This window comes from Miscanthus floridulus, chromosome 10, assembly GCF_019320115.1.
Source record: "Miscanthus floridulus cultivar M001 chromosome 10, ASM1932011v1, whole genome shotgun sequence".
Classification (NCBI taxonomy): Eukaryota; Viridiplantae; Streptophyta; class Magnoliopsida; order Poales; family Poaceae; genus Miscanthus; species Miscanthus floridulus.
In genome coordinates, this window is record NC_089589.1 from 39,489,780 (window position 1) to 39,561,868 (window position 72,089).

At 46.0% G+C, this 72,089-nt stretch overlaps 1 protein-coding gene, 2 non-coding genes and 1 pseudogene across 3 annotated transcripts; all 4 read right to left on the reverse strand.

Moving 5' to 3' along the window:
- Nucleotides 1-1,845: 1,845 nt before the first annotated feature.
- Nucleotides 1,846-1,952, reverse strand: LOC136490490 (small nucleolar RNA Z107/R87). Its single transcript, XR_010767768.1, has one exon. It is a non-coding gene; the product is annotated as a small nucleolar RNA Z107/R87 (small nucleolar RNA).
- A 27,198-nt stretch (nt 1,953-29,150) lies between these two features.
- LOC136490491 (small nucleolar RNA Z107/R87) lies at nt 29,151-29,257 on the reverse strand. Its single transcript, XR_010767769.1, has one exon. It is a non-coding gene; the product is annotated as a small nucleolar RNA Z107/R87 (small nucleolar RNA).
- A 5,641-nt stretch (nt 29,258-34,898) lies between these two features.
- LOC136490059 (putative F-box/LRR-repeat protein At3g44810) lies at nt 34,899-38,399 on the reverse strand. The gene is made up of 5 exons (XM_066486552.1): nt 38,146-38,399; nt 37,114-38,029; nt 36,778-36,939; nt 36,528-36,681; nt 34,899-35,412 (listed from the first exon to the last, which is right to left on the reverse strand). Exons 2-5 carry the CDS (start codon nt 37,996-37,998, stop codon nt 35,399-35,401), a joined length of 1,215 nt encoding a protein of 404 aa, XP_066342649.1. The 5' UTR covers nt 37,999-38,029; nt 38,146-38,399; the 3' UTR covers nt 34,899-35,398.
- A 3,563-nt stretch (nt 38,400-41,962) lies between these two features.
- Nucleotides 41,963-46,055, reverse strand: LOC136490060 (F-box/LRR-repeat protein At3g59190-like; annotated as a pseudogene).
- Between the last annotated feature and the right edge of the window lie 26,034 nt (nt 46,056-72,089).

Here is a 72,089-nt window from a genome sequence, read left to right on the forward strand (position 1 = left end):
GACTTATAATTTGGGACGGAGGGAGCACGGAGTAGTATTTATATCAGTTACACGTAACAAAAGTTGTCACCCACCTCGTATTTGGTATTATTTTGTTTGTTTGAAAAGTTACACCAAAGATTACACATTTCCCTTTGATCACAATATGCTTGTGCCCGGACGTCCGATCCGGGCGCTAGCGTCCGGACAGTGCCCGCACAGGGAGCGAGCGAGTGCCTAGCGCGTCGGGCTCTCGAGCGAGCACACCAGTCGTGGGCTCGCGCCGCCCCGAAAGTCGCCTGAGCCGCCAGCTGCTTCCCACATGAATCTCATGTGCAACACCTGATCGACTTTTGAAAACATCCGAATGTAACAATTGCAACATACAAGAGAAGACAGATGAAATAACTGAAACAAGCATCTGAAACACTTGCGAAAACGTCTAGAAAATATTTGAAAACCATTACAAACATATGCAACCAGATAAAATACTTGCAAACATACGTATAAAATACCTGAAAACACTTGAAACATATGCTTGCAACATGCATGTATATGCAACATCTATATCCACTTTTGCAATGGCCAGATAAACACTTGCAACATACGTCTTGAACAAATGAAACATTTAAAACATCCACTTGAAACATACATGTATAGCCATTACAATATGTGCAACATCCCGATCTACTTTTGCAATATCGATATACAACACTTGCAACATACCTCTGAAACATCTAAAACATATTCTTGCAACATGCGGTTTTCACCCTTCTTATTTTGTACGACGCAACACAGAGCGGGCGAACGGCCGATTTCGAAAATCTGCATCCTGGCCACCGTCATCGTAGCCGTTGCTGGGCGAGTCACCCCTATCCGATCTCGTATGCGTCAGTGCTGGAGACCGTCACCGAGGGAGGTAGCGGACCTAGCGCCATGGAGAGAGAGGGGGCATGCCAATTGGTCGCCTCTCCTAGCGCGAGCTGCAGCCAGAGAGGGACGGAAGCGGGCGGGGGCGCGATGAAGAATGGAAACCACACACATCAGTTGACGAGCACGGTGGAGAGGGAAGAAGCCGCGCGGCGGCGCTCAAGGGTGGTGGGGAGGAAGGATAAAGGCAGGCGGGTGGCCGGGCGCAGTGAAGAACGCCGCGCCGGAGGGCTTGCCGTGGACCATGCCTTGGCGGCGAGGAGAACTAGAAGAGTGGAGAGTATGATTTGATCTTGTTTCTAGAGTGGATTGGCTAAACTATTCTCGGTTAAGCGAGCGCAGTGGAATGTTGGGCTGTTCAGTTTGGCGTCGCAGTCCACCAACCGAGGCGTCCGAAAGATCATACGCCCGAGCCTAAGCATTTCCGTATAAAAAAAAATTACACAGTAAAGCTTGGTACGGTGCCGTACACACGTCTCTGTATATCACGTACTTAAAAAAACACACCTTATATCATGTTCCAAAAGGTTACCATCATATTATGTACCATACAACGAAGGCAATGTTAGGCATCGAAACTGTTTATCCTAGAACACATGTATCATCAGAAGACACAACTTATCTGTTCATTGTCAGGAATTTTAGAAATAGCATGACAACAAACGTAGGTAGGAAGAGGATAAACATCACCTCTTCCAGGCTTGTGTGAAATAGTCGGGTTTCTTATTAGCCAGAAGATTGCCCAAGGATACAGTACTTGACTTGCATTTATAGCGAGCCCAAAGTAGTTTGCCCTGGTCGCAAACAAAAAGAAAAGTAGAAACTTTCTCTTAATGAAAAACATACCTCGTGGTACGGTCAAGAAAAAGGAAAAGCAGAAAAACAATGACATTTACAGAGAGAAACAAATAAACCAGCACACGAAAAGAGAATTCAGGTGGCTTTGTCCCGTGGGATAGTCTGTGTAGAGATCCATGCCCAATGTAAATAGACAAGTAATCTGGTTTGCTGAGCTTGAATATTCCCCATTCATGACAACCATCACTCTCAAATAGTCAAATTTGATTAACTTAACAGCTAGTCCATGACAAATATCAACAGATTCAGCCAATATTTCATTTATAGCTCAAGTAACCGGTCAGCAACCACACACCAGACACCAGTTACCCAACAACAAACTTTTAGCTCAGTAATGAAAACAGCGAATGAGTTTGGACTGTTAAAGATTAACTTCATCTTATGAGGTAGGTACATGGAAGATTCAGGTACATCCGTAGTACAAGCGAATGGGCTTGATTGCTAACACCAAGAACATAGATATATATCTAACACACATACTATAGCTAGGTGCATTGTTCAGATGTATCTTTATCACAGAAATAATAACAGTAATCCTAGTAGAATAGAAGAACACGATTGACAAGAACGTGAAACCTGAAAAATGTCACAACAGAAACAGCAGTGAACTGAAGAGGTAGACTGTCCAAACACCACAGCTGTACAAATGGAACACCCTGCCTGAACTCGAGAAACACCATGACAGCTGAACGAATCTATCCTCCAACCATGCTTGTCAGTTCTGTTGTGAGCTGTTCAATTGAGAAACCAACGGCAGATAAGGCAGCAATGCATCTCCCCTAGATAGGACATCACACACCCACAGATGAACAGGGCCTCAGCAAGGAGGAATCCCATCCAGGCCCAGAGTTCTGCTCGCGGGCCGCGAGCAGAGGAAAACCACCCGCAGCTAGAGCTCACGCCTGGAAAAAATGGAGAGCAGGAGAGGTCGACCTCGGCGCGGGAGCAGGAGAGGTCGATCTGTGATGTTGGGAGGGAGACGATGGTACGGTGGGAGTGGCTGGAGGGCTCTGGCTGGTTCTTCTTGCGGGGAAAGTGGCATCCTGTTGTCCGATGCAAACGACGGGTGGACAAAAATGAAGATGGTGAGGTTGAGGATAAGAAACGTGCCTGCCGACTCGTGAGTCATGATTCTCTGGCTTTTCTGAACACCGTTTGGCTTTTCCCGTGAGTGATCTACTCATGTTTTTACTCCGACGACTCCTCCGAATCAACTTCTTTCCCAACAATCCGGTGTGTTTTCTACTCATACTCTTTCTGTGCCTAAAATAATGCAATTCTGGAGCAGTATCGTAGGTTAGGAGGTGTTTAAGACTGTTCCACAAGCTCTGCTAGTGGCGGATCCAGGATTTCATACATCGGATACGGATCTAAGCTATGCAATTCGTTAATGATATAATATGAGGGCTGGATGACGATAAAATAATTATGTATATGGATTTAAGGATACAATTCATCAATGATACAAAGATACGCCCTATATCACGTTCTTAAAAAAACACACCTTATATCATGTTCCAAAAGGTTACCATCATATTATGTACCATACAACGAAGGCAATGTTAGGCATCGAAACTGTTTATCCTAGAACACATGTATCATCAGAAGACACTGAACTTATCTGTTCATTGTCAGGAATTTTAGAAATAGCATGACAACAAACGTACGTAGGAAGAGGATAAAAATCACCTCTTCCAGGCTTGTGTGAAATGGTCAGGTTTCTTATTAGCCAGAGGATTGCCCAAGGATACAGTACTTGACTTGCATTTATAGCGAGCCCAAAGTAGTTTGCCCTGGTCGCAACAATATTCCTTGCAATGAAAAAGACATTGAAACAAAAAGAAAAGTAGAAACTTCCTCTTAATGAAAAGAGTTAAATACACTGACGGTCCTTAAACTTGTGACCCTGTGCCACTTAGGTCCACGAACTCTCAAAACCAATATATGGCTCCCTGAACTTGTTAAGTCGTGCACTGCAGGTCTATACCCCTTCGCGAGGTGCTTACTAGAATAATTTTTTTGCAAAAACCACCCTGCATAGTTATCGTCTACCTCTAGTCATCCTTGCTCAGGCTGTGCGCGCTGCGAGGGATGATGAAGCTGCAAGCGCTGCTGAGGGGCCAGCTGGTGCGGCAGCCGACCAACCTGATGCCCCGGCGAATGCAGGCGCTCGTCTAGGGCTCATGCTGAGGAGAACGACGTCAGGATCGTGGAGGTGGACGACGGCCCGCCGAGGGCCGGCACGCCACGCAGTGGCAACTGCTGCCACTACTCAGACGTTGGTGCTGCCGAGCCACATGCAGGCGAAGTCCGAGCTGTGCCACAATGTCTCACCGATGCCGTCGTCACTGACGGACGCGAGCGTGCGGACGCTGAGTAGCCGGTTTGACGACGCGTCCTTCACCTCCGCGTCCGAGCCGATGCCGATGCCAAGCTGGCGCAAGACATGGCGCGCGGACCTACCGTTCTTGATAAGGACATGACACCCATGCATACGACCATGTTTGGTGCATGGTATGGAGGGTTAGGAGGCCAGCAAGGGTGTCCAAGTCAAGAAGGAGGCCCGAGGCTAATTCGGTTCGAGTTCCCGAGGTGGAGGCCCAAAGCAACTCAAGTTCGAGTCTGCCTCGGTCTCCAGGACCAGTCTGCCTTAAATTGGTCACCCAGGACGCATCCGGACTCCGTTTTCGATGATCCACATATGGTTGGAAAGCTAATTTGATAAGGAAGCCAATCCAACTGGTCTCACATCAAAAGCTCTTCGAAATCAACTGGAATTGTCGAAACAAGTCAGCGTCCAGAATCTTTCCAGGTGTTGTGTCACTATATTTGGTCCAATGGGCCGTGTATCGTCTTTGAGCCCGTTAGGGGGGTGCGTCCAGGGTAGGCGACGACCCTAAAACCTTTATAATCATATACCGCCGTCGTCGTTAGGTTTTGGGTTTTGCTTAGATTATTCTATCAAGAACAGCTTCGTCGTTCATCGGTTTGTGAGACCCCAACTTCGAGAGTTTAATCATTCATTTGCGATTTGGTTGTGTTCTTTCTTGTTCTTGCTTGTGTTCTTCGTTGCGCAGGCAGGGATTAGCCTTCTTGGTGAGGTCAACCTGGTCCGTGACTTGGTTGATAACCAGAGGAGCTGTGGTGCTAAGATTGCAGGGTTCGATCTTTCGATCTGAAGCCGGATCGGTGTGTTATTCTCCGCCACAACGATAGTTACCTCTATCTGACGGAAGATCGGGATCCTTGTCCCCATTAGTTCTTCCTGAGCTACGTGGCCAACATGGCAACATGGAGTCGTCTCGCACGGAGGGCGGCCGCGTGGCGCAGCAGCAGCTGCCACTACTCGATGTCAACGACGTCGAGCTGCAAGGAGAGACAAAGACCGAGCTGTGCCACAATGTCTCGTCGACACCATCGTCGCTGACGAATGCAAGGCTGACGGACACGAGCACGCTGACACTGAGCGGCCGGTTCGACGACGCGTCCTTCACCACCTCCGTCAGTCTTGGCGAGTGAGAGTCTGAATTGGTCCTGGGATCGGTCCTTTACAATTTACATCAAGGAGAAGGGCAAAAGGCAGATGTTTGTCACGATAGTCACCGCCGTCGGTGAGGCGATCATGAACCACAGGGCGTGGTTGCCAGACAAGACCGCCAATGTCAATGGCGTGTACCATCTCCTCAAGGACTGCAAGCTCGCTGTCCCCACGAACAAGCTGAGGTACTTCACTCACTCACGTCCCAACATACAACAAGCAGAAGCAACGTTTCAAGGATATACGTGGTATGACGAGGCGAACACATTGGCGTTTGAGCTTCGTTCGTTCAGGCTCTTGAACAAGGCATGCTTGCTCCGTGGCACCAAGGAGGACGCTGTGGCAGAACCGCCTAATCTAATGCCTCTCAGGAGTGCTGGTCTTCCATTAGACACTAAGCACCTAAGGGAGAACGCTAAATTACTCGGTTCCGTTGGACACACCCCAGGGGAGAACTCGAAAATCCACATTTTTCATCAGGATCACAAATGAGAGAATAAAACTTACATCATTCTTAACTATTTCTTACATCACTTTTAATACAACATCAGAGTACAATATTTATTATTATAACAGCGAAATGTAATCATATTATCAGAGTTATGAACAATTTCATGTAACAGCGAAATATAAACATGTGATCAGAATTACAGCGGAAATAATTATCTATTCATGGCATGATGAAGCATTGAAAAATAAATTAAGACAACAGATTATAAACTTTCATTTATAAAAATATTTAGTGAGAGTTATAAATAGAGACTACGATCGTAGCGTAAGGAAATCCTCTCTGAGCCCACTAGGAGGAATCCACACACAAGGTCAGCTCTAGCCTCCACCTGTCACCTGCAACAGGGGGAATAAAACCCTGAGTACTCAATTGTACTCAGCAAGACTTACCCAACAGGAGGAAAGAAAAGACTCCAAGGATATGCATGGCTTTCTGGCTTGTGGGTTTATTGCATTTGCAGAAAGCATTACTAAGCGTGCGTCCTTATGTTTGATTTTTATTAATAGCCGCATTAGTTCATTATCTAACCATTCAACACCTGTACTACTTTCAAGCATGTGGTAAGCACTCAGAATTTCTTTTTTCTATATTTCCTCTTTTAGTTCTTACTATAGTGCTAGAGGTAAGACAAGTCGTGCCGACTCGATGGTGATTCACGAACCAATGTCCCCAACTGGGTACCCCAAAAACACATGCCCCGCTTGTACCCCAGGCACAAGCAAGACTAACCCATCACCCTCCTGTCCTGGGTGTCCAGGTCCCAATCCAAACTGGGACTCTAAGCCCCCGCCACTGAGTTCCGAACTCAGTGCAGTGCAAGGACCTCCTAAACCAAAAACCACCCTGACAGTCAGTCCGAAAAAGAGCCGAATCCACAACAAGAGAGCAACAAGCCTTCCAAGCGTCCATACATAAGTATGTGCTCGGGATAATAAATCTGTGACTTGCCGAGCGTCTTATGCAACGGCCGGTCCTTAACCGACACAGACAGGGAAAGCAGTGTAACCAAGCTATGTCCCGCATCCATGGCGACATAACCTCTTACACCCACCAATACCCAAACCATATCCCTGCTCGGTCACCATTTTTCCTTTCCACTATTTATATTTTCCAAGTGATAATAATACAGTAATATATTTCCTATCTTTCACGAGTGACAGCCATCACTCGACTTCTACCGGAGTCAGCATAGCAATCTACACAATCCTGTCATACTAGTAAGACTCATAGGATAAAGATAGATATATGCAAGTGGGTTTCATTCAACTCCTGAAACTTAATGCACAAATATAATTTAAACTGTAGAAAGTAGGGGTTATGCACCGAGGCTTGCCTGGGTAAGATATATTAAAAAGTTAGTATCTGCATCTTCATATCATCCACCCTCAACTGAATAGAAAGCTCATTGCATCATCTCCTAGAGAGAATACCATTACACCATCTCTAGATTCCCAATCATCCTTCAATTGATCCGTTGTTCCATCATCGTACCTATATGATATGCATTGATGTAAATGCATAGATGTAATTAATCGACTGCAATCATGACTCGTGAAATATGATTTACACCTCTCAAGTTAACGAGCTAGATCTAACGATGACCGTACTTATCTACGTATCCATGTTGTCGAATAAGGTGTTATTTTCCAACAAATATTTTAGTTATACAAACCCAAGTTGTTTCTTTATTTCATTCTATCGATTTAATCATTATTCGAAATAGGGCATCATTATCTATCTAGCAAACCAATTATTCTAGAACTACAAAAATTACGGTGAGTACCTAATATTGCTAGGAGCCTACTGTAGAAATTTCAGATCCAACACTATTACCAATTTATAACAACAATTCCTACAAGTTATCTTTTTACAATATTAAGTACCCTAAGTTAATTATATAGCTTCCAAGAATATTATCAAACTATGTGAACAAAATATACTAACAGGTTGATCATGATTTTAGGAGACTAACAAAATTGGTTTCGCATTTTTATGATTTTTCTACACTTTATTTTCAATTTTCGAAGAGCACTGATTTAACAAAACAATGAAAAACAACACAATAGATACAGGCCGGAACGGACTAGCTTGGCCCATAGGCGCGTGCTGGCGTGCGTGGTCTAGCCGTGGAAGCGGCGCACGGCCGGCACAGCGCGCGGGCGAGCGCGGCCAGAGGCCTAGGCGGGGGCGCGCTCGGCCCATCGCGGGGACAGGCGCGAGCGGCCTAGTGCGACACGGCCCACAGGCGCGTGCGTGGCCCAGGTAGCAGGGGCGACAGCAAATTTGCGAAACGGCCCCTAGACTATCTTAAATTTACCCCGCAGTACTCTAGACATTAGTCAACACTTTTAACATGAGTCACGTATTTTGCACCGAGAACCCCGTATTAGTTTGTATTCGCTCTATCTCACCTTCTCACCTTCTCAAAGCAGAGCGTTGAGCAGAGCTACCGGCCGACGGCGGCGGCAACGGCGCTGTGGGGCCATGGAAGGCACAGCGGCGATGGAGGCAGTGCATAGGGGTAGCGAGGATCGTGGTGCGGGCGGGCACTGCGGGACGGGCACCGAGGAGCCATGGGTCTAGCACGGGACCGGGGGCGCGGCACGGTGGGGCACCGTAGGCACAGGCGCGCATGCGCGAGGGGAAGGGAACCGGCGAGGAGAGCGGCCGCAGGTGCTGCCGGAGGCCGCCTAGAGCAGCGGGCCGTGGGCGTGATGGCTCGGGAGGAGCAGCGCAGAGGTGCAGAGCCAGGTGCGGACCCGATGAGAGGAAGGAGAGCGGTGGCACGGGCATGCCGAGCACGACGGCTCCAGCGTAGACAGCACGGGAGGTCGGCAAGGTGCTGCGCCACGACATGGCGGATGGAGGTGAAACGGAGAGAGGATGCGCAGCACGCTGCGGGACAGCGGCTGGTCACGGTCTGTCCGGACGCTCTGTAGTGGCGAGGAGCAAGGAAGGAAGTCGCGCGCGGGCTTGGCAGGCAGAGCTACGCGCGGCTCCAGTGAACGGGCCGAGGAGCAACAGGCCCAGCGTAGGGCTGGAGGCACGTGCATAGGAAAAGCCGGCACCGGCGCGGATGGCCCTGGCGTGGGTGCGGCACAAAGGGAAGGGAAGAGGAGGGGCGCTGGTTGCGTGGGTGCGCCTATGCACGCGAGGAGGGGAAAAGGGAAAGGCCACGGTGGCCCAGTGAAGGAGTCACGCTGACGGTGGGGCACAAGGGCTGCTGCGGGTGAGAGGCGTGGGTCAGCGGGGAGGATGAGCAGGAGCTAGGACTGCTACTTCCAGCACGAGACCAAGGAGCTTCGCGCGCGCTCACGAAGAGGAAGAGGAGGGCAGCGCTGAGGAAACTATAGGACGCTCGAGAAGCAGCGTCGACCTTGGCAGTTAGAGGAAGTAGAGAGGGATGGAGAGGCAGGACTGACTCAGCCTAACTTGTCATGGCGTGACGTGACATAGCCGGCAGGACACATCGGTTGGCATGGACAAGACCGAGGCTGCAGAGACAAGCAAGCAGGCAAGGAAAAGACCGAGGCCGCAAAAAAATAGAGGAAGGGGAGCAGCGCGAGGCTCGGCAGTAAGTCAAGCAAAGTAGGCAGAGATGATGCGACGAAGCGGACAGATGGACGGTGGCGCTTAGCGGGGACATGGGCACGATAGAGCCCGTGCTCCAATTAAAAATTTCAGACATGACGCAAATGATGCAGAGAGGACCGGGACATAGGTAAACGGACGTGCCGGGGTGCAAAGCCACGATGAGAATGAGACGGTGAATAATTGCCATGCGACGAGTACGCTATACGCCAGGAAAAATAAATGAAGCTGTTGCACTCTCTCTCTCGTCAGTTCGTGCTTATCAAAATAAACCCGTGAGTATATATATATCGTTCTATTTATTAACGGATTTTGTTTTATTTATAAAAGTTGTTTTTCATGCTTGATCTAACAGAACAAACCATTTGCTAGCATCATCGTTCGACATTCCTAAATCTCTTTATGCACTGAGTAATTTAACTTGGGTGTTTATTCGAGTCCACAAAACTGAGTCCCACAGGATTCGCTTATCGCCTCAAGTTTATTTTAAATCAAAAATTTTAAGAACTCGTTTCGAAAATTTGTCTTGGGCCTAAATCGCGGTGCTAAACAAGCTCGTAACACCAGGGTTGCTACAACCAACCCCCCTTAAAAAGAATCTCATCCCAAGATTCGAAGTAAGAACCAGAAAAAGGGGGAAACGCGATTACATTTCGTAGATTAGGGATTACACGAAAGATTACACGACTTCGAATACTAAATCACATAGAGATTCAGAGATACATAGCTAAGAGCAATCTAATACAACCAAGGCTTAATCCAGAAGTCGAGATAGACGAGGACAATGGAGAAACAGCAGGATAATGAGGATCCAAAACATGGCGTAGGTCCAACAGATCCAGAAACAGGAGACTGAGAAGTCAAACATCGTGAATCCTAAGACCAAACTAACCAAAGGTAGACTTGAACTTCTTCAAAAACTAGATCCTTCTTCTCAGATTACACCATCAGCTCAGACCGATGAGCCTAGTTCTTCGGATGACGAGTGGGTCGCGTAGCTCTGCTCCGAATGCAAGGGGAATGGGGATGAAGAAGAAGAGCAAGGACCAAGGGTATCTTATAGTGGTGAATGGAGGTGGGGCGCAACACACTGAAAGTGGAGGCGACATGGATAGGGTACACAGACGGGTCATGCTGTGGAGATAAGGTTGGACATGGTGTGCTTCCTACGCGAGTGAGCAGAAGATAAGGGAGAGGAGAGGAGAGGAGAGGGGATCCGCTCGACGAGGTAGGTGTGCGGGTGACCATGTTTCCAAGAGAAAATAGAAAGGGGAAGGGGGTCCGGTACGTGGATGAGGCGTGAGAGTCAAAAGCTGACCGAATGCTAGGAAAAGGAGAAACGCACAGTGCACAAAGACGGCGAGTGCGGCACGATGCCATGGCCACGCGAGAACAAGGAGCTAAGGACCCAATACAGACAGCGTTCATAGGGCACACAGCGAAACGACCCAGCATGCGTAGCGTGGTCAGCTAAACACAGGGCTTGGGACATGACATCCACTTAGGCTTTTACAATTACTCCTGACTATCCAAGGCTAACTTCCCTTACTACTCTTCTTTTTCGTTCCTTTACTCGACCACATCCATCTTTCATGTAGACTGAGACCATGTGATACTTTCTTCCCCCAAAACCACCTCCTCTTGCTTACCTTGCAAGAACACTATCTCATCAACCCGTTGTGATTTCACGTTTAAACACCTGAACATTTCTAAGGAAATTATTTGTAGTAAAAGTGGTATGGCGGTGTAAGTTGGTAAAGGTAATTGGTTAACAACCTCGATACCAGCGCATGCCGAGAAGCATTGTAACACCTCAGGTGTTAGCCTTGCATAACTTGACTTGCATAACATGAGCATCAGCATCAAGCATTCATAAATCATCATTTACAATTGAAGCTGGTACATGGGTCTACAAAAGTTGTTAAGGTCAGTTGCACGATAGAGCTACGGTTAAGCGGAAAAATCATCGTCAACTCGCGCTGTCAGGCGGCCATCGCGTTTCTGACGAACTGAATCAAATCCGGCACGTTGGCTTCGGTGGCCGACCACTGGCAGAGCTTGCGCGCCGCGTGTCCGCGGCGATGGCCGCGCGTCGCCATTTTTCTGTCCGGTCAGGCCACGACGCGCCTGGGCGTGGCCTTAACCCCGCCAGCGTTTGCCCGAGCCGTTCACGCCCTCAGTTTTGTTTTCTTGCTCCTCCTTCGCCCACAGCGCAGCCGCCGAGCTCCCGCAGCGCCGAGCAGTTCCGCCGTCGTCTCGCGTGTGCTACGTCGCACCACAACCGCCTCCATCTCTTCCATAACTGCGCCGCGCCTCCCTCCACCACCACGACGTGTTGATTGCTTCTATTGCGCCTTGGTGAGGGCGTATTTCCTTTTTCCCCTCCCGCCGGAACCTCGGCCGCCATGGCCGCCTCCACGGCAAGCTCGCCACTGTTCGGCTCGCGCACGCTTCCCTTTCGATTTTGAGCGTTAGCATTTAGTTAGGATGTGTATTAGCCAGTGCTATGGTGTCACCTCCATTGGTGGTCCCGCCAGCGTGGAACGTGACAACCCGCGCCGCCGCGTTCTAACCTCCACGCCACTGCGCCGTAGCCATGCGTCGTCGGAGCTTTACGTGGAGCTTTTGTTGTTGAAATAGAGTCGCTAAGTCACGGTGGTACCGTTGCGCGCCTCGCCTAGCTTTCCCATGGCCGGAGATGGCCGGCACAGCATTAAGCAGCGCCGCCGTGCCGCCATCACCGACGACGAGCATGCTTCACCCACCCTCACCCGCCACCACCTAGGTCGTTCGACGCGCGCTGCTCAGTAGATTGTATCGTGAAGACCTCACCGCCGCGAAGCTCGCTGTCGACGAGCCGCAGCCCGCAGTGCCCAGCAGCGCCGCTGCTCTGCTTCGAGTCAATGACATGTGGGGTCCCCTGACCACCGGGTCCCACCGGTCAGCGACAGCAGTGTTGAGGGCTAGTTCAAATATTCCAGATTTTGATTTGTTTTGTGAATTTTGTATCTTCAGTTTGGTAGCTCCTAAATTTGTGAAATAAATTTTGTAGTGTTCCTTAGGAAGTGTAGTATTTAGTAAAAATATGTTTTTAACATCTACAGTAGAAATTTTTGGAGATTTAAATAGGGATTTCAAATGTGCTTTTGAATGCATTCAAATTTGTTTATTTTATATCTAGAGTTCCTGTGCTCCAAAAATTATGAAATTTTTGTGGTAAGCTAGTCTTAGCATATATGAACTCTGGTAAAAATTTGAAGACCAGTGCATGGGTAGATTTATAGTTATAGATTTTTCTTTTATGGCTAGTCAATCCTTGCATGAATTTTTATAAATTATTTATGAGTCCAAAATTCATGAAATTTGTTGGAGGTGATCCTAGTACCATATGTATGTTAAAAAAAATAGGAAATCTGTTGCTTGACACTTTTCAATAGGATTTTCCATTTATGCTATTTCAAGCCTTGCTGCCTTATCATTTTTGTATAGAATGTTCTACTTAGTAAAATGACATGAAATTTTTATAGTAGTCCTTTTATAGCATTAGTAAGGCACTGTAAATTTTTGAGAATTTATTAAGTACATCTGGTATATGTTTATTATTTAACCTAGATATCTAAATAAAATAATAAAGGCAATTAAATAAATAGTTTGGGCTTCACCATTATATTATCTTAAAAGTATTTGGTATGCTTAAACTGTTGGTAGATTCTATGTTGTCAAATTTTGAATGATTACATGAAGTAGAAGTATTATTACTTTATATTGCATATTAAATAGTTTCCGGACTGATTCTAGAGTGTGATGAGTTGCATGTTGAAACTGATGTGTACTGTAAAAATGGTTAATAACAAAGTTGTAGAGAATTTGATAAGCTTTCCAGAAAGTCCAGGATCACCATTTTTGGATTAGTATAACTCCAGTTATGAGTGAAACAAGTAGCTACTGTTTGTGGCATAGTCGATGCATTGTAGAAGTAGTTAAGTAATAATAGAGAAGAGATATGCACCTACTCAATCAACATGATGCACTTGTTCACATATATGCATTCGTAATACTTATGCCATACTCATGCATCTAGGATCGGAGGAAGAGATCACGTTGCTGGAATTCGAAGAAGCAGAGGAAGGGAACCAGCAGGAGGATCCGCAAGCCGCAGCTCCTGAAGGCGTGGAGCAGAACCCTGAAGAGCTTCCGGAGTGTCCTAACCATCGCCCTACTTCCTTTCTGCGAGGCAAGCCCCGGAGCATTATAAGTCTCCCAGTAATTTACAAATGTTTACTATGTATTTATGATTGATGCATTAGGTTATAAGAGTTGAATGAAACCACTTGATGCATGTACATTCCTTGTCCAGATATTACACCTTTAACCGGTATAGGTCCAGGATCGAATATATATGCTTAGCCATGCTTAGACCGGTAGAAGTCGGGTGATGTCCTGTCACCTGCGAGATATAGGTGGATACCGGAGCACGGTTGGCTATATCTGCTATCGTGGAACAGAACTATGTGGTAAAATTAAATCAAGACCGGACGGGAAGTAGATAGAGAAGCAACAAGACATGGAGGTCTTGGGTGTGGATTTATCCCCATCTGTGTCGATTAAGGACCGTACCGTTGTTGGCGCTTCTGACAAGATTGAATGCATGCCTCTCACTTAGCTGGCCAGATAACTCGTTCCGACCGTGAAGCCGAGTAATTCAACTCAGGCCGGGAATCGTTCTGTTGTGCGCTCCTTCCGGGGAACGATCAGACTGAGCCCAAGGGCAGGCTTGGCCTAAGCATCCTGGCATCTGGTGTTCCAGATTGTGCGGCGCGGTACGAACCCGCGAAATGTGTACCGGAGTTGTACCAAAGGTGACCTAAGACTATCGTGGCTGGTAGATCTGGGTTTGTGTTAGGAATAAATTCCCAGCTGGTTGAAATCGATTCGAATCGCCGTCTCTCCCGGATAGTGAGAAACTTGGCTAGTCCCAATATCGTAGCAACTGTGTTATGAAACATGATGGTTCGGATAAAAAGGGAATTTCAATACCTACTATGGTTACTATTGTATGCTTCTAAATGATATACCACATGTTTGGCACAGGGTAGTTGCTAACCTAGAAATGAATAGTTATAATTAACTTGGCAATGAATTTATAACTGTACCATGATTTAATTGCTTTTACGCAAAAATGTTGTCAAGTTATGTCCACTTATACAGCCTTGCATAATCCTTGGAGTCATTTTATTTCTGGTTCATGACGGGTAAGTCTAGCTGAGTACCTTCTCGTACTCAGGGTTTATTTTCCCATTGTTGCAGATGGCACTGTGTATCATGGTTATTGCAAGAGTTGCTTCTATCCCGCTATGGATGAGGAGTAAGCCTTGGGCAGGCTTCTTTAGTAACTCCTATCCTTGCTTTTGTGGACCGTGATCTGGCTTGGCACTGTATCAAACTATGTTGGAAACTTTATCTTCGAACTTATTTGCTTCCGCTTTATTTATCAAACTCGATTTGTAATAACTTTTATCCGTACTCTGATGATGAAAAGTATCTGTGAACTTTATGTAATATGTGGCATGTATGTTGAATCCTGTACGATCTTGGTTGTTGTAAATCGTTTATCGAGACCCGTCATGGTACTCGACGGACTACCGGGTTTATATGGGTTCAAGTATGACAGTGCGACCGCTTACGGATTGCCATTGTACTTGTATTCTTATAAATTGGTCGGTTCTACGACAGCTGGTATCGGAGCAAGATTCAACGTTATTTGTCACAAGTGTATTTAAAACAAAAGTTGTTGTTTTCCAAAAACCCTTCTCTAGCAACTAATAGTTATATAATAGGTATTTGAAATCTAAAGTGTGCCAATGATCACTTTCCTTATGCCCAAATTAAGGACTATTAGGTGGCTATTTAAGTACTAACATGGGGGTTTTTACTTCGTCGTCCATACGGCGTGCTATAGTATGGATGCCATTCACTTGAGTGGTAATGTATGGATCAAATGCCTCTACGCCAAGGTAAGATGAGTGTATGACCGCAAGATGTGAGCGTGCGGTCAGGAAGAGTTAGCTTTGGTACGGCTATGTATGCATGCTTGCATGTGTATATGGTACGTATTTAATTGTGGGTTTAAATTATTGTCGGGTAGATTGATACGGAAGTATATGTATGGGTATACATATATGAAAGTATTTACAATTACATTCTGCATATTTCATTATGGGTTTAGGGCTGAAATGAAATTTTATGCAGGTACACTAACAATGAAACGTGTAGCTCGACTAGTTACGCTATTTATGAGAGAACGTATGTATGCCACCGTGTCTACCGTTAGAAACAAATTTTTTCTAAGTTTGTGAGGACGTAAGGAACGAGCATGCATCATGTTAAATTACCATTCACATAACTACATTGTTCCTCCCCTTATAAAATTCTTACTCGGTTATGTAACTCTTATCCATTTTGGCATTGTCTCACCAAAGGGTACATGTTAATGGTGCAGATGGCACGCACCAAGCAGACTGCTCGCAAGTCCACCGGAGGCAGAGCTCCTAGCCGTCAACTTGCTCCACGTACCCATCAACGTCACACGTTCCTTGGAGAGTTTGGGATGCCTACACTCTTGTGGAGAGTGCTCAGCTATGTAGGCTATCCTGATGGAATGGAACCCCGCTACTTCTGGGCGAATGAGCGGTTGGGAGAAGGTCTCTTAGTTACTGTGGAGGCCGTTGTTCGTCCCCGAGGTAATGATTCTGAGTGGACAGGCTGGTGTTATGAGTTAACTGGCAGGACTGCTGAAGAAGCAGCTGGCAGGGCAGCCTTTGGGATCCTAAGAGATATCATGGATCGTTTTCCTCAAGAGCTGGCAGCCGCTTTGGTTGGAGTCTTTCCAAGAGGTAACCCCTCCACTGACTCATGGCAGCAGGCAAGAGGGAGATCTTTGGAGATTGGTGCAGTAGAAGGGCAGAACAGCGATAACCCTGCCATGAGCGCCATGTTTGCAGTGATGAGAGTGTTAGATGGAGTTGAAGGTAGCCTCAGACATGTGTCTGGTGCTCTTGGTCATGCCCGTGAGGACCGACGTCAACTTCAGAGGGAGCACGATGCTGAGATTGAAAGGCTCACTGAAGAAATGACTCGGTTAACTCACCAGCGGAATGCAGCTTGGTCCAGGGAAGATGTCCTGAGGGCTCGACAGTTTGAGCTAGGACAGCAGCTGGCCAATGCGGAAGAATACAACGATAATCTGCATGAAGAGGTTCATCTACTGAACAATCAGCTCCACCCTTATGTCCCACCTGGAGCCGCAGAAATGGATCTAGAAGGGTACGAGGAAGAAGAAGAAGTGGAGCCTGAAGAAGAAGTAGAACCTGAGGAAGGAGATGATTCTGCGTCTGACCTCGATAGTGATCATGATGAGGATTAGATCGCTTAGCACTTAGTGGAAAGACTAATGTATCACCTTTATTCATGTAATGGAACTGTAGTTCGAAGTTGGCATTAGTAACCAGACTATCATGTAATGTTAATCGCACGTTTGGAGGAACGTCAATGCAATTCTAGTTCTTTGTCGGTAATCATGCTTTAAATTTGCATGCATTATGAGCACGATAAGTGGTCAAATTGGAGATGTCATGTTGCGAGAATGAATTGTTATGCCTCTATTTTTATTGTGCTTTTGAGAATCTTCTCCAGTAATTTCAGTTTGGCATGAGTACCTAATTCATCTGCAATCTCTTGGCGCCAACCAATAATCGCTTATTGTTGCAACTTCGCAGATGACGCGCACCCGTGCTGGAGCTGGTGGCAGCTAGGATGGCAACCAGGATGATTTGCCACCCCCACCGCCACCGTCTGCTCAGGAATTCTTTACCCAGTTCCTGGGGAGCCAGAGGACAATGGAAGAAGCCTTGCGCCTTATCGCGCAAAACACCGCTCGTGGCCACCCACAGCAACCAGGGGCCGAGCCAAATCAGCACAGTACATTCAAGGAGTTTCTGGACACGAAGCCTCCGATCTTCAAGGTGGCTGAGGAACCACTATAGGCCGATGAGTGGCTGAATACCATCGAGCAGAAATTTCGTCTGCTAAGGGTCACGGAGCATCTGAAGGCAGAGTATGCTTCTCATCAATTGCAAGGACCAGCAGGGATCTGGTGGACACATTTCCTGTCATCTCTACCTGCTAATGCGAGAGTGACCTGGAAACAATTCAAGCTGGCTTTTAGGGGACACCATATTCCCCCGGGCCTGATGCGCATGAAAGCAGCTGAATTTATGAGGCTCACTCAAGGAACCAAGTCACTCACAGAATATATGCACGCATTCAACAACTTGTCAAGATATGCTCCAAGTTTCATGGATACCGAGGAGAAAAAGATAGAAAGTTTCAAGCGAGGGTTGGGTACCAAATTAATGAAGACTATGGCAAATTCTCGATGTGCCACGTACAATGAGTTTATTAGTGATGCCTTGACCCAAGAAAACCACAACAACATGCATGCAGTTGCTAAAGGTCGCAAGAGGGCATATGAGGCTGGTGCATCCGGATCTTTCCAGTCGAAAGCACCTATCACAGCTAGACCACAATTCCGTCCACCTGCACCCAAGTTTAGGCCTCCACCCCCGAAAGCTCAGAATAATAGGCCACAGAAACCATTCCGTAAGGCGTTCACTATTGCCTTACCAAAAGGAAATGGCAATCAGGACAGCTCCACAGGATTCAGAAGTAATCAACCTTGTTTCAACTGCAACCAACTGGGTCATTGGTCCAAGGAGTGCCCCCACCCCAAGAGGAATGGCAACCCAAATCAGAACAATCAGAGGCAGGTGAATGCCAAGGCACGTCAGGGACAAGTGCATTATACCGCTGTGGAGGAAGTGCCCGCTGGAGAAGTTGTCACGGCTGGTATGTTTCTCGTCAACAAGCATCCCGCTGTTGTTTTATTTGATTCGGGAGCTTCTCATTCATTTATGAGTCAAGCATTTGCATCTAGACATGATCAAGAAATAATTGAAGTAAGCAAAGGGGGTTTTAACATAAGTTCAGCAGGGGGGACTGTTGCTACCAAAAAGATAGTCAAAAATGTAATCATCTCCATACAAGGGAGGGAATATACCACAGATTTGATAATATTGCCGGGGTTGTCGATAAGTGTAATCTTAGGCATGAATTAGATGAAGTATCATGGTGCTCTTATTGACACCAGCACCCGTACTATCATGTTGAGAGAACCCATGGGAGGGAATGCTTTTCTAGTCCCACTCTCTCGCGATTTCGAACCCCAACATTTAGCCTGTGCTATCCAAACCACCACAGTATGTGATATCCCCGTGGTTTGTGAGTTTCCGGATGTATTCCCAGAAGAATTACCAGGTCTACCACTAGATAGGGACGTGGAATTTAAGATTGAATTAGTGCCAGGTACCGCACCCATATCCAGAAGGCCCTATAGAATGCCACCCAATGAGTTAGCAGAACTTAAGGTTCAATTGCAAGATCTATTGGACAAAGATCTTATCCAACCTAGCTCATCTCCGTGGGGATGTCCAGCTTTGTTTGTGAAAAAGAAGGATAAGTCGCTGAGAATGTGTGTAGATTACAGACCACTCAATGCTGTGACCATCAAGAACAAGTATCCGTTGCCCCGCATCGACATCTTGTTCGATCAGCTAGCGAAGGCAAATGTAGTAGCTGATGCACTTAGTCGGAAGTCCCATTGCAACACTGTGGAAGCATTATTGGAAGATGGATTCAACTTGTTACATCCTGCTGTACTACACAATATCACAATCAGTTGTTCACTTGAGGGTAAAATCATAGAGCTACAGCAGACAGATGTAGGAATAAGTCACATCAAGAGAAAAATGCAAGAGCAAGAAACCAAACATTTTAGATTGGACGAAAGAGGTGTATTATGGTTTGAGGACCGACTAGTGGTACCAAAAGACCGTGAGCTAAGGAATCAAATTTTAGAAGAAGCTCACTCATCCAAATTGTCTATCCATCCGGGTAGTAGTAAAATGTATCAAGATTTAAGAACCCGTTTTTGGTGGACTAAGATGAAGAAAGAGATCGCAGCCTATGTTGCAAGGTGTGATAACTACAGTAGAGTGAAAGCCGTCCATATGAAAACTGCTGGATTACTTCAGCCATTGCCTATTCCAGGATGGAAATGGGAGGAAATCAGCATGGACTTTATCACAGGCCTTCCAACAACGCCACAAGGTCACGATTCAATCTGGGTCATTATTGATCGTCTCACCAAGTCAGCACACTTTATACCCGTGAACACGCGGTATATAGTTGGGAAATACGCTGAGATATATGTTTCCCAGATCATGAGATTGCATGGAGTACCCAGGACCATAATCTCAGATAGAGGACCACAGTTCATAGCTCGTTTTTGGGAGCACTTACACCAAGCTTTGGGAACCAAGCTAATCAGAAGTTCAGCTTATCATCCGCAAACTTCGGGACAGACAGAGCGAGTGAACCAAATCCTAGAAGATTTACTTAGAGCTTGTGTTATATCTTCAAAAGGTTCATGGGAGAAATGGTTACCTTTAGCTGAATTCTCCTATAACAACAGTTATTAAGCGAGTATCAAAATGGCTCCATTTGAAGCCTTGTATGGCAGAAAGTGCAGAACTCCATTGAATTGGATTGAGCCCGGTGAAAGGAGATACTTTGGTATTGATTTTGTCAATGAAGCCGAAGAGCAAGTACGTATCATCCAACAACATATGAAGGCAGCTCAATCAAGATAGAAGAGTTATGCCGACAGAAGAAGAAGACCACTGACTTTTGAAGTGGGTGCCTACGTATACTTGAGAGTATCACCCATGAAAGGTGTGAAAAGATTTGGGATGAAAAAGAAGCTTTCACCAAGATATGTAGGGCTATACAAAATTTTGGAACAAAAAGGAAATGTTGCATATAAGTTACAACTTCCACCAGAGATGAGTGCAATCTTTGATGTGTTCCATGTTTCTCAGTTAAAGAAATGTCTTCGAGTACCTGAAGAAGCGATTGCACCCACCAACGTGCAGCTTCAATCGGATTTGACCTATGAAGAAAAACCAATTCGAGTGTTAGAAGAGATGGAGAGAGTGACAAGGAGTAAGATTATTAAGTTCTATAAGGTGGTGTGGAACAATCATAGTGAACAAGATGCTACGTGGGAAAGAGAAGATTATCTGCGAGAAGTTTATCCCGCCTTTTTCCAAGAATGGTAGGTCTTGCAAATCTCGGGACGAGATTTTTATAAGGGGGAGGGGCTGTAACACCTCGGGTGTTAGCCTTGCATAACTTGACTTGCATAACATGAGCATGAGCATCAAGCATTCATAAATCATCATTTACAATTGAAGCTGGTACATGGGTCTACAAAAGTTGTTAAGGTCGGTTGCACGATAGAGCTACGGTTAAGCGGAAAAATCATCGTCAACTCGCGCTGTCAGGCGGCCATCGCGTTTCTGACGAACTGAATCAAATCCGGCACGTTGGCTTCGGTGGCCGACCACCGGCAGAGCTTGCGCGCCGCGTGTCCGCGACGATGGCCGCGCGTCGCCATTTTTCTGTCCGGTCAGGCCACGACGCGCCTGGGCGCGGCCTTAACCCCGCCAACGTTTGCCCGAGCCGTTCGCGCCCTCAGTTTCGTTTTCTCGCTCCTCCTTCGCCCACAGCGCAGCCGCCGAGCTCCCGCAGCGCCGAGCAGTTCCGCCGTCGTCTCGCGTGCGCTACGTCACACCACAACCGCCTCCATCTCGCCCATAACTGCGCCGCGCCTCCCTCCACCACCACGACGTGTTGATTGCTTCTATTGCGCCTTGGTGAGGGCGTATTTCCTTTTTCCCCTCCCGCCGGAACCTCGGCCGCCATGGCCGCCTCCACGGCAAGCTCGCCACTGTTCGGCTCACGCGCGCTTCCCTTTCGATTTTGAGCGTTAGCATTTAGTTAGGATGTGTATTAGCCGGTGCTATGGTGTCACCTCCATTGGTGGTCCCGCCGGCGTGGAACGTGCCGCGCTGCCGCGTTCTAACCTTCGCGCCACCGCGCCGTAGCCATGCGTCGTTGGAGCTTTTGTTGTTGAATTAGAGTCGCTAAGTCACCGTGGTACCGTTGTGCGCCTCGCCTAGCTTTCCCATGGCCGGAGATGGCCGGCACAGCATTAAGCAGCGCCGCCGTGCCACCATCACCGATGACGAGCATGCTTCACCCACCCTCACCCGCCACCACCTAGGTCGTTCGTCGCGCGCTGCTCAGTAGATTGTGTCGTGAAGACCTCACCGTCGCGAAGCTCGCCGTCGACGAGCCGCAGCCGCGTAGTGCCCAGCAGCGCTGCTGCTCTGCTTCGAGTCAATGACATGTGGGGTCCCCTGACCACCGGGTCCCACCGGTCAGCGACAGCAGTGTTGAGGGCTAGTTCAAATATTCCAGATTTTGATTTGTTTTGTGAATTTTGTATCTTCAGTTTGGTAGCTCCTAAATTTGTGAAATAAATTTTGTAGTGTTCCTTAGGAAGTGTAGTATTTAGTAAAAATATGTTTTTAACATCTACAGTAGAAATTTTTGGAGATTTAAATAGGGATTTCAAATGTGCTTTTGAATGCATTCAAATTTGTTTATTTTATATCTAGAGTTCCTATGCTCCAAAAATTATGAAATTTTTGTGGTAAGCTAGTCTTAGCATATACGAACTTTGGTAAAAATTTGAAGACCAGTGCATGGGTAGATTTATAGTTATAGATTTTTCTTTTATGGCTAGTCAATCCTTGCATGAATTTTTATAAATTATTTATGAGTCCAAAATTCATGAAATTTGTTGGAGGTGATCCTAGTACCATATGTATGTTAAGAAAAATAGGAAATCTGTTGCTTGACACTTTTCAATAGGATTTTCCATTTATGCTATTTCAAGCCTTGCTGCCTTATCATTTTTGTATAGAATGTTCTACTTAGTAAAATGACATGAAATTTTTATAGTAGTCCTTTTATAGCATTAGTAAGGCACTGTAAATTTTTGAGAATTTATTAAGTACATCTGGTATATGTTTATTATTTAACCTAGATATCTAAATAAAATAATAAAGGCAATTAAATAAAAAGTTTGGGCTTCACCATTATATTATCTTAAAAGTATTTGGTATGCTTAAACTGTTGGTAGATTCTATGTTGTCAAATTTTGAATGATTACATGAAGTAGAAGTATTATTACTTTATATTGCATATTAAATAGTTTCCGGACTGATTCTAGAGTGTGATGAGTTGCATGTTGAAACTGATGTGTACTGTAAAAATGGTTAATAACAAAGTTGTAGAGAATTTGATAAGCTTTCCAGAAAGTCTAGGATCACCATTTTTGGATTAGTAGAACTCTAGTTATGAGTGAAACAAGTAGCTACTGTTTGTGGCATAGTCGATGCATTGTAGAAGTAGTTAAGTAATAATAGAGAAGAGATATGCACCTACTCAATCAACATGATGCACTTGTTCACATATATGCATTCGTAATACTTATGCCATACTCATGCATCTAGGATCGGAGGAAGAGATCACGTTGCTGGAATTCGAAGAAGCAGAGGAAGGGAACCAGCAGGAGGATCCGCAAGCCACAGCTCCCGAAGGCGTGGAGCAGAACCCTGAAGAGCTTCCGGAGTGTCCTGACCATCGCCCTACTTCCTTTCTGCGAGGCAAGCCCCGGAGCATTATAAGTCTCCCAGTAATTTACAAATGTTTACTACGTATTTATGATTGATTCATTAGGTTATAAGAGTTGAATGAAACCACTTGATGCATGTACATTCCTTGTCCAGATATTACACCTTTAACCGGTATAGGTCCAGGATCGAATATATATGCTTAGCCATGCTTAGACCGGTAGAAGTCGGGTGATGTCCTGTCACCTGCGAGATATAGGTGGATACCGGAGCACGGTTGGCTATATCTGCTATCGTGGAACAGAACCATGTGGTAAAAGTAAATCGAGACCGGACGGGAAGTAGATAGAGAAGCAACAAGACATGGAGGTCTTGGGTGTGGATTTATCCCCGTCTGTGTCGATTAAGGACCGTACCATTGTTGGCGCTTCTGACAAGATTGAACGCATGCCTCTCACTTAGCTGGCCGGATAACTCGTTCTGACCGCGAAGCCGAGTAATTAAACTCAGGCCGAGAATCGTTCTGTTGTGCGCTCCTTCCGGGGAACGATCAGACTGAGCCCAAGGGCAGGCTTGGCCTGAGCATCCTGGCATCTGGTGTTCCAGATTGTGCGGCACGGTACGAACCCATGAAATGTGTACCAGAGTTGTACCAAAGGTGACCTAAGACTATCGTGGCTGGTAGATCTGGGTTTGTGTTAGGAATAAATTCCCAGCTGGTTGAAATCGATTCGAATCGCCGTCTCTCCCGGATAGTGAGAAACTTGGCTAGTCCCAACATCATAGCAACTGTGTTATGAAACATGATGGTTCGGATAAAAAGGGAATTTCAATACCTGCTATGGTTACTATTGTATGCTTCTAAATGATATACCACATGTTTGGCATAGGGTAGTTGCTAACCTAGAAATGAATAGTTATAATTAACTTGGCAATGAATTTATAACTGTACCATGATTTAATTGCTTTTACGCAAAAATGTTGTCAAGTTATGTCCACTTATACAGCCTTGCATAATCCTTGGAGTCATTTTATTTCTGGTTCATGATGGGTAAGTCTAGCTGAGTACCTTCTCGTACTCAGGATTTATTTTCCCATTGTTGCAGATGGCACTGTGTATCATGGTTATTGCAAGAGTTGCTTCTATCCCGCTGTGGATGAGGAGTAAGCCTTGGGCAGGCTTCTTTAGTAACTCCTATCCTTGCTTTTGTGGACCGTGATCTGGCTTGGCACTGTATCAAACTATGTTGGAAACTTTATCTTTGAACTTATTTGCTTCCGCTTTATTTATCAAACTCGGTTTGTAATAACTTTTATTCGTACTCTGATGATGAAAAGTATCTGTGAACTTTATGTAATATGTGGCATGTATGTTGAATCCTATACGATCTTGGTTGTTGTAAATCGTTTATCGAGACCCGTCGTGGTACTCGACGGACTACCGGGTTTATATGGGTTCAAGTATGACAGTGCGACCGCTTGCGGATTGCCATTGTACTTATATTCTTATAAATTGGTCGGTTCTGCGACAAGCATCACCATGTGGCAGCTGTTCCATAGGGAGCCCTTAGTTTCGTCATGGCACCATAAGCTTTTAACCTGGCAACTATTACCAACTTACACGCCATGAAGGCGGTGGGGTCATAGACCACAGAATAAGAGGAGTATTGCAAGGGAAAATTCAAACAACAAAGGTTCCCTTCACAACAAGGGACAAGGAATTCAAATCCAACAGCGGATTTGTTTTAAAGAGATTCAAGTGTTCTACTAGGACATCCACAATTAGTCGATACAGCATCCAATGTTCTCCAATCACGACTGGTTTGCTGATATCTTAATGGCAACTTCTCTTGTATCCCACTTAATATCACCATGAAAACTTTAAGCACGTCTACTGAGACCTAAAGGCAGATGTACACAATCACACAATGAAATAAATAAAATGCATATTTCAACGGTCTCATACAGGTACATCATATAGGCATCCAGTCTCCCATTCCCGGTACATCATTCACCTACGGTCGGACGATCTCAATAGCTACGGATGACAACAACGGCAAGAGTACAATACCGGGGGACAACGACAAACAGCACTACTACTACGAGTACAACATCCCAAGGCAACTAATCTACATCTAGACCACGCATCTTCATTCTTGGGCTTGGCGGATTCTTCTACCACCTAGGCTATGGATCTACCTCTTCTCGTGGCAATGGCTGAGTGAGAGGAACCAAAGGCTCGACTTCTGACACTTTCGAGGGTGGAGGTGCTGATGGCACTACTACACCGGTTCTCCTTCTTTCTGGTGGGTGGATAGGGATCCCTTCCAAGATCAGGGCATCCTGCCTTTCAGCAGCCAGCGTCCTTCGCTTGGTCCTGGTGACAAGATAGGCCTCACGCATCTGATGGACATGTCGATCTTCAGCCTCCTTCAGATCTTCTAACATGGCAGTCTCTTGGCTCTCAGCAGCTACAGCACTAGCATGCGCTTCGATGAGCTACACCTGGAGCATCTGGGTGAAGATCTTGGCATCCTCGGCCCACCGGAGACAGATCCTCAGTTTCAAGGCTTGCCGGTCATACTGCTCATCCAGAGCAAGCAAGTATGTGGTCAAGTGCACCACGGTAGGACTATCTTCTTATGCATCTCGCCCTTGCAAAGCCTCCATGCGAGCCCTCCATGCCCGTCAGTTCTTGTCCAAAGGTGGAAAGAACCTCATGGGGGTATGGGCAATGGGCTCCTCATAGATCTGGCAGAGGTACCGCAAGACTTTGTGGGCCATAACCTGGTAGGTGTCGATGAAGCTAAACCTGGTTGCGGTCACACTCCAGGCCTTAGTGAGGTCGGGGAACTCTTCACTCTTCCCAATGTAAACGGTAACCTCACACCGCTCAGTGCCATGCTCCTCATACTCACGGTTATCTTTTTACCAATTTATCACAACAATTCGTACAAGTTATCTTTTTACAATATTAAGTACCCTAAGTTAATTATATAGCTTCCAAGAATATTATCAAACTATATAAATAAAATATACTAACAGGTAGATCATGATTTTATGAGACTAACAAAATTGGTTTCGCATTTTTATGATTTTTCTACACTTTATTTTCAATTTTCGAAGAGCACCGATTTAACAAAATAATGAAAAACAACACAACAGATATAGGCCGGAACGGCCTAGCTCGGCCCATAGGCGCGTGCTGGCGCGCGTGGCCTAGTCGTGGAAGCGGCGCACGGCCGGTCCAGCGCGCGGGCGAGCACAGCCAGAGGCCTAAGCAGGGGCGCGCGCGGCCCATCGCGGGGACGGGCGCGAGCGGCCCAGTGCGACACGGCCCACAGGCGCGTGCGCGGCCCAGGAGGCAGCGGCGACAGCAAATTTGCGAAATGGCCCCTGGACTATCTTAAAGTTACCCCGCAATACTCTAGACACTAGTCAATACTATTAACATGAGTCACGTATTTCGCACTAAGAACCCTGTATTAGTTCGTATTCGCTCTATCTCACCTTCTCACCTTCTCAAAGCAGAGCACTGAGCAGAGCCACCAGTCGGCGGCAGCAGCAATGGTGCTGTGGGGCCAGGGAAGGCACGGCGGCGATGGAGGCGGTGCATAGGGGTAGCGAGGACCGCAGTGCAGCCGGGTGCTGCGGCACGGGCGCCGAGGAGCCACGGGTCCAGCGCGGGATCGGGGGCACGGTGCGGCGGGGCACCGCAGGCACAGGCGCGCATGCGCGAGGGGAAGGGAACCAATGATGTGAGCGGCCGCAGGAGCTGCCGGAGGCCGCCCGGAGCAGTGGGCCACAGGCGCGATGGCTCTGGAGGAGCAGCACAGAGGTGTAGAGCCGCGCGCAGACCCGGTGAGAGGAAGGAGAGTGGTGGCGCTCCAGGGTGAGGTGGCTGCGGGCGTGCCGGGCACGACGGCTCCGGCGCAGACTGCGCGGGAGGTCGGCAAGGTGTTGCGGCACGACACGGCGGACGGAGGTGAAACAGAGAAAGGATGCGCAGCGCGCTGCGGGACAGCGACTGGTCGCGGTCTGTCCGGATGCTCTACAGTGGCGAGGAGCGGGGAAGGAAGTCGGGCGTGGGCTTGGCAGGCGAAGCTACGCGCGGCTCCGGTGAACGGGCCGAGGAGCAACAGGCCCAGCGCAGGGCCGGGGGCACGCGCACGGGAAAAGCCAGCACCGGCGCGGACGGCCCTGGCGTGGGCGCGGCACGGAGGGAAGAGGAGGGGCGCCAGTTGCACGGGTGCGCCTGCGTGCGCGAGGAGGGGAAAAGGGACCAGCCATGACGGCCCAGCGAAGGGTCACGCCGACGATGGGGCACTGGGGCTGCTGCGGGTGGGAGGCGCGGGTCAGCGGGGAGGATGAGCAGGAGCTGGGACTGCTACTTCCAGCACAGGACCAAGGAGCTTCGCGCGCCCTCACGAAGAGGAAGAGGAGGGCAGCGCTGAGGAAACTGCAGGACGCTCGAACAGCAGCGTCGACCTTGGCGGTTAGAGGAAGCAGAGAGGGATGGAGAGGCAGGACTGACTCGGCCTAACTTGTCATGGCGCGACGTGAGACAGCGTGGCCGGCAGGACACGTCGGTTGGCACGGACAAGACCGAGGCTGCAGAGACAAGCAAGGCAGGCAAGGACAAGACCGATGCCGTAGAAAAATAGAGGAAGGGGAGCGGCGCGAGGCTCGGCAGTAACTCAAGCAAAGCAGGCAGGGATGATGCGACGAAGAGGGCAGATGGACGGTGGCGATTAGTGGGGACGTGGACACGATAGAGCCCGTGCTCCAATTAAAAAATTCAGACACGACGCAAACGATGGAGAGAAGACAGGGACACAGGTAAACAGACATACCGGGGTGCAGAGCCACGACGAGAACGAGACGGTGAATAATTGCCATGCGACCAGTACGCTGGACGCCAGAAAAAATAAACGAAGCTGTTGTGCTCTCTCTCTCGTCAGTTCGTGCTTATCAAAATAAACCCGTGAGTATATATATATATATATATATATATATATATATATATATATATATATATATATATATATATATATATATATATATCGTTCTATTTATTAACGGATTTTATTTTATTTATAAAAGTTGTTTTTCATGCTTGATCTAACAGAACAAACCGTTCGCTAGCATCGTTGTTCGACATTCCTAAATCTCTTTACGCACTGAGTAATTTACTTGGGCGTTTATTCGAGTCCACAAAACTGAGTCCCACAGGATTCGCTTATCGCCTCAAGTATATTTTAAATAAAAAATTCTGAGAACTCATTTCGAAAATTTGTCTTGGACCTAAATCGCGGTGCTAAACAAGCTCGTAACACCAGGGGTGTTACAGACAGACGCGCCCTGCAATGGCTCGGACGCGGCGGCGTCCGAGCAGCACGGCCACCACGGGAAGAGGCTATGCACGGTGCACCAGGTGGAGCAGCTCAAGTCGGCGATCCGCATCCTGGAGATGAACCAGATGGACCAGTTGGAGCAGCTTCACGGGAAGTCGCGCCGTGAAGCAGGCCGATACTATGGACCGACGCCTCGGCTCGAGCGGGCTCACCATGAAGCAGCGTGTCGGTGGGGGGGTGCGGCAGCGGCTGGCACTGTGCGGGGTCACCGTCTCGGTGTTATGGCTAGTGCCGCAGTTTGCGCTTGTGGGGCTCGCCGAGGCGTTCGGCGTCATCGTGGAGATCGACTTCTTCTACACAGAGCTGCCCACGAGCATGGCCAGCTTCAGCATGTCGCTGCTGTACACCAACGCTGCCATTGCGGCCTCCGCGCTGATGACGAACGTAGAAGATGACTGTGGCAGGGTGGTTTTTGTAAAAAATTATCCAAGTCAGCATCCTATCAAAGGGTATGGGCTTGCGGTGCACGACTTAACAAGTTTAGGGGTCTAGATTTGGGTTTTAAGAGTTTGTGGACCTAATTGACATAGAGCTACAAGTTCAAGGGCCGTCAGTGTATTTAACTCTAATGAAAAACATACCTCGTGGTATGGTCGAGAAAAAGGAAAAGCAGAAAAACAATGACATTTACAGAGAGAAACAAATAGACCAGCACACGAAAAGAGAATTCAGGTGGCTTTGTCCCGTGGGATAGTCTGGGTAGAGATCCATGCCCAATGTAAATAGACAAGTAATCTGGTTTGCTGAGCTTGAATATTCCCCATTCATGACAACCATCACTCTCAAATAGTCAAATTTGATTAACTTAACAGCTAGTCCATGACAAATATCAACAGATTCGGCAAATATTTCATTTATAGCTCAAGTAACCGGTCAGCAACCACACACCTGACACCAGTCACCCAACAACAAACTTTTAGCTCAGTAATGAAAACAGCGAATGAGTTTGGACTGTTAAAGATTAACTTCATCTTATGAGGTAGGTACATGGAAGATTCAGGTACATCCGTAGTACAAGCGAATGGGCTTGATTTCTAACACCAAGAACATAGATATATATCTAACACACATACTATAGCTAGGTGCATTGTTCAGATGTATCTTTATCACATAAATAATAACAGTAATCCTAGTAGAATAGAAGAACACGATTGACAAGAACGTGAAACCTGAAAAAAGTCACAACAGAAACAGCAGTGAACTGAAGAGGTAGACTGTCCAAACACCACAGCTGTACAAATGGAACACCCTGCCTGAACTCGAGAAACACCATGACAGCTGAACGAATCTATCCTCCAACCATGCTTGTCAGTTCTGTTGTGAGCTGTTCAATTGAGAAACCAACGGCAGATAAGGCAGCAATGCATCTCCCCTAGATAGGACATCACACACCCACAGATGAACAGGGCCTCAGCAAGGAGGAATCCCATCCAGGCCCAGAGCTGTGCTCGCGGGCCGCGAGCACAGGAAAACCACCCGCAGCTAGAGCTCACGCCTGGAAGAAATGGAGAGCAGGAGAGGCCGACCTCGGCGCAGGAGCAGGAGAGGTCGATCTGTGATGTTAGGAGGGAGACGATGGTACGGTGGGAGTGGCTGGAGGGCTCTGGCTGGTTCTTCTTGCGGGGAAAGTGGCATCCTGTTGTCCGATGCAAACGACGGGTGGACAAGAATGGAGATGGTGAGGTTGAGGATAAGAAACGTGCCTGCCGTCTCGTGAGTCATGATTCTCTGGCTTTTCTGAACACCGTTTGGCTTTTCCCGTGAGTGATCTACTCATCCCTACTCCGACGACTCCTCCGAAACAACTTCTTTCCCAACAATCCGGTGTGTTTTGTATTGTACTCTTTGTGTCTCTAAAATAATGCAATTCTGGAGCAGTATCACATGTTAGGGACTGTTTAGGACTGCTCCACGAGCTCTGCCAGTAGTGGATCCAGGATTTCATATATGGGGTACGGATCTAAGCTATGCAATTCGCTAATGATATAATATGACGGACGGATGACGATAAAATAATTAGGTATATGGATTTAAGGATACAATTCATCAATCATACAAAGATAGTCATTGCCAGCGTCTTGATGCCTTGACCGTTCTAAAACAATAAAAATAATTAAACAAGATCAAGATTCAAACTTTTAAAAAAAACTATAACGATGGTTTGGAAGGAAAAAGAGTCAACTTTACATATTTATCATTCACAACTCGTTCTATGTTTTTTATCCTGTACTTGTGCTATGTGTGCATTGGTTCATTTTAGGCTTCCGGGCTTTAGAAGAAAGAGTGCTAGTATGCTACGGGTTGTTTCCCTCTTGAATGAGCATTTGAACTCGAGATATTGTTATTTGACAAAGTGTTCAAGATATATAATATTTTATAGATATAATACTTAATATTTTGACCAGAATTTTGGGGTACGGCTGTACCCCCATGCACCTACACTACATCCGCCTCTGAACTCTGCTCCATAAATTTCACCGTAGAGCAGCTCTACAAAAAAACTGGAGTTTGTGGAGCACCTCTTTAGGTGCTCTCACAACTCCACCCTTTTCCTGGAGCAGAGTGTATGGAGTTGAAACCGTTTGGCTAAAAAACATGGAGTGGAGCTGAAAAATGTGGAGCGGAACAGTTCCAAACACCCCCTAGTATACCAGCTTTGACTAATTATAGATAAAAAAAGTATAAATATTTATAATATCAAATAAATATTATTATATTAATTATGAATTATATTTTCATAATAAATTAATTTAGAGTTATAAATATAAATACTACTATTTACTAGAAACTTGGTCAAACATGAACCACTTTACGTGGCACGTAACATATAGTTGCATTCTTTCTAGGACGGAGGTAGCAATTGTCATTTTCGTTTTCCGATAAACCACTTTTACTAAATATATATATATATATTGGTAGTTGTCTGCCCCGGGTGCGGTAGTTGTCCGCCCACTAAGGGCCTATTAGGGACAACTCCACCAAGCCAAAAAGTGGATCTAGATCTGAGATTCAGCTGGATCCACCGTGGAGCAGCTCCATTAGTGGAGCTAGCAGAGCTGAAGGTGTTTGGGACAGCTCCACCTTCGTCTCTATTTCACTTCCATGTGGGTCCCATGCATCAGCACTTCATCCCCTCTATCTTCATCTTCTTCCTACGGGTCAAATCAGAGCAGAGCATGGCTGGGGAGTGGGGAGCGGCGCACGGCCGGCCTTGGGCAGCGCGCGGCCGGCTGGTGGGCGGCGTGCGGCCGTCCTGCCGCAACAGGACGCGGTGGCGGTGGCCATGGCTCCAGCAGGGCGCTCGCGGGCTTAGCGGAGGCGGAGCAGCGACGGGGGGCGCTTGTCGCCCCCAAAAACCCTTCCCAAGTACAGTCCGCAACAGTAGTTGTTCTTTTCCACTAGGTACCCACAATCGCCCTGTTCGTTTAGGCTTGTTTGGCTTATAAGCCGTACTTTTTCAGCCAACGAACAGTATTTTTCTCTCACACCAAATCAGTCAACAGTACTTTCAGCCATGGCTTATCAGCCAAACAAGCCCAAACGAATAGGGCGAATAATACGTCTGAGGAAAGCTTTCCTTCTGCAGGACATTGCATTGGCAACTCATCAACCCGCATACCATGCTCATTCAATAATGCAGCCAGAAGGACTATAGATGGCCAACGGGCCGGCCCGGCCCTGCATGGCATGGCCCGATGAGGGTCAGGCCGGCACAGCACAACGTGCCTCCCGGGCCGTGCCTCACAAGGCCACGGGCCTGGCCTCTAGCCCAGGGACGGCACTATGGGCCGATTTTCGTGCTGGGCCGACCCGAGAAGCACGGCCAATTTCACAGGCCGTGCCAGCCCGAGGCCCAGTGGCTGTCGAGAGAGAGAGAGAGAGGGGAAGGGCGACGTTGCTCGAGAGGTGTAGGGGGTCGACGCCGCTCGCCGCCCTAGGAGATCGACGCCGGATCCTGAGGAGGCCAGCGCGCTCGCCACTCGCCAGATCCGTTGCACCGGTGTCAGATCCGTCGCCGCTGTTCACTGGATCCGCCGAAGAAGGGAGGGAGGGAGGACGCGGGGAGCGGAACCGCCACGGAGGAGGAGATCTGCGCCGTCCCGCGCTGGATCCGCGCCGCCCCTGCCCGGAGACGTCCGCGCCGGAGGAGAGCCGCCCTGCTCCGTGCCGCCACCTCCTCAGGCCGGATCTCGCCGGCCGCTTGCAGGGGAGCATCACCGCTGTAAGGAAGCGCCGGATCCCGCCGCCTCCTCGCGAGAGCGCCGCTGCAGGGGCCGCACGAGAGGGAGGGAGAGGGGCGCCCTGAGCTCGGTTATGAGGGAGAGCAGAGAGGCCGAGAGGGAGAGGGAGAGCGGAGCGGGGATGGGCGATGGCTGTGTGGGGGCGTGGGGCTGCGCTGCGCGGGGCCATATGAGGAGGAGGGAGAGGCGGTAGGTCGGGCCGCCGGCTCTGTAGCAGGCCGTGCCGTGCCGGCCCACGTGCCTGGGGTAAGGCCTAGGCACGGCCTGCTCCTCTGGGCCATGCCAGCCCGGGCTGGGCCATGCTTGGGCCGGTCCAAAAAAATGGGCCTTGGGCCGGGCCGACGGGCTCGGGCTACATGGCCAACTATGAGAAGGACGAGCAGAACAGTTAGCTCTATTGGTCTGAAGCAAAAAGCGGATGGTGCCCACAGGCCACATGCACCAGACGAGCGAAGCGACCCATGCCTCCTCAGCTGCAACAATTCCCTGATCACACGAGAGTTTAATCGCCTGGCCAAATCCAAAACCCCGTATTTAAATGGAGCTTTCGTATAGACTACTCGTACTAGCGATGCAGGTGGGTCACTATTGGTTGACCCAAAACATAACCCACTCAACCCAGCTAATGTCTTTTTGGGTTTTGCAACCCAACCCAGTTTACTGTTCGGTCTTGGGTCAATTCATTTAACACCAAAAGCATTCGGTCAAATGTAACAGAGCTTGTGTGTGGGTTGTTGGGTCTAGACTATGGTAATAATTCCAGCGTTTCGTTTCAGAGTGTGCAGCACCCATCTCCTCCTCGGTCTGTTTTTTTAAAAAAAACATGATGCAGGGGAGTGAGCAGTACATAAGACGAAGCGGTGGTCCTGGACCCGGGACCCCAAGCGATTGCCAAAAAACTGCCTGCAAAAGCTGCTACAAGAAAACTGCAAAGCAAACCTGTGCCATTTTGGGCCGTAAGACAGCGGACATCCGATCACACTCGTTCAATACGTGTCAAAGATCCAGGCGGGCTTGCAGGTACCACAACCCCCCAGGACAGCTACCCACTGTTGCAGAAAATCCACTCTAATATATAAAATAATAATATTTATGGTACAAAATTAAAATCATTAGATAGATCAATGAATCTATTCTGATCAATGTTATTAAGGCATCGCTTAGGCGACGCTTAAGCGTAGGGCGCTCTAGGCTCGCCTCAGGGGTAAGGCGGCGCCTTGTCACCTTATGCGCATGCTGATGCCCCCCTCGATTCCGTTGTCTCCTCGTCGATTTTGATGCTGGCCCGCTCGATTCCATCGTCTTCTCGTCGATTCTGGTGCTGGTCTGCTCGATTCTGCCATCTCTCGCTCGATCTGAAAGGGGACACCGGCGGCTGTAGAGCTGAGCGCTGAGCAACGAGGGAGGGGAAGCAGAGGGGCGGATTCGGAGAGGGGAGAGTGAAGCAGAGCAGCACATTCGGCGGAGGCAGAATAGTAGTGGGGGGTGGGGGGGGGGGAGAGAGAGAGAGAAGCGAGGCGCTCGAGCGAATCGAGAGAGAAGAGCGACGGCGCTAGATGAAGCCACCACGCCAGGAGGGGGAGGGGCACATCGGCTGCCTATTGGGTTGGGCCACTCCATTTCTGAACTCTCTTATCCTTTTTTACTTTTCTTTTTTCTTGATCAACTACTGCTCTAACTGATGCTTTAAGTTTTGCTTAAATTCTTAAGACGTCGCCTCGCCTCACGCTTTAGTCGCTTAAGCGCAAGGCAGTAGTCCATCACCACACCTTGCCTTACCACCTTAATAACCATGATTTTCATAATAAATTTATTTGGAGATACAAATCTAGTAAACTTACGACACGAAAACAAAAAAAAAATGACAGTTATTTAGGAACGAATGTAGTAGTTCTCTATTTATATGACAAAAAATCATCACTCCATTCCAATTTATAAGTCATTTTGACTTTTCTAAGTATATATATAGCGTAGATATACGTTATATCTAGATACATAACAAAAACATATTTACACATTTACTAGAGGGGTCCACGAGAGAGGGATAAACTGGACATGGATTTTTGGTAGTCTATTGAATAAAGAAAGAAAAAATGACATGTTACTACTAATAGTAGGACATCACCTATATAAACTTTTGAGGGATAGAAGACAAGTAATTTGTTGGAAGTGCACTACTCCCTGCATAGAATGCAGCCATTTCTTGATATAATTTGCCATGTCCAATGAGACATGTCACCCTTCTTTTCCAATCATCATGCTACCTGATGTCATGTTAAATCGTTGAACACATTACCACAGTGGGATGTGAACAGATTATGCTAGGACTAAGAGCAGTCATGTTACCAGGTTCGATACTGAACCAAAATATATGTAGTAATAAAGGCACATTAATTACTTGGTGCAGATTGTTGAATAAACCCTCATGATCTCTGAGTGAAAGAAATGACAGCGAAATGATGTGCCAGATCCAACTACATATTTAAAGTTCTGAACAACCTATGCTGCCAGTTTTTACACATTCATATAACAAGAAGTCTAACTGACATAGAATACAACACGCCCAGTTATCTGTGCACTAGAGATGGCAACCTTGTTGCAGTGAACTTTAGCCTTGAATTTCCTAAAGATGAAGGATAGTAGATCCCTAGACAGCCCAAATTTCCTAGAGCCTCATATCAGAAAGTGAAACCTGTACAACAAAAAAAGGCGCAGTAACTTTAGAGATGATTGTTATTTACAGCAACATAAAGTTCAGTTACTTGACAGAATCCTAAAACTGCAGGAACATGCTTCCTTGCTAGGAAATTCACTTGACCAAGGTTCAGCCTAATGTGACTGGCATGTTCAGTTAACCTTACAATGATTAGTTGTTTGGGACATAATTCTCTTGCCATATTACACTACAGCAATTTCAACTTCAAACTGGAATACATCAAACTACCCTTTTGAGAGCACACACAGAAAGCTTGAACTTTGCGAAGAGAACATTTGAATGCGTTCATTTAGGTCCAAGACAACTGATCATGGTAAAAGGGAATAAAAAGCACCTGGACATGGGTTATTCTCACATCTCTGCAAGCTGTACCACTTGGAAATAAGAACTGACGAATCAAAACAGGAAACATGTGGGAATAGTTTATTGGATACTGGACTGTCATGCATGAACGAGTTTGTATATAAACTGGCCACAGCGTGAGCGGTGCCGAAAAGAATCTCCGTACCCTGCTCATGCCGATGCCCAGAGACGATCGATCGATTACAGCGTTTTGCATAGATGCTTGAATGGATGTGGGAACAAATTGTCAGAACCTACAGCCATTCCCTTCCGTGCCTTCCCACATCCATCAGTTAAGAAATCATTGTTCATTTGTACATAACCAAATCAAGAATCATACTCAATTCTTGCATTTTTTTACTTCAGCATCGGTTAACACAATGGCATGTTCAACACTCTCTTCTTTCAGCATCAGTAAAAAGCCTCGTTGTGGCTAGTCATAGAGTTGAGTGAAAGCTGATTCAGTCAATAGGGGCACCTAACTGACATCATATCTAAAGAGCCTTTAAGAAAAAGGGAAGGCCACAGAACAATAAATCAACATAGTGTGTTATTGCTTAAAAGTTAAAACAATTAAATGCTGATATTTATGGTATTATTCAGAAGTAACGAGCAAGCCAAATATGGGTAGCTCTGTCGCTTTGCGTTCAATCCAAACTAATCAACAGGTCAAACAGGGTGTTCGTCTGTCAATAATTTTGTAGTGAACTTTCAGGTAGAATCACGAGGAAAGTTGCAAGTTAGCTTACTTATGTTAAAGGTGCACAGGAACTTCAAAACTTCGAGAACTCTCTCATCAACAACTTGACATTTCACTTCAACAATGTTAAGGTTTTCTGAAATTTTAGCTGATCTCTCCATCAAATTGCACCTTCCTTTCATTTCCACTTTATACTTAGGCCCCTGCAGCGAAATAAATCATTTTTTCCCACTATCAAGAAGCAGTGTATGTGTGTAACATTTCTCATATACATATGCAAAAACTGCCTATTAGTGTACCTCAGAAAAGAGTTCAAGTGTAAGCTTCGCAAGAACTGGCGAGTGTTCAAGAATACAAGCTAATGCACTGAAATCGTCAGGTGTACACCAGTAGCCATTGAGCAACAAGGTCTTTAAATTGCTAAACATAGGGCACCATCTCAAATCACTTTTGAAAATAATCTGGAAAAATGAAAGTAACAGGTTAGACGAAATACTTCTCACAGTACACAATACATGCAACAGGTAAGTCCTATAATTAGCATCTACCTATGTTGAGTAATGATTTAGATAATGCAGGAAATAAGGGAATGACATATAGAGTTATAATGTGACTAAAGTAAAGTTTACGTATACCTGGTTGGGTGCAGAAATCAACACCAAACTCTGAACTTGAGATAAACCTTTTAGAAGCACAGAACTACCTCGACTATCAAAACCATCACACAACAGGCAAGTACAATCCAAATCGTCTGGTTTATAACAGAAATCCCAACAACCCTCAGTTATTCGGACAAATGCCTTCACTAATGATGGCATGCTGTCAAATATGGGAGTACCGTCAAAGGAATCCAGATGTAGTGAGACTAGGCTTGGGGTAGAAATGCGAATGCAGCGAAATTGGTCAACTTGATCAAAATCACAATCAGTCAAACTCAGATGCTTTAGGGATTTGGAAGCGATCTTGTCAACATAATTGAGATCACAATCAACCAGCTCAAGATGTTCCAAGGCTGGACAGCTGGAGAAGTTAAGAAAACTATTCTGGACCCGTACAGAGCAAAGGTATAGCTTCGTCAGGTGCTGAGAAACCAGAGGCAGGTCGTCTAGCTCAAGAAACATGTGGCCAAACACATGCAGCCTCAGCACCCGAGCTCTGCACATCACGACATGACGGAACCAGAGATTCACCCGCGACTCATCACCGGAATGTAATTCACCGATCCCAAACTCGCATATGTCCAGAGGCGAACTTCCACGGAGGAGGAGCAGATGGTCCACAAACTCCCGTTGCTCCTTCACCGATGTCCCATCATACTCACTGCAGTTACCGACGCGCAGGCGAGTTGCGGTCCTCCAGAGGTGGCGCCAGCGCCGAGCGAGAACACACGTCCGCACGGCCTCCGGCGCTGGGAGGAAGCCGAGGATGTGCCCGAGTACGCCGTCAGGCAAGGCGTCGATGCAGCCTCCGCTGCCGAGCGCTGGAGGCACCGATCTCTTGCTACTTTCCCCTGGATGCATTGTGTCGAGCAGGTGCCGGGCGTCGATGATACTGGACCAAGAAACGATCAGATCGTCAGAGAATGCGACGGGGGAGAGGGGAGGGGGGCGAGGAAGACGGAGGCCAGTGGCGGACTCAGGATTTTAATGTTGGGTATGTCCACGTACCGGCAACGCGCTGAGACGGCCGATGGCAGGGGCCGAGGCCGGGCCAGGCCAAGCGGCGAGCGCTCGTCGCTCGAGCAGGCGGCCGGCGTCGGCCAGCGGAGGCGCGGAGGCGGAGCTGGCGAGCGTGAGCCGCGACGGACCCAGGGCAGGGGCGCACCGGCGCAGCCGCGCGGGGCGGGGGCGGCGGGACACTGCCGGCAGCCGGCTGCCCTAGGGTTCCCGTGGGCCGGCGTTTTTTTTCTCGATGGATTCAGAGTTCTGCACGAGCGTAGCCGCCTCGTCTCCGTGTCTGGATGAGTCGTGGGCCGGGAGTGGAGAATGCGAATTGGGAAAGGCCAGATGGGCCGCGGGTGTGTGCTGTGGGCTTGGATGATCAAAGCCAGAAAATGACAGAAACTAATAATTTGAGTCCATAATTATATTATATTGGCTTCGGTCATAAATTATAAGTCATTAAACTTTTTTTTTTGAGTTAAAATATTTTAAATTTGACCAAATTAAAATAATAAAATAATAATATTTATGATATAAAAAAAAGTATGATTAGATTTTTTTATTAAATATATTTTCATAGTATAACTATTTGATGTTATGAATTTTTGTAATTCTTTTTATAATTTTGGTCAAACTTGAGATGTTTTGACTCTCTAGTAAATTTGGAATGACTTGTAATTTGGAATAGAGCGAGTACATGTATATACCTCTACAAACTTATAAATTTTTGCTAAAAAATATTGGATTTGCCAAGGAATACCTGAGCACAACAGTGGATCCCCCCCCCCCCCCCGATGGAGGCTATGACTTGCAGCCACCTCACCTCAGCGAAGGCTTTAGCATACTAGCGGAGTTACTCCACAAGGATAGGCAGCCCACAGTGTGGAGCTCCGAGAGCCGGAGGAATCAAGAAATTTGACGACAACCAAAGGAGGTGGCCAGGTGGGGGAAAGGGAAGACGATAAGGCCATGTGTGGACACTTTAATATGAAACTAAATTTTTAAGCACATTTCATATCCTACATGTGCCTGAAAGTGAAGACGATGGACTACTAGCAAGGGAAAAGGTGTACGGCCAGGGTTGAGAATGATTACTGATCGTTGGATTTAGACTAGATGGATGGTGTTTGTCACCTGAAAAGAATGTAAAAATCAGGCGCCTGTTATTTAGCAACTCCCATTTTTAAGAACTAATCATTTCTTTCACTCATGAGAGGTATTATGTGACAAATGGTAACTCGTGTTTGCCACTTTTCATGTATCATGTATGTCACCAATGTGGCGTAGGATCAAGTCACGTCATTTTTTTTTTTTGAGGGAATTCATGATTCCATTAATCAACCACATCGGCTAAATCGCCTGACACTAAATACATGATACAATCTGGCACTCCGGCCAACACTGAGGGCTGAGCCTCTTCACACTTGCTACCTAGAGCAGCTAATTCATGAGCAACTCGATTACAATCACGTGGGGCATAGAGCACTAAGGCCTGCGTAAAATTTTCAGCTAACAACTCCTTCACTTCATGCACGAGGCCTCCAACCAAGGAAAGTCTGAAGTCATTTCCCTTGATTGCATCAACAACTTGCTTCGCATCGGTCTCCAGTTCCAGGTACTGAATGCCAAGCTGCACCGCCGCACTGAGTCCCTGAAGACACGCCAAAAGCTCCATATGTAACGGACTGCAGGCGAAGTCTTTACGGCCCCAGCCTGATTGGATGATACCTCCCAGATCATCTCTAATCACATATCCCCAGCCTCCACATGCATCTTGACATTTGAAAGAGCCATCGACGTTCATCTTCAGCATGCCTTGATGGGGGCGCTGCCACCTCTGCCGCCCTTGTCTAGTGGCTGTCTCCAAACCAGGTGATCCCATCTCCGTCAGCTCCAGAGTTTGTCGGCCGCTCAGGATAGCAATGTGATCCGCCGATCTTCTCAGTTCACCCTCCCGAACTGCATTACGCTCATGCCACCAGTTATTCATTATAAAAATTGTTTTCAGCCGAACATCCCCTTTTAGCTTCAAAATTTGCTCAACTGTCTCCTTGGCGCTTGTACAGAAACTTCTCCTTCCACCCCTGGATTCTTTGCCAGACTCTGTCCTTCACGAAGCCAAAAACTTGAGATCTATTGCAGCCCACATGAATCGGAAGACCAAGATATTTATCACTGAACGATTCTTTAATAATCCCCAATCTTTGCATCACAGCTGTCTTGTTGGCATTACAAGTGTTCTTACTAAACATAATGGCTGATTTGTCTTTGCTCATCATACAAATTCAGGATACCCTGTAACTTTGCTGCATCCTCCCCGTTTGCACGAATTAGGATCAAAGAATCATCGACAAACAGCAGGTGAGGGATGCTTGGAGCACCTTGGCAAATTTTCACCCCTCCAATGTGGCCATCATCCTCCGCTTTCTGAAGTAAAGTGGAGAAGCCCTCTGCACATATCAAGAAGAGGTAGGGAGATAGTGGATCACCCTGCCTTAGGCCACGCTCTGGAACAAATTCTTCAGTTAGGCAGCCATTGATTTTAACTTTGTACTTGACAGTCTGCACACACTTCATAATGAGCTCCACCCATTTTACTTGCCGTGAGCTCCACACACTTCATAATGCTGCGTTCTCTGAAGAAAGCAAGCAAGGAGCAACCTCGTCCATTATCAGAGATGATCAAGGCGCGTTCTATTCGGCACAAGCAATCTGGTATGAGCGTGGTCTTGATGTTTGCTCCATGGAGGCCTTGGCGTGCAGGGATGGCATGAAGCTTGCTGCACAGATGGGTTTACGTCGGGTGGCCTTGGAAACCGACTGTCTCCAGGTTGTGCAATTGTGGAAGGAGGAGTCACAAAGATCCATCATTGATCCTATTCTGAAGGAGATGGAGGAAATTAGCCTTGCCTTTCAAGAGTTTTCTTTCTCTTTTATTAGTAGAAGTTGTAATAAGGTTGCACATTTGTTAGCTCGTCAGGTTTCTAGTTCACATTGCTCGGAGGTGTGGCGTGTTACTCCAGCATGTGTGTATGACTTGATCATGGTTGAGGCTTCGGCCGGCTGATTTATGAAAGGCAAGCAATTCAAAAAAAAAAAAAAAAAGTTGTCACGGCGTAGGATTAAGTGACGTCATTTTACTTACTATGACCGAGAAAGTTATCACGTGTGTCTGTTCCTTTATTAGCCAATTTAATAAGAATTGGGAGAAATTAAAAAGTAATTTAATAATAAAATAAGAATCGCTATATATAAATTTTTTAAAGTGTTACTCCTTTCATTCCAAAATTTTAAGTTTTTTTAGATACATAGTTTTTACTATATATATATATATATATATATATATATATATATATATATATATATGCATAGAAAAACACTATATACCTAGAAAAGGCACAACGGTTGATGATTTGCAAGGAGAAGAAAAAATTAAGTATGACCCATTCGCTTGGATCTAACATCATATCGCTTGTAGTCTTCAAACTAAAATCCATCCTATAATGCTATATTTTTCTACTCCAAAAATTCGAGAAAAAGCATTTAAATTCATGATTTGAGAATTTGTATTTTTTTCATGTAATTTCCAAACATATGCATGTGTTCAAGTAAAATTCAAAGCTTCTTAACAAAGGACATGATAAAAATTAAGTTTTAGTTCAAAAATTAAATGAAAAGCATTCCAAACTAATCAGAAGGTATTCAGGCGTGTGCTCTAAACAAATTCGGCATCTTACAGCTTAATTGTGCATGAAAAGGATTTTTCTTACCTAAACATGCATGAAGTCAGGTTGGGAACTAGGAAAACGACCACTTTATTGCACAAAAAATATTGACACTTTACCATTATAAGTACATTGATTCGTTGTTGGTATACACTTGTACTCGGGCCTAGAGCTAGAAATACATCTTTTCTATATATTCAGCTCTTTTTTCAAGTACTCCTGGAAAATTCTTGTGCTCTGTTTTCACAAACCTGAACCAGCCAAGGATCTTACTCTAGCCATTGTGTTTTTTCTACTCTGCCAGCAGGCTACCAGCCTACCATAGTAGTCAATAGACCACCGCTATATACTGCTCTTGTTTGTTCAAATTTTGATCCAATCAACTTGTAATAGTACAGAGTTACTCCTTGCATGAAATGCAAAGCTTTCAGGAAATAAATTTGGTAAATGACAAATTAGACATGTCACCTTTTCTTTTCCAATCTTGCTACCAGATGTCCCATCGAATCATTGCATACAACAACATAGAGAGGTGAACGGATTATGGTACAAGAGAGGTCACCTTAGTAGCACAACCCTAAACCAAAGTACATATGCTAATGGGGCATTAAATAGTCTAGATTGTCAAACAAACCCTCATACGCTAGATATAACTAGATATTTAAAGTTCCAAACAATTTGTGTTGCCATTTTTTGCACATTCATGTAACTAGAAGTCTATGACTGAACATAACGCGCCCAATTAACTCTGTACCAGAGGTGATAACTTTGTTGCTGAGAACTTTAGCCTTGCACTTCCTAACAATGAAAGATAGTAGATTCCTTGATACCTCAAATGTTCCTAGCGGCTCATTTCAGAAACCAAAACCTGTACAAAAATGGAAGACAAATTGAATTCAGAGTTCAATTTTTTTTACCAGAAAGTTACTAGACAGAATCTTCAAACTACAGGAACACATTTCCCTGAATAGGAAATTCACTTGACCAACATTCTGCCCAATCTGATTGAACATGCTCAATTAACCTACAATGGATCAAACCAATGACTAATTATTTAACACATAGTTTTCTAACCATGATGAACTACAACAATTTCAACTTTGAACTATAATACACCTAGGTAAACTACCCTTTAAGAAGAAATGCAGAGCACACGTGTTTTCTAAACACTGAAAGATTGAAGTTCAAAAGAAGAGAATATATTTATGTTTGTTTTTTAGGTCCAAGAAATCTGACGGGTAAAGGGAATAAAAAACAAGAGGACATGTGTTATTCTAATATCTGTGCAAACTGCAACCCTTGGAAAGTACAAAGACATATCAAAAGAGAAAACATGTGGGGATACACGTTTCTACCCTCTTAAAGGATGGTAAAGCAAGTGCCGAAGGAAACTGAAATAAAACTAAAATAGGAAAAATAGATCTGACACATTACAATATTATCAGAGAACACTATTAGTCATATATAAACTATGAACATACTTCCATAAATAAACAGAGATTGAATAATGAGGCACCAACATAAAGATATATAAGCAATGATTGAGACATGAATAAGTTGATACCTGCAGGAGGTGAGTAAAAGTATGCTTAATCAACAAAACTACAAAAGTATGGAGAAGCGATAGTTTCATGGTAATCAAATGCATGAATGAGCTTGTGTAAAGAATTGAGTTAGAGCTGCTCAATGACAGAGGTGTATAACCGACCATATCTAGCATTCAAGAAAATGGGGAGGCTGCAGGACAATATGTCAATACAGTTTGTGATTGCTTAGAAAAATTAAATGTTAATATCTGTGTTATTGTTCAGTACTAAAAAGCGAGCCGAATATGGTCGCAACAAACCAGTTAGGTCATCTTTGTCAAAACTAATCAACAGCTCAAACAGTCAGAACTATTATAGAAGTCTACTTAATATATCTCAATGTCTATGCAATAGATTTCAACTTCGATAACTCCATGTATAAATTTCTGATTTTATCTGCCAACTAAATTTCTATGCAGGGCAGGGTGTTCCTTTGTCAATAATTCTAAGTGAACATTTAAGAAGCAGAAAGTTGCAAGTTAGCTTACATATGTCAAAGGTGCGTAGGAACTCCAAAACTTTGAGAACACTTTCATCAACAATCTGACACTTGATTTTGACTATGTTAAGGTATTCTGAAATCTTAGCTGATCGCTCCATCTGATTGATGCTTCCTTTCATCTCCACTTCATAGTTAGGCCCCTGTAGTGGACAAAAACAAATTTCCAAGATCAATAATAAGTCTTTAATATAAAACAGTTTCATGTTTACATAGTATGTACCTCAGAAAAAAGTTCAAGAGTGAGCTCCTCAAGAACTGGTGTGTGTTCAAGAATACGAAGCAATAGATTAGCATAATCAAGAACACACCAATATTCATTGAGCACCAAGGTCTTTAACATGCTGAACACAGGGCACCATCTCATATCCCATTTGAAAAGAATCTGGGGAATCAGCATGCAAAGACGATAGAACGATGTTCATTCTGAGCTTATGGTTTGAGTTTAATAAGCATAGCTGGTGGCACCGCATGCAAAATCCAAATCCCATCTAACTGGCATCTATCAACTCCCAGCAATTAATGTTGTGATAATGCTTTGGAAAAAGGGTTATCCTCAACTTGTGAAGAACTCAAATCAATATAACTAAGGCAGAGTGTAAGCATACCGTGTCATACTCAGATGTAGTACAAACCAACACCAAACTCTTAGCTTTTGATAAACCTTTGAAAAGCACACAACCATAGCTGGTGCCACCACGAGAACTGTCACACAACTCACAAACACAATCTGTGATGTCTGGTTCAGATAGCTTAACGCAGAAGTCGCAACAATCCTCTGTTATTCGGACAAATGCCACGACTTGTGATGGCATGCTGTCAAGCATGGGAGTCAAGTTCTCAAGGCCATCTAGGCGCAGTGAAACCAGATTTGACGCATAAATGCGAGTGCGTCTGGGAGACTGTAGAACAACACTGAACATGGATTGATTCAATCCATCAGGGAAGCGGGACTCCGTGATGCTTAGATGCTTCAGGGAGTCAGATGAGATATTCTTGACCATCAAGAGATTACAGCAAAGCAACTCCAGATATTCCAAGGCTGGGCAGCTGGAGAAGTCAAGAAAACTGCTGTGGACCCATACTCCACGCAGCTGTAGCCTGGTGAGGTGCTGGGAGACGAGAGGCAGATCGTCTAGCTTAAGATAGCGATGCCAATAGATACCGAGCGTGAACTGACTGACTTTGCACGATATAGCATGCCAGACCCAGAAGTTGACGCGTGGCACGTCATCGTCCTGGAACTCGCCCAACCTGATGTCGCACGTGTCAAGCGGTGAACCTCCGCGGAGGAGGAGCAGGCGGTCCACCAACTCCCGATGCTCCTTCACCAGTGGCGAGGCCTGCTCGCCATCATCCGGCCACCCAACGAGCAGGCCTGGGCCATCACCCAGCCACTACCCAACGCGCAGGCCTGGGGCGGACCTCCAGAGGTAGCGCCAGCGGCGGGCGAGCACGCACGTCCGCACAGCCTCCGGCGCAGGCAGGAAGCCGAGGATATGCTCCAGGACGCCGTCCGGCAGGGCGTCGATGCTGCCTACGCTGCTGACCGCTCTCTTGCTGCTTTCCCCAGGATGCATTCTGTCGAGCAGGTGGCCGGCGTCCAATATGCTGGAACAACAATCGATTAGCAGATGCGAGGGGAGCAAACCAACAGGAGGAAGAGGAGGCTTTGACGCGTGGCCACCTCGCCTCACCGCCACCGCCCCCGGCCATCCCTCTAGGGCCGGAGGACATGGGAGATTTCCCCAAATCTCAAATCCTACCCTAACCCCGTCCGCCCCGCCGCCGCCCGGGGCCGGCGGCGAGCACGCCGCCGACTCGCTCCGCCCGCCTCCCACCTACCCGGCGCGCCCGCCGCCCTCCCCTAAGCGAGGGGCCTCGCGAACACGACGCCGTTAATCAAAGATTGCCAACGCACGCTTGTTAATCAAAGATTGGGCCTCACCTCGGCAGCTGCTGCAGCGCCGCAGCGGCTGTCTCCGGATCGATGAACGCCAACCTTGGGCGTTGATCTTTGAGGAATCAGCAGCGAGGAGAGCTCGTGGAGTGGAGTGGCGGGGCGGGGAGGCACCAGCATCACCACCAGGGCAGAGAAGTGGGGAAAGTGACCTGAAGACGATCATTTTTTTTTATTTTTTAGCCCTTGTTTTTTGAAAAATTTTCACCTATCCAGATATGATTTCAAAATCTAGACCCCTACCTCGACGCCATCGTTAGTGGCACCGAGCTTACACGTCTCGGCGCCATAGATTTTGACGCCTGGGTCGGGGCCACGTTGGCGGCGTGGACGCTGACATGGTAGCCAGCTCGGCGCAGCAGATCTTGGCGTAAGCTCAGCGCCTTGGCACCATGATTATTGGCGTCGAGCTTGGCGCCGAGCTTGTGTTTTAACCCAGCGCTCAACTTCCTGCTCGAGCCTTCTTCCTCTTCTTTCTCCTCCTTCTCGGGTTTTTTCTCTCCTCACTTTGCCCTACCTCACAAATCGGCATATTGGACATTGAAAATTTTGATTTGATCCATAGATCTTCGAGAGCAAGGTATCCTCGCTTCCTCCTAGTTTTTTTTCAAATCAATTCGGTATATATTAGTCGGATTTTCAACTTAATAATCGTCATTACTTAGATTTTCATGCAATTTTAATATTTATATTATACAACCGTAGGATGCCAAGACGTGGAAAAAGCTACCAAACCAAGGTAACCTCATCGCACGTTGTTATATTATGGGTTCATTGTTGTAGATCAAATGAGAAACTCTAGGTGTAGGGTTTAATGTTAATTGCTTTCGGTTCTTAGAACGAAAATAGCTAAATTATAGTTATGGCCGGATGACCAGAAATGCATTTGACCCATTGCCTCTGCCTAGTGGTGTTCCAGTGCCCATGTGCTTTTGCGGCGATCCTTGCAAGATAGTCAATTCCGATGAAGAAGACACGTATAGGCAGAGGTATTGGATGTGTTCTAATTTTACGTTTGAGCTTATAATTCGTTAGCGCCGTATTAACAAGATGGTGATGAATTGATGTTGTGTAATAGTTATTTTGTGTCATATGACATCTTGCATGATTTTTTTGTTTTGTAACAATTGCATTTGTTGCAGACCCCTTCACCGCTCTGTGATTTTGAGCAGTGGATCGACACTGAGATCAAGCCTGAAGACAAGGAATGGATACAGAACTATTGCGGTGGAAGGCAGAGAATAAGGAGATGATGGAGAAGAGATGCAGAGAGGAGGCTGCAAAAATGAGCACAAGGAAGAGGAGAAAAGGAGGCGTGTTGCTGCGTACCAGGAGGAGAGAAAGAGAGGAAGCTTGAGCGTGCACGCCGAGCGAAAGCAGGGATGGAGAAGAATCCCGATGCCGTGAGGAAGGGAAAGTGGCCTCGTTGCACTCAGTAGTCTCTATTACTTGCTAGTTCTATGGTTTATTCATGAACAATGTTGTCTACTGTTGGACTTTTTATTGTGTTGTCATGTAATACACTTTAAGTATGGACATGCTTAGGTCATGTACTGCGTTATTTTATTTGTCGGCACGTACTTCTAGTATTATTGTGTTGTTTAATGTGTCATTGTATTGGACTTTTTATTATGTAGTTGTTTTCATTATTTGTGGTCATAATTTCCCGTTTAATATTGTGGACGTAGTGAAATGTGATCACGTGCTGCAAACAAAACCTAACAAAGTAGGACATTATATAATTCAACACACACAACACATAAAATGGTATATAAGAACATGTACCGAACTAGAGTATAGAGATCCTGAACTAAACCTAACATGTCTTAGGTAATTCAAGCGAACAATAAGCACAAGAAACACATGAATGTGCCATGTGAATAAGATAGGGTCGTCCTAATAGTGTGGCTACATAGCAAATTATGTTACACCTTCTCCACAGTAGCCTCCCATTGTTGGTGGTGGTGGTGGCGGGGGTGACGGCGAAGGCCCCTTGTTCTTGTGATTATGGCAGGTGCAATATGGATCATTGCAGAGTGCCTCCTGTGAATTTGTACCATTGTTGTTGTCGTCGTCTTCATCTGCCTTGTACCCACTGTTAACTTCTCTTTGTAGATCGAAGATTTGGTCCTACGTGTAGTAGATATACTGCTAATGCGGATAAATTGGTCGACGAGTTCAAGAGCTTGAGCAGACGACGCTGTAGGCAAACAGCCCTATCCGAACTGTTCGAGCAAGGCGGCTGCTACGGCCTTCTAGGCGGACAACACCCCTCCCCTCGGCCCTTGCCAAAGGCCACCGCCCTCGGCCCTAGGACGGCTGACGGCAGGAATGTGGACGGGTTCGCAGACGTCGACAAAGTCGCAGCAGAAGCCGGGATCGATGGCCCTAGGACGGATTCGCAGCGGAGGCCGGGCGTGGGTGAGGGCGACAAGCCGAACCGGTGGTGGCGCGACCGGGCGCTGCAGGGGTCGAGGCCGGCGGTGGCGCGCGACGGGCACGAGACGACAGGCACTCCGCGCAGCGAGGCGGCGCGAGCGGGCTGGGGCCACGGGCGGCCGGCACGGTGGGCGCGGGCGCGGTGTCCGACACTGGGCCGGCGAGGCCACGGAAGTGGGTGCGGTGGCCAACGCGGGCGTGGGCGCTGGTGCGGGGCCGGCGCGGGCGGACGACCGGGGCAACGCACGGCGACGGGTGCGGCAGTGGTGGCCCGGGAGCGGTAGAGAGAGAGGAAGAGAGAAAGGAAGGGAGGGCCCATACGTAAGACAGGGCTTGGCGCCATGCTCGGCGCCAAGATCCACGGCGCCGAGCTTGGTGCCAAGATCCACGGCGCGCGAGCTGGCTGCCATGTCAGCGTCTACGCTGCCAATGTGGCCCCGACCTAGGCGCCAGAATCTATGGCGTCGAGATGTGTAAGCTCGGCGCCACCAACGATAACGCCGAGGTAAGGTTCAAATTTTGAAATCATACCTCCTGGGATATATTGGTGAAATTTTTTCAAAAAAAGGCTAAGAAATAAAAAATTCACCACGATCAAGGCGAACAAAGAAACTGGTGGGTTTCGTGACGCTCCAGGGACACAGACATGTAGGCCCATAGCTTTTTGCTGAGTGGACCCGCTGGTCAGGGACTTCAGCGTCTTGTGAGCTCCGGCCATTCAGGGCCTCCATTCCAACGTGTTCAGCCGTTGACACCTTCGTTCACTTCGGCCTTTGCGGCCCTCTTCTCACTTCAGTTGTCACAGCGGTAGATGTTTTTTGATGGCGAGTTTCTACTCTTCCGTCTAGGTCGTCAGTTGTTTGACTAATTTATAAAAAAGTATTAATAATGAGAAAAAATCATCGTAGGTTTCTAAAATTTGGCCGTAGGTGTCACATAAGTCCCTAAACTTCTAAAGTAATATATATGGGTCTTTAAACTTGACAGACGATGTCATTCAAGTTCCTAAACTTTCAAGATGATCACTGCATGTCCCTAAACTTGGCTGACGGTGTCATCTCGGTCCCTAAACTTTCAAGGTGATCCCCGCATGTTCGTAGACTTGGCAAGCGGTGTCATCAATATCCAAATGTAATAAAATTAAAATTTACCTATAATATTAAATGTTTTTTCTCTATTAAAAGTTACTTCTAATTTTAGTATTATTTCAAAAGCTTTAGTAGTAGTATTATAGAAGTAACTTTTTCCTATTATTAATACTATAACATTATTATTAAAACTTTTAATACTATAATACTATTATTAATAATGATTTTAGTATTACTTCTATAATACTACTATTAAAATACTAAAATTAGTAGTAACTTTTAATACTATAGGATTTTTAATATTATTTTAATACTATTAATGATAAATAAATATTAAATTAATTTTAGTATTTTTTATTTTAGTTTAAACCTAATATATTTGTTGTTATAAATTATTTTAATACTTTAATTTATTTTTTGCTGATGTAAATTATTTTATATAATTTATATTTTCATGTTAAAAATTATTTAATGATTAATTAATTGATTCATGTTAGATCCATGTCTAACGTACAGTGAGCGTGCCACGCCAGCTTATAGAGTAGGTTAGGCCACATTTGGACAGAGATGATACCGCTTGTCAAGTTTAGGTTCTTGTGGTGATCACCTTAAAAGTTTAGGGATCGAGATGACACCGCGGGCCAAGTTTAGGGATCTACGGCGATCACCTTAAAAGTTCAGGGACCTGAATGACACCGTCTACCAAGTTTATAGACCCACAGATATCACTTTAGAAGTTTAGGGACCTGGATGACACCATCGACCAAGTTCAGGGACCGGCGGTGAATTTTGCTCTAATATTTATATCTCTAAATAAGTCTATTAAAAAATAAAATTTATAATTCATCTAATGATGTTAATTATACGTCATAAATATTAATACTTTTTGGTAAAGACTTCATATTGGTCGGGCATGCGTTTGTTGCTCCACACGCACACGCCACACCCGACCATCAGCCTATTCGTTGGTTGGTTTCTAGGCTGATAAGTTCGGCTGATGCTAGTTTATTGTGAGAGAAAAATACTGTATCATAACTAATAAGCTCTGGTTGAAACCAACAAACGAACAGACTGCATAGCATCCCAACACCTATGAACGCCCAGGAGGGACATGCGCATGTTCATTTCTCCTCCTTGTCTCTTTCCTGCTCCTCATCCTGTTTTCTCTCAGGCTTCTCGGCGATGGCTATGTCACACCTCACCCCGGTCGCACCGCCTCCACCTCCGCCTCCAAGCACCGCTCACGGCCACGCGGCGACACGCTGCCTCACAGCAGTAGAGTTGGCGAGTTACTGTTCTTCCATCTAATAGGTCGTCAGTTTTTTTAAAGTTTAACTAGATTTATAGAAAATAAATAATATTTATATTTTCAAATAAGTCTATTATAAAAATAAAATTTACCATTCATCTAATGATGTTAATTATACGTCATAAATATTAATATTTTTATATATATTTAGCCGAAGCTGCAAATGTTTGATTCCTCGCAAAAGGAGAATGACACGCGTTGTGCGATGAAGAGAATACTTTACAATAAAAAACAATGGAAAGAGCCTACTTAACCCCCTCACTTATAAGATCAATTATTCAAACTCTTATAATTTTGAGAAGGGATAGACTAGCGCTCGGACGTATGAACACGGCGTCCGTCTAGACGCCCGCGACTGCTGCCTGCCTATTTTCAATAATGATACCCTCGGGCGCCCATGGATGCAGCTTCGTGCTTCACTTCGCCTCATGCTCCACACCTGCTGCCTACCAATGGATGCAGCTTCGTGCTCCGCTTCGTCTCGTGCTCCGCCTATGTTGCCTGCCCATGAATGCAGCTTTGTGCTCCGTGCCTACTGCACGCTCATGGATGCAGCTTCGTGCTCTGCGCCTGCTGCCACGCCTATAGATACAACTTTGTGCTCCGCGCCTGCTGCCGCGCTCGCTTGCTTCTCGTGCACATGCAGGGACCGCTGCGCCCGAGGGGACCACCTCCGCCTGCGCGTCCTTATTGTGCCTGCTCATGGAACACTTGCAACATAAAGCATTTGTTGCAGCATATGTCCGAAATAAATGAAACATTTATAACATACGCTTGCAACATATGTGTATGGGCACTGCAGCATATGCAACATCTAGATAAAACACCTGCAACATAAGTTTGAAACAACTGAAACATTTAAAACATACACTTGTAGCATACGTGTATATCTAGTGCAACATATGCAATATTCAAATAAAACACTTGCAACATATGTGTGAAAGCATATGCAATATCCAGATAAACACACTTGCAATATACTCCCTTCATTCCAAATTATAAGTCGCTTTCACTTATTTGGTTCATTCATTTTGCTATGTATCTAGACATATTGTTATATCTAGATGCATAGCAAAATGGATGTACCAAACAAATCAAAGCGACTTACGTGTACAAACATTGCAACATACGTTGGAAAAAAAGATGAAACATTGAGAACAGAAGCTTGCAACGTACGTGTACAAACATTGCAACATATACAATATCCCGATCTACTTTTGCAACATACATCTGAAGCGCTTACAATATACCTCTGAAACATCTGAAACACTTGAAATGTACGCTTGCAACATGCGGTTTTTCACTCTTCTGCCATGCGACACATAGCAAAGCGGCGAATGGCTAGTTCCGACCACTGGTGGCCACGGATGGTGGCGCAGCCTGGCAGGAGGCCAGCTACGCCTGCGCGCTTGGCCTAGGCCCGGTCAGCGATGACCCCCCTCTCCTAGCGCCTGGCCTAGGCACGGCGGGGACAAAGGCACCGCTGTAGTCACCGAGCATGCGCATGGAGCTTGGAGGCAGAGGGCTAGGCACCGACGACTGGGTCTAGCATCAGCTGTAGTCATGCGGCGGCTAGCAGCGTACCTTAGTGGAGGATTCCTCCAATCTGCGGGGGACAGAGGAACTGTGGGGTTTGGGGCCAGGCGTCGTAGGGGATGGCGGCGACGGCGCACCGAAGTGGGCCGCGGTGCGAGATAGAGGCACCACAGGGGATGGCGGCGGTGGTGCGGTGGAGTGGGGTGGGAGGACATCCACATGGCGCGAGGTGGAGTCGAGAATTTTGGTTTTTTATGGGAGAGGCGGGCGAAGCAGAGTGGGATGCCACGTCCGACGGGACGGGCGCCCCATCTAAGTGTTTCCATATTGAAAATCATCTAAATAACCTCTTAAAGTGGTTTTAAAGGTGGTTTTGCTAAAGTGGCATATTTAGAAATCTAGGCAACCCCCTAACGTAACAATGGTTCACTACATAAACCCTAAACTATAACGATATTGTAGGACCGTTTAGACCTATTTCGTGCCACAATGGCCTAAGTACCCATGCTTGCAAACATACCCCATTTGCTCCCTCTAGCTCCGACTCTTTTTTAGGCTAACCCACAAGGCCACAACCCAACAAGTAGTATGTGACATCTTATCTCTTGCTCCACCTCCAAACACTCGTCTACGGCACTGAGCTCAAGCACCATGCTTGCACCCTTATCATCTAGTCCCTCCCACATCTCCATTCGTCCATCCTTCAGTTTTTTAAGGTAGTGAAAGTGGGGAGGACAAGGATGTGGGAGGGGTTGGATGACAAGGGCACATACATAGTGCATAAGCTAAATGTCGGTGAGGAATGCCATGAGGTGGAGTAGGTGACAGGGTGGTGCTCATCAAACGGTGGTTGCAAGCCTAGAAATAGGGCCTACGTGTAGGCATGGGTGCTTAGACCAGTGTGGTGGAATATGGTGTCCAAACAGTCCTACAAGATCATCTAGAGGGTTATTTGAACATTATTAGATGATTTAGGGGCAACAATATCAGGTTTTATAGTCTGAGTTATGTACAGTCAACTCTTGATATGTAATGGGGTTATGTAGACATTTTAATATGCCATGTCAACAAAACTACCTTCAAACCGTCATATGGGTTATTTAAATGGTTTTCAATTGTTTAGGGGTAGAATTTGATCAAGTTTATAGAAAATAGTATCAAAATTTATATCTACAAACAGTGGCGGGTCCAAAAACAATACAATTCTAGGTTTTGAATGAGTCAAATTTTTCTCAATTTGATCACCTTTATAGAAAATATATCAACATTTTATACAAATAGTGGCAAATCCATAAAAGAACCAACAGAGAGGCTAAAATAATAGAATGCTAGAAATTTCACTAAGCTGGTCATACACTAAAAGATATAATATATACAGTAAAGAACATAAATTACAATATCAATTCAAAATACTCAAGCAATACGTTAGAACTCTGAGGATAGAAAATATCAACTAGAAAACATAACTGAAAGATCATATTCTCTTCATCCCAAAAAAGTTATAACTATGGGATTTTTATAGGTCAATAGCTTAACTTTAACAAACTTATAGTGAAATCATATTAACCTTTATGTCTCAATTATGTTTATTAGAAAAATAAATTTCATAATTAATTTAATAAAATGCTTATTTTATATAATAAATGTTAGTTACTCTTTTTATATTTTAGGTCAAACTTCAAATCATTTTACTTTTTGAAAAATGAGAATTACATCTTTTCATGGACAAAAGAAGTATATTATCATCATGATCCATACCACTTTAGCCGTCGTCATCCTTAATTATACATAAAAAATATAAAAATGTCATGGTCCCTCAAAAATTAAGATAACATTATGCATTAAAAACGTTCCTTAATAGAATAGATGAATCACTAGTCTCATCAACATGCGCCACAAAACGATGATCGACCTTTAATTACATCACTTTCTCCTCTACACAAGCCCTATGATATGAAATATTGCAAACATCATTGCACTTAGCAAGAACTAGACATTGACATTCATCGAATATTAAAAAACGAACATCCAGACCTTGGACTCTCAACTAATCACCTGTGCAGTGATTGCACTATGCAGCTGTAGCTTGGGAAGGTGCATGAGGACCTGGGTCGACAGCCATGGTGGAATCTACTGGCGTCCCTCATGTCGCCGCTTCCCAGTCATGCTGTCAGCCCATCATGGAGGAGCAGAGACTAGAGCATGAAGGACTAGCCCCATTACTGGTTCTACGTGAAGACCCCCGGCGTTGTTCCGAAGACTGGGCTAAAGGTCAAGAAGTACCCCTTCACTTCAATCATGGGAGAGATGAAGCCTTCGACCTACGTGAGGCCCCCTTCGGAGGTCGATGCAGAGAGAGCAGCGTGCGACGCTGCTTTTCGGAAGGCCTGCCATTTTTTCGGAGGCCGTGACCTTGTCGAAGAGATGGTTGTGTCCAACTTCTGGCCTCTTGGGAAGCATAGGCCCCAGATGACATTGGTGAGGATGACACTGCCGGTCTTCGGCAGTGCGGTGGGGGAGTTATGCCCTTGCTTCTACCTTACCCGAGCGAAGGATGAGATGGATGAAGAGTTCATCAATGAGGTGGAACAATCAGCCTCGAAGATACTCAGAGAGATTTCTGAGAGGGAGTACCTGTCCCGCCGCGCCATCGGTGGTACCATGCCCCGGTTGATCCGGGTGTTTGAGGAGATGAAGGTAAAGTATGGGGATCATAGGGTCCCTAAAAAGATATTGAAGTCGGTGGAGGACAAGGCCACGAAGACCTCTAAGTCTACCGCGGCCCCCGTCGCTACGGTCCGGGCTAAATCGAGGAAGAGAAAGGAAGGTGACGCCCCGAAGGCTGTCTCCAAGAAGAGAAAGGTGGCGAAGGTCGCCATGGATTCGGTCGAGGAAGTGGCCGAGAGTGCTCAAGGTGAGCCTAGGGTCTCCTGCCCTACTGGCATCGCTATCCAATCTCAAGTTTCTACCAACCCCCCAGATGAAGACCTAATGAGTTCGTCTGTTAAGGCGACTGCAGTTGCTAGGAAGTGGCCGAGAGTGCTCAAGTCCGAGGGCAATGCAGGGGGAGCTGGTTCTGCCTCTGCCTCTGCTAGTGAGGAAACCTCTTGTAAGGAAAATGGACCTTAGGCCCATTTACTTTGGATTTTGGTGTTTGATGACCAACACAACCAAGTTAGACTAATGAATTTGCGAGTGATTGTTTTGTAGTTCAATAGGGTGCAAGATGTGACTTGGACGAAGGCGATGTGATGATCTGATGATCAACACCATAAGCAAGACCTTAGAAGCACAAGAGAAGACCCAAGATATCAAGCAAAGTCTAAGCACAAAGATAGGAACCAAGCCGAACACAAGATCGCAAAGATACGAGCTCACAAAGGTGACCAGATGCTGGACTGTACGCTGGCGTATAGCGACTGGATGCTGCAATCAAGAGGCTTGACAATAGAAGGTGTCAGCAGCAGTGACCGGACGCTGGCGGCAAATCAACCGGATGTAGGACTGCAGCGTCCGATCGAGTACAGAAAGGTTTTAGAGCGGCGAAATTGCGATCGGACACATCCGGGGCATGTGACCGGACGTTGGTAGCGTCCGATCAGTTGATCACGGCTCTAACAGTCGGGACGATCGGACACGTCTGGTCAGGACATGGTCAGCGTTCGATCAGTAGTAGAAAAGTGGAATTTCATCCCCAACGACTACTTTCTCAGTGGGGCTTATAAATAGAACCCCAACCGGCCATTTGAAGTGTGTGGAGCTGAGGAAACATATCAAGGGTGTTGATACACCATTTTAGTGATCTCCAGTTGCATAGTGCTTAGTGATTCATTAGGTGATTAGCGTAGGTACTTTGCGAAGTGCTTAGGTTTATTAGACCACCGCTTATGCGCTTGCTCTAGGTTTAGGCCTAGTGTTTAGTGAGGTTTGCATACCTCTTACCACTCGGTGCTTGTGCACACCATTGTTGTACATTGGAGGGTCTTGTAGTCTTGCGAGATCACACTAACCGTGGTTGTGGTGTGGCCGCCACCATGTACTGGAGGGAACAAGGCCTGTGGCGTTTTGGCTGAAAGCTTGATAGTGAAGACGATGGGGAGCATCTGGGAGAGGCTTACCAGAAGGCACGTCGGAGACCCACTTGCGCGTGGGGAAGGCCCAAGGCTATCCACGGGGTTACCTGACTAGGAGCGTGGCCCTTGCGAGGGATTCCTTGTGAGGGGCTCCAATGAGGACTAGCGGGAAGCTTGAGCGCTTCTCGATACCTCGGTAAAAATACCGGAGTCATCAATGGGAGTTTGCATATCTCTACCTAGCTCTTTAACTTTTGCATTTACATTGATTACATTGCTCCTTTTGCGGTAGAGATAGCAACACACTAGCAAAACCGTAGTTGCACATTTAGATAGTTTATCTCTTGCATAGGTTTTGCTAAGGGTAGAAAAAGCGGCCATAGTTTAGAAGTAGAATTTTAAGTTGCTGTAGGACACTTGGACGCCTAAGAGGGGGGGGGGTGAATTTAGGCAACTTAAAATTCTAACTACAAACTATGGCCTCTTTTTTCTACCTCTAGCAAAACCTATGCAAAAGATAATCTATCTAGATGTGCAACTACGGTTTTGCTAGTGTGTTGCTATCTCTACCGCAAATGATAATAAAAAGATCAATGTAAGTGCGGAAGCTTAAAGAGCAAGGTAGAGATATGCAAACTCCCGTCGACGACTCCGGTATTTTTACCGAGGTATCAAGAAGCGCACAAGCTTCCCCCTAGTCCTCGTTGGAGCCCCTCGCAAGGAATCCCTTGCAAGGGCCAAGCTCCCGGTCGGGTAACTCCGTGGATAGCCTCGGGCCTTCCCCACGCGCAAGTGGGTCTCCGATGTGCCTTCCGGCAAGCCTCTCCCGGATGCTCCCCGCTGTCTTCACTATCAAGCTTCCGGCCGAATCGCCGTGGGCCTTGTTCCCTTCGGTACACGGTGGCGGCCGCACCACAAACGCGGTTGGTGTGATCTCGCAAGACTTCAAGCCCCTCCGATGTACAACTCTTGTGCTCGCAAGCACGAGGTGGCAAGAGGTATGCAAACCTCACTAAACACTAGGCATACACCTAGAGCAAGCGCATAAGCGGTGGTCTAATCAACCTAAGCACTTCGCAAAGCACCTACGCTAATCACCTGATGAAACACTAAGCACTATGCAAGTGGAGATCACTAGAATGGTGTATCAACACCCTTGGTATGTTTTCTCAGCTCCACACTACTCAAATGGCCGGTTGGGGGTTGTATTTATAAGCCCCATTGAGAAAGTAGCCGTTGGGGTCGAACTCCCGCAATTCTGCTACTGACCAGACGCTGAGATCGTCCTGACCGGACGCGTCCGGTCGTCCCGACCGTTGCAGCCGCGAACTACCGATCGGACGCTGCCAGCGTCCGGTCGCCTGCCACCGGACGCGTCCGGTCGCAGTTTTGCGCGCCTGGAACCTCTCTGTACTCGATCGGACGCTGTGTTTCTGCGTCCGGTCGGTTGCCGCCAGTGTCCAGTCCTCGCGTCCGGTCGCCTGTCTGCTGAGCCACCGGTCTAGCGTCCGGTCGCGCTTTCAGCGTCCGGTCCAGCGTCCGGTCGCCTCTGCGAGCTCGTTTCTTCGCGATCTTGCCTACGGCTTGGTTCCTATCTTCATGCTTGGACTTTGCTTGATATCTTGGGTCTTTTCTTGTGCTTCTAATGTCTTGCTTGAGGTGTTGATCATCGGATCATCACGTCGCCTTCGTCCAAGTCATGTCTTGCACCCTATTGGACTACAAAACAAACACTTACAAATTCATTAGTCCAATTTGGTTGTGTTGGTCATCAAACACCAAAATCCAAAGTAAATGGGCCAAGGGTCCATTTTCCTTACAGTTGCCTAATTCACCACCCCCTCTTAGGCGTCACGGTCCCCTACAAGTGGTATCAGAGCCGGTTGGCTCCATTTGGACCTTTGGCTTAACCGCCATTGAGCCGACACTATTTATAGTGGTTGGGATGGATACCTCTAGGCCTCTGCACTTTGACGGCACTAACTTCCCCTACTATAAAGCTAGAATGGCTTGCCACCTTGAGGCGGTTGATTTGGGTGTTTGAAGAGTCACTCGTGACGAGATAAAACCCATTAAGAATCCTAATAAACCCACGAAGAGTGAAGAAAAGGAAATTCATTTCAATGTTAGAGCTAAAAATTGCTTATTTGAGTCATTTAGTATGGATGTGTTTAACCAAGTGTTCACTTTAAATATGGCACATGAAATTTGGTTAAAACTTCAACAGCTCCATGATGGCACATCTAATGTCCATGAGCAAAAACATTGTCTAGCTAAACAAAATTATGATTCCTTTACAATGAATGATGATGAGCTTGTTCGTGATATGTATTCTCGTTTGAATCTAATTATCAATGAGCTCCATTCAATAGGATTAACAAAGCTAGATGATGTGGACATCGTGAGGAAGATCATCTTCGTGCTACCACAACAGAAATATGCAAGCATCATCACCATCCTTCACAACATGGAGAACTTGAGCACCATGACCCCAGGCATACTCATTGGCAAGATAGTGGCATTTGAAATGTCATGTAAGATGGGTCAAGATGAAGCCTCTTCATCGAGCAAAGGCAAAGCTCTCACATGTAGCGAGAAAAAGAAGATGAAGGGCAAGCAAGTTGAGACAAGCTCAAGCTCAAGCTCCTCAAGTGAAGATGAAGAAGAGGATGAGGACGATGACAATGATGATGAAGATTCAAGTGAAGATGATCAATCTTCCTCCTCCACCTCCGACCTTGATGAAGAATCAATCAAACTAATCAACAAGGTGGAGAAGATGATCCAAAGGCTCAATGTAAAGGGTGTGCCCATCCAAATCCAAGATCTCATTTTCACCAATCAAAGTAATGAGCAAAGAAAGAGAGGATGCTATGGATGCAGCGAGTTAGGACACTTTGTGGAAGTTTGTCCAAACAAGCCCACACCCAAGACAAAGAAGAAGGCATGCAAGAACCAAGCCCTCACATCAATAAGGACATGGGATGATTCTTCAAGTGAGGAAGAAGACCATCACAAGAGGCGAGGGCGGAAGCACTCATCATCAAGCTCTTCTCGTGTGTGCCTTATGGCATGAGGTAACGAAAGCTCATCCTCTAGTGAAAGTGACAGTGATGATGAAATGCCTTCCTATGATGAAATTGTGCAACAAAATCTTAATTATGCTAAAGTTTGCACTAGTCAACAAAAGAAGCTCGAAAAAATAAAGGAAAAGCTAGATAGTTCACAAGAAGCATATAAAACTTTGCTTGAACAATATGAGACATTTGCTAATCTCAATATTGAACAATCTACTAAAATTGAGCAACTTGAGGCTAGTGCAACAACAATCAATGATGAGCAACTTGTAAAGAAAAATGAAAAATTAAAAGAAAAGTTAGCTCGCTCACAAGATGCTTATAAAAGTTTGCTTGCTAAAATGGAAACCATGTGCAAACATTGTGATGAGCTAACAAATAAAGTTGCTAATCCTGAAGCCATTAGTACAACCCCCACCAAGGCATCTAAAAAGAAAAGTTCTATCTTTGACAAACCTAAAAAGGATGCCTCTACTTCTTGCCATGATTTATTTTTAGATTCACCTTTGTGCAACCAAGTTTGTGTTGAGAAAGTTGTTGTAGATACATGCACACAAGAGGTTGCAAAGGAGAATGAGCAACTCAAGCAAGAAGTAGCTCGCCTCACCAAGGACTTGACTCAAGTGAAAGGCAAAGCGAAGCAAGCCCAACTTCATCAAGATAACACCGTCAAGGGAGTGAAGAAGCTTGATGAAGGATGAACCATGGTTTGCTACATGTGCCACAAGGAAGGTCATAAGTCCTATGAGTGCAAGGTGAAGAATGGGGGAGGAGCAAAGAAGAAAGAGAAAAAGCAAACAAGCAAGCTCCCCAATACCTACACCAACAAGGTGGACAAGAAGGCATCCACACCACACTTGTTAAAAAAGAAGAAAAATGACAAGGTGGTGGCCATCAAGGTGAACAAGCAAGCCAACAATGGGGTCAAACACTTTTGGGTGCCAAAGGAAATCATTTCCAACATGAAGAGCACCAAGAAGGTTTGGATCCTGAAAGGGAAGTGAGAGGTCAAATGGACTTTGAGGAATTTGGAGACTTGGCAAAGTATAGGTGCATTTCATGGGGTGCATCATGATGGACAAGATCATTGCCAAGTGGGTTAGTGAATACTATGGACCCGAATTCCCCTTCCCATGTTAGGTAACTAGATTCAATTTCCTACAAGTGGCATCTTTAAGCATCTAGTTACTCTTCATGCCTAGGTTTGCATTTGCATGCTTATATCTTTTGTCATGCATACACTAGGTATATGTTATGGTAGGTTTGCTCGGTTTCATTCTTATTCCTTAGAGCAATCCTACATGGTTTAAAATTGTTTAGGAGCACGTCACATAGCTTGTCTTTCTATTGTTCATCTAATATGTGCCAAAGTCCAAATTGTAGATAATTTCTCCCGAATATCACCTTCGAAAATGACTCTCACATTCATGTGATGTCATCTTTCAAGTGGTATTTTTTATTCTAAAATCAATGTGCATGTTTCCTACAAGTATTCCATACTTGTGTGCACAAATTTAGGGGGAGGTTACTCTACAAGTTGGATGCTTTGACACTAACACCTTTTCAATCTTATCATGTGTGTCGTAGTCTCATTGCAAGGAAAATGGTGTCCCTAGAATTAAGCATCATACTTCAAATATCCAGCACCTATTGCAAGTGGTAGAAATCAAATTGATTTCCACATGTGGTATTTCTAAACCAATATCATCATGTTGATTTCATTTTGATATTTATATGCTTTTTCCATTCATTATATAGATTAAATTCCCTTGAGCAATATTTTGCCAACTATGAATATGCTTTGCCTTCTACCATATGTATGCATATATTTAGGGGAAGCTTAATCTATATAATGTGAGAGTCAAATTTTATGACCTATTCCACTCTACATACAAAGGATCACAAAGTTTGACCCTCCCTTGTGCTACTATTGTCTTCCTTCTCTGTGTTTGATTCCAAAGGGGTAGAATTTAGAGGACCGAAAGCAAGCATTATTTTGTAGAACCAAAAGCTAGATCATAATAATTTACAAGTGGTAATGGTCTACAAGTGGTAATGGTCCGAGAAAGGGAGGATAGTGGATTATGGATTAGTCTATGTAATTGGAAAATTTATATTAAGCAAGGCTTAAATCCATAATGCCACATGGGGACATTTGCAAGGGCAAGATAAGTTTTTATGTGGTATCCTTTAGTTTTACAAGTAGTATCTTTTAGCATCATATAATCTTGCCCCTTGCATTGCATCCTAGCAAGCAGGTAGTTTTCAAATTTCAAAATTCTATTATTTTGCTTGCTTTGGTCGTGTTGTCATCAATCACCAAAAAGGGGGAGATTGTAAGGAAAATAGACCTTAGGCCCATTTACTTTGGATTTTGGTGTTTGATGACCAATACAACCAAGTTGGACTAATGAATTTGCAAGTGATTGTTTTGTAGTTCAATAGGGTGCAAGACGTGACTTGGATGAAGGCGACGTGGTGATCCGATGATCAACACCATAAGCAAGACCTTAGAAGCATAAGAGAAGACCCAAGATATCAAGCAAAGTCCAAGCACGAAGATAGGAACCAAGCCAGACGCAAGATCGCGAAGATACGAGCTCACAAAGGTGACCGGACGCTGGACCGGATGCTGGCGTATAGCGACTTGATGCTCCGATCAAGAGGCTCGACAATAGAAGGCGTCAGCAGCAGTGACCGAACGCTGGTGGCAAATCGAACGGACGTAGGACTGTAATGTCCGATCGAGTACAGAAAGGTTCTAGAGCGGCGAAATTGTGACCGGACGCGTCCGGTGGCATATGACCGGACGCTGGCAGCGTCCAATCAGTTGATCGCGGCTCTAATGGTCGGGACGACCGGACGCATCTGGTCAGGACGTGATCATCGTCCGGTCAGTAGCAGAAAAGCGGGATTTCATCCCCAATCGCTACTTTCTCAGTGGGGCTTATAAATAGACCCCCAACCGGCCATTTGAAGTGTGTGGAGCTGAGGAAACATATCAAGGGTGTTGATACACCATTTTAGTGATCTCCACTTGCATAGTGCTCAATGATTCATTAGGTGATTAGCGTAGGTACTTTGCGAAGTGCTTAGGTTGATTAGACCACCGCTTATGCGCTTGCTCTAGGTTTAGGCCTAGTGTTTAGTGAGGTTTGCATACCTCTTACCACTCGGTGCTTGTACGCACCATTGTTGTACATTGGAGGGGCTTGTAGTCTTACAAGATCACGCTAACCGTGGTTGCGGTGTGGCCACCACCGTGTACCGGAGGGAACAAGGCCCGCGGCGTTTTGGCCGAAAGCTTGATAGTGAAGATGGCGGGGAGCATCCGGGAGAGGCTTGCTAGAAGGCACATCGGAGACCCACTTGCGCATGGGGAAGGCCTAAGGCTATCCACGGAATTACCCGACCGGGAGCTTGGCCCTTGCGAGGGGCTCCAACGAGGACTAGGGGGAAGCTTGAGCGCTTCTCAATACCTTAGTAAAAATACCAGAGTCGTCGACGGAAGTTTGCATATCTCTACCTAGCTCTTTAACTTCTGCATTTACATTGATTACATTGCTCCTTTTGAGGTAGAGATAGCAACACACTAGCAAAACCATAGTTGCACATTTAGATAGTTTATCTCTTGCATAGGTTTTGCTAAGGGTAGAAAAGTGGCCATAGTTTAGAAGTAGAATTTTAAGTTGCCTAATTCATCCCACCTCTTAGGCATCACGGTCCCCTACACCTCTGTTAAAGGTGGCCAGTCAGCAAAGGCCCAACACTTGGAGGAATCAGAGGCTGAGTCCAAAGAGCGGCCGCTCTCAGCTTTGCCCCAAGTCTCAGAGACCGCATTGACCTCTCCACGAACCATGGGTGCTGGGACCTCAAGTGATGTCATGGGTGCTTTGCTTCTAGGTAACTTGTTTTCTGTTGGTCTGTTGTGCATTGCTTGTTTGCATTTATTTGAGATTCCTCGCTTTTGTTTGTTAGTTGGTCTGACCATGGCGATGAAGACACCCATCCTAGGGGAGAAGCCTACTCTAGATGGGGTGGATCTCACCTGTGTGCGGTTGCACATTCCTCCGAAGGCCCCTTTACAAGTTGGGGCTGGTCCTGCGAGGGGCGCGACCCCTGCTGCCGGAGGTTCATTCATTTTGTACTTGTGTGTTTCCTTTTTATTTTGGTATCTTTGTTTGTGTTTTATTGACGTTTGTCTCTCCTGTAGGCGAAGGCTCTGTCGATACACTAAGTGGGTGGGTGGAGACCTTACATGCTCTTTACACCGAGATAGGAGGTTGTGTTTTGTGTATGTGTTTTCCTGTTAGTTTTGTCTTACTTTTTTCTTATATTTGTCTCTTCGCCAGATCATGCCTGTCACCAATTCAAGAAGGTGGACTTCAACACGGTCCTACGCTACAACCTTGAGCACAACTACGTGGTTTGTGTTTCTGGTTTTTCATGTTTTTGGTTTTTGTTTTTTCGGTTTTCGTTGTTTTACTAATTGTTTATTTTTTAGGGCCACCATATGTCGGAGGTTCTTGAGGAGTGTGCGGCCTCAGAAGTCATCAAGCGAGATGAGGCTATTGAGGCCCTCCAGAAAGAACTAGATAGAGTAGAGGACGAAAAGAAGCTTTCGGTGGAGGCAGGGGACCTCCATGTCACTCGTCGGGCTATTGATGACCTGAAGGCATAGGTGGAGGCCTTAGAAAAAGATGTTGCTGGCTCGAAGGCTGCTGAAGGGACTGCCCTTGCCTGGCTTCAAAAAGCCATTGATGCAAACAAGGGCCTTCGCAAGGAGGTTGATGCAGAGAGATCTTCGAGCCAGGCACTCAGCGCACAAGTTGAGCTGCTGCAAAGGCTCTTGGAGGAGGCACGCGCTGCCGAGGTTACAACGGCCGAGTTGTACCAGGCGACTCTAGGTGGCTTCGGTGGTGCTACTTCGCTGTTGCCTTCCAATGCCTCTGCCCCTGACATCTTTGCCTGGTTCAAGGAAAATATCACCAGGCTGCCTGATTTCGTCGGAGGCGCTATATACTTTGGCGTGCTCTCTTGTGCCATGAACCTGTGCAAGATGCTCAGGAAGTTAGGTTGTGCGCACTTTGTGGAGCTAAGGAGCCGGAGGGAGTTTGAAGGGCCTTCAGAGCTTGGGGAGACCTCGGGAGATATCTCAAAGCCAGTCAGGAACTTCATGAAGTATTTTTGGCTCAAGTTTGGCCGTGCCGATGGTCATTCGCTGGCGGAGGCTTGCCGCGCTGCGGTTAGTGATGCTCATAATTTTCTATTTTCTATTACTTTTGTCCTTCGTGCATTTTTATTTATCTTCGGCGTGTTTTAAGCAGGACTTATAGAAAGTTGGGGCGGAACATGTCGCTGAAGGGCAGACGTCGAAGACTAGTGAGGCGTTGGGCCAAAGGTCCCCTGCTGTGGCCACCGACGCTCCGAGGGCTAGAGAGGCTGCCTCCGCACCTATGGTGCCGGAGGTGTAGTTTTTAGGTTTTTTGGATGTTTTTTAGGTTTAATGTATAGTAGGTCTTCGCAAGCTACTTTGTGTTTTTGTATCTTGATGTAAATTTGATCTATGCAGGTTACCCCTCAGGGGCCTGCGCAAGACATTGTTCCTTTAACTATGATACAAGATGGTGTCTATGTTAGCAGAGAGTTGTGGGGATACTAGCATGATACCTTCTCCCACGCTTCTATCCAGGATATGTTCGATTTTGTGATGCATGATCTTAATGATGAGCGTGCGGAGTTTACTCGTTCTCTAGCTTGGCGAGGGTCATGGCCTCCGACTTAGTTTAGGGTTTGTTTTGTCTTTCGTTGGGTAGCCTTCGTGGCTCTTGTAAAGCTTTGCTTCTTTGGTGTATCAGTGTTTCTGTTGTATTGCTTTTTGTAATATGCTTTTGCGCTTGTAATGTACTTGTTTGAATAAAGCTAAGTTTGAGATGATTAGTTGCTTTATTTCATTGAGTAGCCTAGTTACAGCTTCCATTCAGGCCGAAGGGCTACAACAGTTTCCTACTTATTCTTTCCTTGCCTCCGCTTCTCTCTTCTCTGGTTGACGTTGAGTATGAGTCTGTGCGTCGCAGTGGAAGAACTGAGGCGCTCATCTTCGATCTTGTTGATGTTGCGAAGGCTTTGGCGCAATTTGAGTATTCGTCAGGAGCGTCGATGTGAATTGTTGCAGCTTCTCAAGAGGCCACGGTGCAATTTGAGCAAGCAATGGAGGCTAAGGAAGTATTTCTGGTACAGTGCTCTTGCTTATGCCTAGATTTCCTATCTTCGGCCTTCGGTCTTGCTGAAGCAGCTGCGCTCCCTGTCAAACATGGTTGATGCCGGGTTGCGCTAGATGGTGCCTTCGGTTCCGGGGGGATGTTATGAGCCTTCATGCGATGCCCTCCTGCAACCTCTGACACTAGCTGACCGCTTCCTAGTTTGAGTTGTCTTGGTTGTTGCGAAGGCCTTGTGACATTAAGCGATGATGCGTTTGTTCTCATTGGGGCCTTCGCCAGATTGCGCGAACAGCTGGATTTACGAGTCTTCACGTGATGCCTCCGGCCTTTCTGTTCTTGGGGAGACTCCGGCTTCCATTTTTTTATCTCCCTGGATATATTTTGTGGTGCTTTTTGGTTTGGTTTGGTTCCCCCTGGCGCTCTTCTAGTGGTGATGGTGTGAGGGTGCACTGACCAGGGCGGTTACTGCGGCGGGGTGTTGGGTTTTATAGAGCAGCGCTTGTACTTTTTTTAATAAATCTTGGTGGTTGGATAGTGTTTATTTCTTAGATATGCTTTTAAGTTAAGATTTCCTTGTACTTGGCATATCTGCTTCCCTTTATTGCCTTTGTACTATCTTGTTAACTTTGGTTGTTTGATTGTGGCTTATTACTGATGAGCCTCCTCCCGATGCCTATGTTGTAGGTCTTTGTCGGGTTGATTTTGGCCTTTTTCGGCCGTCTAGATGCACCCTTGATGCCTGAGTATGGACAGGACTTTTCTCAAGGTCACAGGCTAATTTTTAACCGTGGAGGTCGTTCCAAGCTTTAGGGTCTTCGCCTAACATATTGGAGGGTCCTCTGTGGTAACGCGTGCTTGTCGAATATTGTGGCACCATTGCTAGCCACTTTTGACCTTCGCTTTTTCTTTTTCATTTTTCAGGGGATACCTCTTTATATCTGTAGGGGTTTTTTACACAGAAGTTGCCTCGTTAAAAATCTCACCTCCGCTAGGAGCCCCCTTTGTGAGGAAAAGAGTGCAAGTCCTTTTACGTGAAATGTGAATAGAAAGAAATGCGAAACATAGATAACTGGCGACCTTCACTTATAGTTCCATGGAGGCCACCTTTTTACATTTTAGATGTAATACCTATGCAAATTGTTGATGTTCCAAGCGTGGGTTGTTGTCCTGCCTTCGCCGTCAACCAAGTGAAATGACCCGAGCCTCTTGGTAACCTTCCCACTTTGGCTGGAGCTTTTTGATGTTTTCAGCGTTAGGTCTTCTCTTGAGTACTAGGTCTACGTCTTGTATGCTTTTCCTGACTATTTTGCTGTCTCTCCATTTTTTGGTTTGTTCTTGGTATTTTGGAATATTTTTGACGGCTTCCAATCTTGTGCCTACGATTGTCTCTTTGGAGTATTCTTCATCTTCGACCATTGCTTGTTTTATCATGCGGAGGCTCTGATGTGTGGCTTTTTCAGGTAACATAGCTTCTTCTCCATATAGGAGCTTGAATGGTGTGAATCATGTTGTTCTGTAAGCTATAGTGTTATAGGACCATACTACCTTTGGTAGCTCCTCTGCCCATTTGCCTTTGCGAAGGTTGAATAGAGTCTTTGCTATTGCTGAGAATATTATTTTGTTAGCTCTTTCCACTGCTCCGTTGGATTCTAGGTGGTAGACTGAGGTGAAGGCAACCTTGGTCCCTATATTTTTGCAGAATTCTTTGAAGTGGTCTGAGTTGAATTATTTCCCATTGTCAACTGTTAGGGTTTTTGGTACTCTAAATCTACAAATTATATTCTACCAGAAGAACTTCTTTACTGTCTTCGATGTGATTTTGGCGAGTGGCATGGCCTCGATCCACCTTGTAAAGTATTCTATGGCTACTACTACAAATTTGTTCCCCCCTTGTGATGGTGGCAGCAGTCCAACTAGGTCCATGCCCCATCTCTGTAAAGGCCAGGTGAGTGGGATTATCTGTGTTGGTGCTGAAGGCTTTGATTGATGGGGAGATGTACTTTGGCATGCTTGGCATGTCTTGATGATTTGTTCTGCGTCTTTGATGTGCATAGGCCAATAGAATCCTTGCCTAATGGCCTTTGCAGATAGTGCCCTTGGGCCAATGTGTGAGCCACATATCCCTGAGTGAATTTCTTATAGGAGATCTCTGCCTTCGGTTTGGGTTATGTAGTTTAGCAGTGGCTAGACAACCCCTTTTTTGTACAGCGTTCCATCTATCAGTATGTAGCTTCTAGCTCTTGCTATCATTCTTGTTGTGGCTGCCTCATCTTCTGCGTGATACACATTGTTAAGGCAATCAATGATGAGTTGCCTCTAGTCCTCTGACTCGGTGACTAAGACTATTTTGAATGCCTTCGGTGTTATCTGTGTTGCCGGTGCTCTCAGTACTTGGTAAAAGGCTCCGTCTGGAATGGGCTGATTGTTTGCTACTTCCTTCGCCAACTCATCTGCCTCTGTATTCTCTACCCTTGGTATGAATTGTAGAGTGAATCCCTGGAACCTCCCCTCGAGTGCTCTTACTGTATTTAGGTATTTGACATGCTCCGACTCTCTTGCTATGTACTCTTTTTTGACTTGTCCTGCTACAACCTGTGAATATGTTTTTGCGAGTAGCGTTCTTGCTCCAAGCGCTTTTGCTTTGTTGAGGCCTAGTATCAAGCCTTCGTACTCTGCTATGTTGTTTGTTGCTTTGAACTCTAACCTTGCTGCGTACTTTGTGTAGAGGCCAGAGGGTGATATCAAAATGGTGGAGGCTCCGATGCCTAAGTGCCCCAAACTCCATTGGTGTAAAGTATCCAGACTTGGGGTTGAGGCTGCGGATCCTACTGCCCAAACTCCATCGGTGTAATCTGCCATAAAATCTGCTAGTGCTTGCAATTGGATTGATGTTCTTGATATGTAGTTGAGCTCATACTGTGATAACTCTATTGCCCATTTCCCAATTCTTCCGAAGACTTCTTTGTTGGCAAGAATGTTCCCCAGTGGTTGTGAAGATGGTACTATGATTTCATGTGCCTAGAAATAGTGTTTCAGCTTCCTTGAGGAAATCAACACCGCGTATGCTAATTTTTCTATTTCTGTGTAGTTCAACTTCGCTCTAGATAAGGCTTCTGAGATGTAGTAAACTGGCTGCTGGATGACCTTTGATCCTTCGTTTCTTTCTTGGACAAGTACCCCGCTGATTGCATGGTCGGAGGCTACAACATATAACAGTAGTGGGGTCTCCGGTTCTAGTACTGTTACTAGGAGTTTAGTGGCCAAATAATTTTTAAGCTACAGAAATGCCTTTGACTGTTCTGGTCCCCAATCCACTTTGTCTCTGCCCCTCAGTGCTCTGAAGAACGGTAAGCTTTGCTCTGCTGACTTTGAGATGAATCTGTTCAGTGCTACTATTCTCCCTGTAAGTTTTTGGACTTCCTTTTTGGTTGATGGTTCTACCATGGATACTATAGCCTTTGTTTTGTCTGGGTTAGCTCTCATGCCTTCGGGTCCTATGATCTACCCCAGCATCTTCCCTCAGCTTATGCCGAAGACACACTTTTTTGGATTAAGTTTTAATCCTGCTTCTCTGAGATTGGCAAAGGTTTCCCTCAAATCTGCAATGTGGTCTGTTTCATTCTTTCTCGTTACCATGATGTCATCAACATAAGCTATGATGTTTTTCTACAGCTACGGGCCGAGGACCACCTTCGTCATTCTGGTGAAGGTTGAGCTGGTGTTTTTTAGTCCTTCGGGCATTCTTGTGTAACAGTAGGTTCCAAATGGTGTGGTGAAACTTGTCTTGTCTTCTTCCTCCTTTTTGAGCCATATCTAATGGTATCCGGAGAAGCAGTCCACAAGTGAGAAGCGTTTGCACGCTGTTGCTTTGTCGACCGAGGTGTCTATTCTTGGTAGAGGGAATGGATCTTTCTTGTAGGCCTTGTTTAGATCTGTGAAGTCTATACACATTCTCATCTTCCCATTTTTCTTGGGTACCAAGACCACGTTCGCCAGCCATTCTGAATACTTGACCTCTCTTATTACATTTACATCCAATAATCTCTGAACTTCGGCTTTTGTGGCCAGAATTCTATCCTCCGACATCTTCCTTTGTCGTTGCTTTTTGGGTTTTATGTTAGGGTTGACATCAAGGGAGTGTTGTATAATGTCTCTGTTGACACCTTTCAAGTTGGAGGCTGACCAAGCGAAGACATCTTTGTTCTTAGCCAGGGTTTCTACTAGATCTATTTCTTCTTCTTTTGACAAGTTGCCTCTGATGATGACTTTTCTGCCTGGGATGGCATCTTCTAGTGCTACCGACTTTGTTTCTTCTTGGTCTTTAAGGTCTGTTTTGCCTTTTGGCATGTCCGGAGGCTCTGTTGAATTGGATTTTGCTGTGTCAACAGAATTGATGTTGCGCTGTGATTTGTAGATTGTTCTTTCTATGTTCCTTGCTTCTTTTTGACTGCCTCGCACCGTGATGATCCCATGTAAGGTTGGCATCTTCATACATAGATAACCCATGTGAATGGCTGCGTTGAATTTGGTGGCGAACCCTCTTCCGAAGATGGCATTGTAGGGGTAGTGAAGGTCTAGTATGTCGAAGGTTATATACTATGTTCTTGCATTTTCTTGACCTCCGAATGCTACAGTTGATTCCTGGATAGCTTCATCTGGTCAAAGGCATTGACGAAGATGATATCTGCAGAGCTTCTAAAATCTGCAAGAACTCTATTGATTTCTCATCCTGCGATGTTGGCTTTGATCACCATGGCATCTGTGTGGGGGTAACTTTCTAGCTGTAGATCCTATTCTAAAAAAGTGATTGGTGTCTTCGACTAGTCTGTGTGACGTACAGGGCCTTGGACTGCTATGTTGTTGACAAGTCTGAGGTGGTCTTTTTTCTACTTCTTTGACTGGAATTCTATTGAAGAGCCTCTGGCTATGGGCAGTATCATGCCGATGGTGGGTAAAGGCGTGTGCGAGTTTAGTTGGTTTTCTGGGTTGGGCTCGTTTTTGGGTGCTATTGTTTGTACTGGTGGAGGCGGAGGCAATGCCTCTAGTTGTCCACCGTGCACTTGTAGTGGTTGAGTGGTTTTGATAAAGGTTATGTGCAGAGGCCTGGGATTTATGTAGGTAAGGTTCGCTTCTGCCCTTTGGCTAGTGTTTTGCCCTTGCTACTGGGTCCCTGGTCGCCATGCAGGTAGAAAGTTTGGGTAATATGCGATAGCCAGGGTGGATGGGTGGATTTGAGTGGAGTTTATGCTTTGGTATACTGGGCAATACTGCTGATGGTGGGGTGCAGCGAAGTATGGCTTACTTCCCTTGCGGGTTGTTGTGGCGGAGGCTATGGATTTGTTCTAGTTTTGATCCTTTCTTGAGTCTCTTTGGCATCTGGGCAATCCCTAGTGATGTGCCCTTTGTTTTCTCCGTGAAAGAAGTAATATTGTCTTCACTGTTTTTGGTTTTGGTTCCTGCTCCAATTTCTGCCTTGACCGTTTACTTTGCCTTTGGCTTGCTTCTGGTGTGGGTTACTTGAGCCTGTCTTCGCTAGTTCCTGCCCTTGCTGGCTGCTTCCTTGCTGCTCTACGTTGAAGACTTGCTGACTTTGTCGTTGTTGCATCTAAGACTGGCCTTGACTTTTGTTACTTTTCTGGGTGTTTCTACCGCTGCCTTGGAACTGTTTATTCTGGTTTTGTTCTTCTATTCTTCTGGGGAGGTCATTGTCAGATTTGCAGTACTTCTCGAATTCGTTATAGAGGTCTTAGATGGTCCTTGGTTTTTCTCTTGCTAGGTGGGCTGCGAAGGGCCCTATGCGAAGGCCCTTGATTGCTGCCTCAATTGCGATGTCTTCTGGGACAAATGGTGCCTTTGCCTTCATTTGTACAAACTTCTGGAAGTAGTCTTTTAGTGCTTCTCCTTGGTTTTGCTTGCATTGGAACAGATCCATCAAAGTTAAAGATTCGCTTGCGAATCCTTTGAAATTTGCTAGGATTTTGTCATGGAGGTCCTCCCATGAGTACACGGATCTTGGCTTTAGCATTGAGTACTAGGCTCATACGTCGCCTTTGGCTACAATGACAAAAGACTTGGCAAGGACTGTGTCATTTCCACCAGCAGAGGCCACGATCGCCTCAATGATCATGATGAACTATCGTGGATCTGACCTCCCATTGAATTTTGGGAGAGTGATGGGTTTATAAGCGGTGGGCCAAGGTGAGTTTTGGATGCTTTCGGATAGGGGCGACTTGGGGTCAGTGGTTCTGTGCACTTATGGCAAAGTGTAAGGCATGCCGAAGGCTGATTGAGCTATAGTGCATGGTGGGGGGTTGGGCTAGCTTTGGTTCGCTGAGTGAAGCTGATTAGATGTGTTGAAGCTAGGTTGCAAAGGATGCATACTTTGTATCTGTGCCTGTAGGATGGCTAGCTGTTGCCTAATTTCTGCTGCCTGAGCT

Excerpts from the sequence above, each read along its gene's own strand:
- LOC136490059 (XM_066486552.1), bottom strand. The coding sequence starts at position 37,998 with ATGCATCCAGGGGAAAGTAGCAAGAGATCGGTGCCTCCAGCGCTCGGC. Across the intron at positions 36,940-37,113 it reads TGATTTCTGCACCCAACCAG|ATTATTTTCAAAAGTGATTT; the intron begins GTATACGTAAAC and ends TCATTTTTCCAG. Across the intron at positions 36,682-36,777 it reads CACTTGAACTCTTTTCTGAG|GGGCCTAAGTATAAAGTGGA; the intron begins GTACACTAATAG and ends ATTTCGCTGCAG.